The sequence below is a fragment of the Cetorhinus maximus genome, chromosome 14 (genome assembly GCF_964194155.1).
Source record: "Cetorhinus maximus chromosome 14, sCetMax3.hap1.1, whole genome shotgun sequence".
NCBI classification, from domain to species: Eukaryota; Metazoa; Chordata; class Chondrichthyes; order Lamniformes; family Cetorhinidae; genus Cetorhinus; species Cetorhinus maximus.
Genome location: NC_135892.1, coordinates 68,281,056 through 68,353,144, shown reverse-complemented (window position 1 = coordinate 68,353,144; position 72,089 = coordinate 68,281,056). Strand labels below are relative to the sequence as shown.

Genomic DNA, 72,089 nt, shown 5'->3' with positions numbered 1-72,089 from the left:
CTGAAAATCCTTGGCTTACAAAGCTTACAAGACCTTCACTTCAACTAACGCATCAACTCATCTAAGAAACTACAGACCTACCATGAAAGACTGAGATAATCATAAATTGTAATTGTATAATTTTATGTTCATCTGTATCTAATCTTTGTGTGTGTGATAGTGTGTGTGAGTTCAGTGGGTGAGACGTCACATTTTAAACATCCCAAGTGTGTGATAATAAATAACTCTTTTTTAAATCTCACAAAAACTTGCTGCTGGGATTATTGAAATTGGTACAATCATTCTTTTAATTACACCTTTTATATACAAACATATAGATCAAGGGCAGGAGAAAGACACGCATAAATTCCCTCCCTGACAAATTGAGTGCTGCAGCCTGGGATAAAATCCACTGCAAATGAGCCCAATCTGATTTAAAGGAATTGGAAGTAGAAGGAAAAAGTAACATAGCTAAAAATGTTGAAACAAGAAATAAAAGGTATTACAGCAGCAAGCTTTGTGACTACCAACAATAAGACTACTTTCAATGTGTAAACATTTATGCAAGAGGAGGACTTAACTTGGCCAAAATTAGCATCCCTAAAACTAGAACAGTAAAAACCATAGCTAAGTAGGTAGAACATAATATAGGTAATAAAGCATGGAGATCTGAGGTGCTAAAGATGCTGGCTGAACATCTTGGCCTCAATCCAGATTTGGATCAAGTAGAAGATACAGAGGGAGAAATATAAACTGGTTTAAGGTGAGGGGGGGGGGGGAAGAGGGAAGTTGAGGGTGTGGTGATTGTGGAGATAAGCAGTGATAGGAGCAGATAATCAAAAGATGTCACAGACAAAAGGATCAAAGAGGTGTTGAAGGTGGTGATATTTGTCTAAGAAAAGTGCTAATTAAGAATGGAAGACAGGATACTCAAAGTACAGCTCTAGTGGGGTGGGGTGGACAGACTAACAAGGTTTTAGTTTTAGATTTAAAAATAATGGAAATAGGTGGGGAAAGAAGAATCTATATAAATTATTGAAAAAAAAGAGGGGGGGAAGAAACGGGGTGGGGATGGGGGGAGGGGGAGTTTAAGATCTAAAGTTGTTGAATTCAATATTCAGCCCGGAAGGCTGTAAAGTGCCTAGTCGGAAGATGAGGTGCTGTTCCTCCAGTTTGCGTTGGGCTTCACTGGAACAATGCAGCAAGCCAAGGACAGACATGTGGGCAAGAGAACAGGGTGGAGTGTTAAAATGGCAAGCGACAGGGAGGTTTGGGTCTTTCTTGCGGACAGACCGCAGGTGTTCTGCAAAACGGTCGCCCAGTTTGCGTTTGGTCTCTCCAATGTAGAGGAGACCGCATTGGGAGCAACGAATGCAGTAGACTAAGTTAGGGGAAATGCAAGTGAAATGCTGCTTCACTTGAAAGGAGTGTTTGGGCCCTTGGACGGTGAGGAGAGAGGAAGTGAAGGGGCAGGTGTTGCATCTTCTGCGTGGGCATGGGGAGGTGCCATAAGTGGGGGTTGAGGAGTAGGGGGTGATGGAGGAGTGGACCAGGGTGTCCCGGAGGGAACGATCCCTACGGAATGCCGTCAGGGGGGGTGAAGGGAAGATGTGTTTGGTGGTGGCATCATGCTGGAGTTGGCGGAAATGGCGGAGGATGATCCTTTGAATGCGGAGGCTGGTGGGGTAATAAGTGAGGACAAGGGGGACCCTATCATGTTTCTGGGAAGGAGGAGAAGGCGTGAGGGAGGATGCGCGGGATATGGGCCGGACACGGTTGAGGGCCCTGTCAACGACCTTATCTTGACTCCCTTCTCTCTCCCCTTATCCAGTCCCTTCCCACCTACATCCGTGATTCCTCTGACACCTTACGTCACATCAACAATTTCCAGTTCCCTGGCCCCAACCGCTTCCTCTTCACCATGGATGTCCAATCCCTCTACACCTCCATCCCCCACCAGGATGGTCTGAGGGCCCTTAGCTTCTTACTTGAACAGAGGCCCCAACAATCCCCATCCACCACTACTCTCCTCCGTCTGGCTGAACTTGTTCTCACACTGAACAATTTCTCCTTTAACTCCTCTCACTTCCTCCAAATAAAAGGTGTGGCTATGGGTACCCACATGGGCCCCAGCTATGCCTGTCTCTTTATGGGGTATGTGGAACATTCCTTGTTCCAGTCCTACTCCGGCCCCCTCCCACAACTCTTTCTCCGGTACACTGATGATTACTTCGGTGCTGCTTCATGCTCTCGTCGGGACCTGGAAAAATTTATTAATTTTGCTTCCAATCTCCACCCCTCCATCATTTTCACATGGTCCATCTCTGACACTTCTCTTCCCTTCCTTGACCTCTCTGTCTCAATTTCTGATGATAGACTGTCCACCAATATCCATTACAAGCCTACCGACTCCCACAGCTACCTCGACTACAGCTCCTCACACCCCGCTTCTTGTAGAGACTCCATCCCATTCTCTCAGTTCCTTCGCCTCCGTCGCATCTGTTCTGATGATGCTACCTTCAAAAACAGCTCCTCTGACATGTCCTCCTTCTTCCTTAACCGAGGTTTTCCATCCACGGTCGTTGACAGGGCCCTCAACCGTGTCCGGCCCATATCCCGCGCATCCTCCCTCACGCCTTCTCCTCCTTCCCAGAAACATGATAGGGTCCCCCTTGTCCTCACTTATCACCCCACCAGCCTCCGCATTCAAAGGATCATCCTCCACCATTTCCGCCAACTCCAGCATGATGCCACCACCAAACACATCTTCCCTTCACCCCCCCTGACGGCATTCCGTAGGGATCGTTCCCTCCGGGACACCCTGGTCCACTCCTCCATCACCCCCTACTCCTCAACCCCCACTTATGGCACCTCCCCATGCCCACGCAGAAGATGCAGCACCTGCCCCTTCACTTCCTCTCTCCTCACCGTCCAAGGGCCCAAACACTCCTTTCAAGTGAAGCAGCATTTCACTTGCATTTCCCCTAACTTAGTCTAATGCATTCGTTGCTCCCAATGCGGTCTCCTCTACATTGGAGAGACCAAACGCAAACTGGGCAACCGTTTTGCAGAACACCTGCGGTCTGTCCGCAAGAAAGACCCAAACCTCCCTGTCGCTTGCCATTTTAACACGCCATCCTTCTCTCTTGCCCACATGTCTGTCCTTGGCTTGCTGCATTGTTCCAGTGAAGCCCAACGCAAACTGGAGGAACAGCACCTCATCTTCCGACTAGGCACTTTACAGCCTTCCAGACTGAATATTGAATTCAACAACTTTAGATCTTAAACTCCCTCCCCCATCCCCACCCCCTTCCCGTTTCTCCCCCCTCCCTTTTGTTTTTACCAATAATTTATATAGATTTTTCTTTTCCCACCTATTTCCATTATTTTTAAATCTATACCTGTAATACCCTGTTAGTCTTTCCGCCCCACCCCCCACTAGAGCTGTACTTTGAGTATCCTGTCTTCCATTCTTAATTAGCACTTTTCTTAGACAAATATCACCACCTTCAACACCTCTTTGATCATTTTGTCTGTGACATCTTTTGATTATCTGCTCCTATCACTGCTTATCTCCACAATCACCACACCCTCAACTTCCCTCTTCCTCCCCACCACCCCCCCACCCCCCCGACCCCCCACCTTAAACCAGTTTATATTTCTCCCTTCTCCTAACTATGCTTCAGTTCTGCCAAAGGGCCATAAGGGCTCGAAACGTTAACTGATTTCTTCTCCGCCGATGCTGCCAGACCTGCTGAGTTTTTCCAGGTAATTCTGTTTTTGTTTTGGATTTCCAGCATCCGCAGTAGTTTTTAGCTTTTTGTTTTTATCTAGAAGATACAGAACCTGAAACAGACCAGGTTACCTTAGCTAAAATTAGCCTAGCAGAGCGGAGGTTAGTGTTTGAGTTTCAGGCAAGGAAGGAAAAGAAGGAAAGGATCCAGGATAAAAGGGAGGAGAGGGAATGACAAGAGAGCGAGTGTGCTTTCCACCTAGAAAAGCATGAGAAAGAGTTAAAGGCACAGAAAGATCAGGAACCAGACAGAAAGAAGCAGCTAGGGTGAACCTGACTTTACCTGGTGATAATTTAAATACCCTTAGCCCAGAGACAAATTTTGCTTTCCTAAAATGTTCCTAATTCATCTCCAAGTTTGAAGAGGAGGCTGTGGAAATTTTCTTTACAACTTTCAAGAAACTGGCAGCTCAATTACAATGGCCAACAGAGTTTTGGACAATCCTGATTCAAGGTCAGCCAATAGGAAAAGTCCATGAAGTTTATTCCAAGCTACCTGCTGACAGCTCTGCCAGCTATTAGACAAAGGTTGCTATTTGCAGTGCCTATGACCTCATACCAGAGGCATACCATTAACAATTTTGGAATTCCTGTAAAAAGTCTACACAGACTTTCCTGGGATTTGAGAGAACTAAACAACTAACATTTGACTAGTGAGTCCGGACTCTAAAAACTGGCTGCACCTGCAAGGAGTTAAGAGAAATAGTATTGCTAGAGTGGTGCAAAAACTATCTCCCAAACAGCCTTAAAAATCACATAGAGGAACAAAGGGTTTCCAGAATCAGAGATGCAGCCATCATGGCTGATGACTATAATTTAACCCATAAACCTCTAAACCAAAACAAATTTGGATCTAGTAACTCCAACCAGCAAGGTAATAAGAAGGATACAGATTCCAGAAGAAAGGAGAGTAGAGAAGACAGGGCAGATCAATTCCAACTTTAAAAAGAAAGAACCTGGAAAGTAAATCATCAGGAACACTGCTTGCCTCCTATGTGGCAAGCCTGTCTACATAAAAGGAAATTGTTGGTTCGCCAAGAACCTAACAGGGGATCTGAGGTCAGAACTGCATTCATAGCCTTGAAAGTATCATGCTCAGGCTCAAAAGGGACAGTGGTGGAACAAATACCTACCGAGGCTTCTTGCACAAAGGGGAAATTACTCCTTTTGCATCATAAGCTCAAAGAAAATAAATAACCATTTTCAGAGATACAGGGTATTTTCAAACACTGCTTGTAGCAAAGGTTGCTGAATTGCCACCCAAAAGCAGGACAAATATCACAAAGCAAATAAAAGGGCTTACCAGCACATGTTTAAAGGTTCCCCTAGTAAAAATCCATCTGCAGTGTAAGTGGGTCACCAATGTAGTGACAGTCAGGGTTGCGGAGTGGACCTATTGTTGGGAAATGACTTGGTGGGGTACCAGGTACTGTGGCTACAGGGTCAAATACAGCCCATGGACAGGGGAAACTGAAGAAAACCAGAAAAATTACATTCAGCTGCAGAGGGCTGAAGGAGACCCTAACACCTACAGTGGGTTATAGAACCAATAAGGATTATGGAAATAGAAGGAGAGCCAGAGGACTTTCTGAAGGCCAGCAGAAGGTCTACCGAAGTAAAAAGGGTCAAGATGGGACCACAAAAGCTAAAGAGGCCAAAACCAGGGCACTAGAGTTTAAAGAGGCCACGGTAGGGCTCATGGAATTTAAAAGGGATGAAGGGGCTGAACTAGAGGTCTAGTTAGCAGACACCTTCTTTCAGGATTTAAATAGGGACAGAGAAATTTCTTAAACTGGCAGACAGACAGTGAAGGTGATGTCTTGCCCAGTTGAAGGTCCACAGGGCAATGCAGCAAAAGTTGGCCAGCTACCTGTGGGCTGTAATGCCCCAAAGGACATGGGGCATATTGAGGACCAACTCATCACCAAAGTAATAGAAATGGAGAAGTCAATACCCCTTAAGGCAAACTGCACTTATGAAAGCCACAATGGAAGTACAAGTGCAGCTAACACGGATTTAACCACAAAACTATTACAGGATCAGGTTTGAAAATTAAATCAACCTGAACCTAGCAGTTCAATTTTCAATAAGATAAAGGCAAAATACTGCAGATGCTGGAAATCTGTAATAAAAACAGAAAATGCTAGAAAAACTCAGCAGGTCTAACAGCATCTGTGGAGAGAAAGACAGTTAACATTTCAAGTCCGTATGACTCTTCCTCAGACCATGAAGAAGAATCTCTGAAGAAGAGTCATACGGGCTCGAAATGTTAACTCTGTCTTTGTCTCCACAGATGCTGTTAGACCTGCTGAGTTTTTCCAGCATTTTCTGTTTTTGGTTCAATTTTCAAGGCCACTGACAATAAGATGCAGGGGGAGAACCCAGACACCTCACATGGTTCTAAAAACAATACACCCCACACCATCACCCTAGAAATAAGAATCATCAATGAAGCAGAACATAAATGATCAGAGTCCTGGATTGAGGAAGCAGTGATGAAAGGGTTAAGAGCTCTACAGGCCGCGAAACAAAACAGAGTAACTTACATATTGCAAGTTTCAAACTCCTCCCTAGGAGTCAGCATAGAGTTTGAACTTCCACCAACTGCCCAGTGCATTGAGAATCATTTGCCTGTTAGAGTTACCATTCCCGAAACCTTGTGCACCGATATTAATGAACATTCACCAGATAACACAAAAAACCAGATAACAGGGCATTTTGAGAAAGAGGGAATGTAAAAATAGTGGAAACTGTAAAAGTACTGAACAATATATGTGAATGTCCAAGTGTGTCTGAAGAAGTGAAGGTATACATTTTTCTTTTACTTTGCAAGGAAGCTATATAAAAAAAAGATATCGCAGATTCCATTTTTCCAATGCTGTGGAGGTGTGTCATGTTCCAGTATTTATATTGAACTATCAGTCAATCCTTTGGAAACTATAACAGTATTGAGTTAGTGTATGTGAATGTCTGAATGTGCATGAAGAAGTGAACGTGTACATTTTTCTTTTGCTTCGCAAGAAAGTCATGTTAAAAAAATGTCATCACAGATTCCATTTTCTCCCCTTTCAGTCAATACTTTTGAACACCAGCAGACAATTAAATGACTGCTACAAATCATGTGACCTTTGACATTTCGAGCTCCAGACGGTCCTGAATTTCAAGCAAATACCTAATTAAATATTCACAACCATCTGGGGAATTCACACATCCCTTTGTTTTAGGATGAACCATCAACAAAGGAACTATAGCATTCCAGCCTGTTTGTCTTTCTGTTTCACCATGGACAGAAGAAACATTGAAACTCAATGTGTGTTGGACAACTGTGAATAGATTCCATTGACTTTCTATTGTATTATGAATGATCCCTCATCCAAACTAGACTGGGTGAATTTCAAGGTGTCAAAAAACAACACAGGATGGGATAAATGTGTGGTAATAAATAACCATTTTTAAAAAAACTCACAAAAGCTTGCTGCTGGGACTATTTAAATTGGGACAATCACTCTGAGGGTCAGAAAGCACGCACTTTTTACATACAAACATATCGATCATGGGCAGTAATGTTATAACTGTCTCTATTGTGGATTATGTTAAGGGTTAAGAAAGTAGTGCTTTGGCTACAGTTTAAGGTGAATTGGGGGTTGTTTATTTTTGGTTCGGTTTTGCATGCCTGTGTGCGTTTAAAAACCATGTTTGAACTTTAGACCCTGCAGAGAGGCTTTTAGAAGCAAGAAACCCCTGAGGTTGCTATGGAGAAAGTTTCTGAGAGTGGAGTTATACTCCAAAAGGAAAACTGGTGGGTTTTGTTCTTTTTTAGGAAAAAGGTAAGTGTAAGAGAAGCTGACCTGGAGGCTACAAACGTCCAATCTGTTGTGTTTAACCAGAGAACTCATTCAGTTTTGTATGTTTAGAGAGGAAAAGATAGAATTCTAGAGAATTGAGTAGGACCAAGTAACTCTGTAAAGAGATGAAAAGCCCAGCTTTGGAATAGATGCCAGAGGAGTGTCTACGTGTGTCTGGTGGGTTGTGGTGTGTAACCGTCAGTGATGCCTATATTTGGACCAGGAGGTCATATTGGTAGGAAGATCCCATAGACCTGAACTGTGACCTCTGCATCCAGACCCAGATAAAAAGGAACTGCCTTCCAGAGTATGGTATGTTTAAAAGCCTATCAGAGTGAAAGCCACATTAAAAAGATTAAGCTGGGTTAAGTCTGTTGAAGGGTCATGAGGACTCGAAACGTCAACTCTTTTCTTCTCCGCCGATGCTGTTGAGTTTTTCCAGGTAATTCTGTTTTTGTTAAGTCTGTTGGATTGAGTTTAAGGTAGAAGCTCATGTTGTTTCGGATCATTATCTTATTTGCTCAGTGTACCTATTTAGTCATTATAGCTTGTTTCTGTTTTGTTCAGGTTTGTATAATAAAGATTCTTTTGGTGTTTCAATTTAACCTTGGAATCCACTTATTTCCTTACCCTTGGTTCTTATATTACATTCTTTAAATGATTATGGCCTATCAAGCCAGATCTTAACAAGTAGCAGGCTTGTCCAGGATTCGCATAGCTGGAATCATAACAGTAAAAAGGAACACATAAATTCTGTCTAAGACAAGTTAAACCATTGTTCTTTACAACTGATTTAGAGACAGGATATGTTTTCCAAGTCCATTGATTTTTCTGATACATTCTTATCTTTGACAACTTCAATGGATTTTGTGGAAATGCCTGGAGGCAGTAAATGGTCTCCAGCTAGATTGTTCCCTAAGGTAAAGTCAACATCATTAATAGGCAATTTTGACACCTCTCCCACAATAGCAGAACCACTGACTAAAGCACAGTTTAAATTCACTCTACCCAATGGAATAGGTAAAACATTTCCATCAATGCCGTGCATCAATACTCTTTCATTTAGCATACTTTCTGGTGAGAAATTCACATCTTTTGCTAACATCTGGGATTAAGCCAACTCCATATCTCCTAGAATAACAATCTCTTGCGGTCTCCTCTACATTGGAGAGACCAAACGCAAACTGGGCGACCGCTTTGCAGAACACATGCGGTCTGTCCGCAAGAATGACCCAAACCTCCCTGTCGCTTGCCATTTTAACACTCCACCCTGCTCTCTTGCCCACATGTCTGTCCTTGGCTTGCTGCATTGTTCCAGTGAAGCTCAACGTAAACTGGAGGAACAGCACCTCATCTTCCGACTAGGCACTTTACAGCCTTCCAGACTGAATATTGAATTCAACAACTTTAGATCTTGAACTCCCTCCTCCATCCCCACCCCCTTTCCGTTTCTTCCCCCTCCCTTTTGTTTTTTTCCAATAATTTATATAGATTTTTCTTTTCCCACCTATTTCCATTATTTTTAAATTTATACCTTTTACGCCCTGTTAGTCTTATTTCACCCCACCCCCACTAGAGCTGTACCTTGTGTGTCCTGCCATCCATTCTTAATTAGCACATTCTTTTAGATAATATCACCACCTTCAACACCTCTTTGTTCTTTTGTCTGTGACATCTTTTGATTATCTGCTCCTATCACTGCTTGCTTGTCCCTACAACCACCCCCCCCCCACTTCTCTCCCCACCCCGCCCCCACCCCCCCCCACCCCCACCTTAAACCAGCTTATATTTCACCCCTCTCCTAATTTTACTCAGTTCTGTTGAAGGGTCATGAGGACTCAAAACGTCAACTTTATTCTTCTACGCCGATGCTGCCAGACCTGCTGAGTTTTTCCAGGTAATTCTGTTTTTGTTTTAGATTTCCAGCATCCGCAGTTTTTTGTTTTTAATCTTTTTGGCTCCTCTATCAGGCAAAAATAATTTACTTCACCCACCCTCAAATATAAGACTCACATAATCTTTTATGTTCTGATTTACACCCACTGTAAATACATTAGATGGTATCAGTTTGACACAAACTTCACTCACTGGTACAGCATTTTCTGTAAAAACATTAAACACATCTACAAACGCCACTGCCTTAACTTTTAATTTCCAGCAATCTGCTTTTACATGCCTGGTCTGATGGCAAAAGTAACATGTTTGTCCGCTCGAATCATACTTATCTCCCACACTGTCTTTTTATAGCTTTGAGGAGCCTGTGATTTCTCATTTTTGCTATTCCCTCTCAGTATAACTAGTGTCCTGTTCATTATTGCTTTTTTTTTTATCTCTCCAGTTTCACTATGGGTTTTTAAGCCAAGGTTTGCTGCCCCTTATGTGTTTGTGGAATAATTCATAACAATCAACCATAATAGCAACTTCTCTTTTCTTAGAAATATTATGGTCTTCTAGGTGGGACCTTACTCTTATAGTGATACTCTTTTAAATTCTTCCATTAATCACATCTCTCGGTTTTCAATATCTTGCTCAAGCTTCATAATTCTATACGATCAATCAAATATAATTTCTCTTTCTGTAGCAAACTCCACAAAAGTCTGATTCTGTCTCTTCCTCCAAATTCCAAACTTTTTTTTCTGCAAGTTTCTGGAGCTAACTCGAATGCACAGCAGTCTTAACTTTATCATAATCTGCAGATTGTTGACCCGAACGGATCGACTAAACCTCCAATGATTTCCCCACCAAAACACTTTGTAATAGCCATTTAACTTTGTAGCAATTTTCTTAAACAATACGAAACACATTTCAACTCCTCCTTCATTGAACTTAAGCAACATTCCTTGCCAAATTAAAACCAGGAGTTAAAGCTGGTTCATCATCAAGTCTCCATGCTACTCCCTGTACATGTAAGTGAAGCATTTCTCCGTCCAGTTCAAATTTTCTGGCTTCCGTTTCCCTTTGGAATTCAAGTTTTTCCTTTTATTTCACTCTTTGAAACTGTCTTTGTCTTTGGAATTCTAATTCAAGTTTTTGCATTCCTCTTTTTCCTCTTTTCTGGATTCAAGTTTTTTCATTTCTCTTTCTTAAATTCCATTTGCTTTATTTGCAACCTAATCTCGGCGAACTCAAGATAAAAGCAAAATATTGAAGATGCTGGAAATCTGAAATAAACCAGAAAATGCTGGAAAACTCAGCAGGTCTGGCAGCATCTGTGGAGAGGGAAACAGAGTTAACGTTTCTAAGTCCGTATGACTTCTTCAGAGCTCTGCCAATCAGATAACTTCTAATCCCAGAATTTATTTTCACAGTGAAGGTTACCCTGGAGATTACTCCCTCCAGCCAAAGCTAGGTGAATCTTCCAATCCTGTTTAAATCCTCACAATCTTGGTTTCTCCAATCTGAACACAAACTCCTACCGCATTCTGCCTGCTGAATAATAGAGAATGGTTGCCTCTATCTTTCTGCTGTCTCTCTCTCTCTCTCACTGTCTCTCTCAAGATTCTTGCAGAATGACCAGGCCTGTGAGGTTCAGGAATATCTTAGGAAAACCCTGTAACACAATAAATATAATGGCTTTTTATACTTGTTCCCCTCTCAAAGCCCATTTTTATGACAAGGTGAGTCACATGGGCCTTATATCCAGGCAAAAATGCTGATTAAGTATCTTGTAAACCTCCAACTCCATTCTATCTTTAGATTAAATAAATAGTTTAAAGTATAGCCATTTACAAAACCTCCCTCTGAGACTTGGAGACTAACAGTTTACCCAGAGTCATTACAGATGCCCTTGCTATTGTCCACAGGTGTGAACATCTTGCACCTTCTTCCCAGTAAATTTATCTGGGCCTCACTGTCCCCATAGCAACCAAGCCAGCCAGGTTTGATGTCAAGTAGGACTCTAAGCAAGTCACATGACTCCCTTCACTGCTCCCTTTTACCTTAAATTAAACAGATAGTCCCAAAACATAACAAAGTTATAAACTTCATATTTGTAACAATGTTAGAAATTATATATTTTTAACCAGTTCATAGATGGCTGGCTGAAGAAACAACATGGTGGCTGCAAGAACCTGGAAAATTAATGACAAATTTGTTTCTTTTGCCTCTGTTTCTACTTCTTGACTGGTAGCTTTGGGGAGAAAAAAAGTACCTATTGTGGGGGTTAAGGGTTTGTATTTTCTTAATTGCCTATATTTAAGTGAATTAACATAACAACACAGCAGCTATTTGAACCAATCATATAATTGTGTGTATACATCGCAGGCGTTTCATTAAGCCTAATAGAAGCAGCTGGACTCTAGACATTTAATTACATACAAATAGATCAATGGCATTGCTGGAGGTGTCAGAGAATCAGTTATTTTAGATTAGTGCTGACCCCATGCAGAGCATAGCAAGAGAGTTGATGCCATTATGAGCAAGAGAATGCAGTTACACATTCCCATAGACAGTTTCCGGTAAGAATTTATAATGTGATGGAGTATTTGAAATAAACACTCGAAACCAAATCTTCGGTTCAACACTCAAGCAGCCTTTATTTGCACCTGTGGAGAGACAACCTTCTACTGGTCACGCCAGGAGGCTTCTCCAACAATACAGAGTTTCAAGCAGTATATATACAATTCTAACAAAAATACCTGGAAAAACTCAGCAGGTCTGGCAGCATCTGCGGAGAGGAACACAGTTAACGTTTCGAGTCCGAATGACTCTTCATCAGAGCTAAGGAAAAGTAGAAAAGAGGTGAAATATAAGCTGGTTTAAGGGGGCTGGGACAGGTAGAGCTGTATAGAGGGCCAGTGATAGGCAGAGCCTGCCAAAAGATGTCATAAACAAAAGGACAAAGAGGTGTTGACGGTGGTGATATTAGCTAAGAAATGTGCTAATGGTGACATTAAGGGTAGAAAGCAGGACGAGCAAGGTACAGATAGCCCTAGTGGAGGTGGGGTGGGGGGATAATCGAAATAGGCTAAAAGGTATAGATAAAACAATGGATGGAAATACATTTAAAAATAATGGAAATAGGTGGGAAAAGAAAAATATATATAAATTATTGGAAAAAGGGGGATCGGAAAGGGGGTGGGGATGGAGGAGAGAGTTCATGATCTAAAGTTGTTGAACTCAATATTCAGTATGGAAGGCTGTAAAGTACCTAGTCGGAAGATGAGGTGCTGTCCCTCCAGTTTGCTTTGAGCTTCACTGGAACATTACAGCAGGCCAAGGATGGACATGTGGGCATGAGAGCAGGTTGGTGTGTTGAAATGGCAAGTGACAGGGAGGTCTGGGTCATGCTTGCGGACAGACTGAAGGTGTTCCACAAAGCGGTCACCCAGTCTGCGTTTGGTCTCTCCAATGTAGAGGAAACCGCATTGGGAGCAGCGAATGCAGTAGACTAAATTTAGGGAAGCGCAAGTGAAATGCTGCTTCACTTGAAAGGAGTGTTTGGGCCCTTGGACAGTGAGGAGGGGGAAAGTAAAGGGGCAGGTGTTGCACCTTCTGCGGTTGCATGGGAAGGTGCCGTGGGAGGGGGTTGAGATGTCGGGGGTGATGGAGGAGCGGACCAGGGTGTCATGGAGGGAACGATCCCTGCGAAATGCCGCCAGGGCAGTGAAGGGAAGATGTGTTTGGTGGTGGCATCATGCTGGAGTTGGCGGAAATGGTGGAGGATGATCCTTTGAATGCGGAGGCTGGTGGGGTGATAAGTGAAGACAAGGGGGACCCTATCATGGTTCTGGGAGAGAGAGGAAGGTGTGAAGGCCGATGCGCAGGAGATGGGCCGGACACGGTTGAGGGCCTTGTCAACCACCATGGGTGGAAAACCTCGGTTAAGAAAGAAGGAAGACATGTCAGAGGAACTGTTTTTGAAAGCAGCATCATCAGAACAGATGCAATGGAGGCGAAGGAACTGAGAGAATGGGATGGAGTCCTTGCAGAAAGTAGGGTATGAGGAGTTGTAGTCAAGGTAGCTGTGGGAGTCGGTAGGCTTATAATGAATATTGGTGGACAGTCTATCACCAGAAATTGAGACTGAGAGGTCAAGGAAGGGAAGGGAAGTGTCAGTGATGGACCACATGAAAATGATGGAGGGGTGGAAATTGGAAGCAAAATTAATAACTTTTTCCAGGTCCAGACAAGAGCATGAAGCAGCACCGAAGCAGTCATCGATGTACTGGAGAAAGAGTTGTGGGAGGGGTCCTGAGTAGGACTGGAACAAGGAATGTTCCACATACCCCATAAAGAGACAGGCATAAGTGGGGCCCATGTGGGTACCCATAGCCACACCTTTTATTTGGAGGAAGTAAGACGAGTTTAAGGAGAAATTGTTCAGTGTGAGAACAAGTTCAGCCAGATGGAGGAGAGTAGTGGTGGATGGGGATAGTTCAGGCCTCTGTTCGAGGAAGAAGCAGAGAGCCCTCAGGCCATCCTGGTGGGGGATGGAGGTGTAGAGGGATTGGACATCCATTGTGAAGAGGAGGCGGTTGGGGCCAGGGAACTGGAAATTGTTGATATGATGTAGGGCGTGAGAGGAATCGAGGATGTAGATGGGAAGGGACTGGACAAGGGGAGAGAGAATGGAGTCAAGATAGCAAGAAATGAGTTCCGTGGGGCAGGAACAGGCTGACACGATCGGTCTGCTGGGGCAGTCCTGTTTGTGAATTTTGGGTAGGAGATAGAAGCGGGCCGTCCGAGGTTGGGAGACTGTGAGGTTGGAAGCTGTGGAGAGAAGATCTCCAAAGGAGATGAGGTCAGTGACAGTCCTGGAAACAATGGCTTGATGTTCAGTGGTGGGGTCATGGTCCAGGGGGAGGTAGGAGGAAGTGTCTGTGAGTTAACGCTCAGCCTCTGCAAGGTAGAGGTCAGTGCGCCAGACAACAACAGCACCACCCTTGTCAGCGGGTTTGATGACAAAGTCAGGGTTGGACCTGAGAGAATGGAGTGCAGCAAGTTCACAGAGAGACAGGTTAGAGTGGGTGAGAGGAGCAGAGAAATTAAGACGACTGATGTCACGCCTACAGTTCTCAATGAAAAGATCAAGAGCAGGTAAAAATCCAGAGGGAGGGGTCCAGGTGGAGGGAGAATATTGGAAGCGGGTAAAAGGATCCGTTGAATGGGGAGAGCACTCCTGCCCAAAGAAGTGAGCACGGAGACGAAGGCGGCGGAAGAAGAGTTCAGTATCATGCCGAGCCCAAAATTCATTGAGGTGAGGGCGTAAGGGTATGAAACTGAGTCCTTTGCTGAGCACTGAACGTTCAGCATCGGAGAGGGGAAAATCAGGGGGTATGGTGAATACTCGGCCGGGGCTGGGATTGGAAGACAGGATGGGGACAGAGGGACAGGCAGGGGTGGAGGGTCCTGGATGGGCGTTGATGTCAATGAGTTGTTGGAGCTTACATTCCTTTGTATCTGAAAGAAAGAGACAAAGTTTCTTGTTGAGGCGTCGGATGAGACAAAGAATAAAATGAAACTGGGGGAAAGGACAGTTTAGAAATAGGGTGCTTCAGCGCTGCTGGAGGGAGCGGACGAGTGTGTTCATATGGCAGCGCACGGCACTGAGTGTGGATCTCAGGATGTGACGAGAACAGCAGTCCGAGGAGCATTGTATGTCCCGGAGATGCCTATAATCCTGGGTGGGTTCGAAACATGAGGGGTGGAACTTCAGTTGGAATCCACGTGGAGTAAGTGGGAGACGGAGACAGTCACTGAGGTTTGAAATATGGCTGTGAAAACTGCCCTGCTCTCATGCCCACATGTCCATCCTTGGCCTGCTGCAATGTTCCAGTGAAGCTCAACGTAAACTGGAGGAACAGTACCTCATCTTCCGACTAGGCACTTTACAGCCTTCCATACTGAATATTGAGTTCAACAACTTTAGATCATGAACTCTCTCCTCCATCCCCACCCCCTTTCCGATCCCCCTTTTTCCAATAATTTATATATATTTTTCTTTTCCCACCTATTTCCATTATTTTTAAATGTATTTCCATCCATTGTTTTATCTCTACCTTTTAGCCTATTTCGATCCCTTTCCCTCACCCCACTTCCACTAGGGCTACCTGTACCTTGCTCGTCCTGCTTTCTACCCTTAATGTCACCATTAGCACATTCCTTAGCTAATTCACCACCATGTTGACGACCTCTTCCCGGCCATGTATTCATCATACCCCCTGACCTTCCCCTCTTTGATGCTGAACGTTCAGTGCTCAGCAAAGGACTCAGTTTCATACCCTTATGCCCTCAACTCAATGAATTTTGGGCTCGGCACGATGCTGAACTCTTCTTCCGCTGCCTTCGTCTCCGTGCTCACTTCTTTAGCAGGAGTCCTCTCCCCATTCAACGGATCCTTTTACCCTCTTCCAATATTCTCCCTCCACCCGGACCCCTCCCTCTGGATTTTTACCTGCTCTTGATCTTTTCATTGAGAACTGTAGGCGTGACATCAGTCGTCTTAATTTCTCTGCTCCTCTCACCCACTCTAACCTGTCTCTCTGTGAACTTGCTGCACTCCATTCTCTCAGGTCCAACACCGTGTTCACCACCTCTTTGTCCTTTTGTCTATGACATCTTTTGGCAGTCTCTGCCTATCACTGGCCCTCTATCCAGCTCTACCTGTCCCACCACCCCCTTAAACCAGCTTATATTTCACCTCTTTTCTATTTTTCCTTAGTTCTGATGAAGGGTCATTCAAACTCGAAACGTTAACTGTGTTCCTCTTCACAGATGCTGTCAGGCCTGCTGAGTTTTTCCAGGTATTTTTGTTTTTGTTATAGATTTCTAGCATCCGCAGTATTTTGCTTTTATATACTATTCTAATTGTGTTACAATCACAGTGCTGCCTACAACAGAACTGATACTATTAAAAGGACTGGAATTTATGACATCACAACAATGAAACAGGATAACCTCCATCATGTAATCTAATTAAGAAATGGGGGAGGCCATTGTCACAACCAAATGGCCCCAGACAACGTCCATTCACCCCTGTCAGGGAAGGAGAGAAATCGTTTACATAAAGATCAGCTTTGGAGCCAGGGACTGCTCATCAGGACAGGATCCATTGTTTTCAGTTGTGGAAATAACATCAGCACTGAGCAGGTCTGGTTTCCTCTACATTGGAGAGACCAAACGCAAACTGGGCGACCGCTTTGCAGAACACATGCGGTCTGTCCGCAAGAAAGACCCAAACCTCCCTGTCGCTTGCCATTTTAACACGCCACCCTTCTCTCTTGCCCACATGTCTGTCCTTGGCTTGCTGCATTGTTCCAGTGAAGCTCAACGCAAACTGGAGGAACAGCACCTCATCTTCTGACTAGGCACTTTACAGCCTTCCGGGCTGAATATTGAATTCAACAACTTTAGATCTTAAACTCCCTCCCCCATCCCCACCCCCTTCCCGTTTCTTCCCCCTCCCTTTTGTTTTTTCCAATAATTTATATAGATTTTTCTTTTCCCACCTATTTCCATTATTTTTAAATCTATACCTGTAATACCCTGTTAGTCTTTCCACCCCACCCCCCCACTAGAGTTGTACCTTGAGTGTCCTGCCATCCATTCTTAATTAGCACATTCTCTTAGATAATATCACCACCTTTAACACCCCTTTGTTCCTTTTGTCTGTGACATCTTTTGATTATCTGCTCCTATCACTGCTTGCTTGTCCCTACAACCACCTCCCCCCCAAACTTCTCTACCCACCCCACCCCCCCCACCCAACCTTAAACCAGCTTATATTTCACCCCTCTCCTAACTTTACTCAGTTCTGCCGAAGGGTCACGAGGACGCGAAACTCTTTTATTCTTCACCGATGCTGCCAGACCTGCTGAGTTTTTCCAGGTAATTCTGTTTTTATTTTGGATTTCCAGCATCCGCAGTAGTTTTTTGTTTTTATCTCTGTCCAGAACAGACTTGCTGGATCAAAGTGGATGTTAAGCACCAATCATCCAGCAAGATGTCCTCAGGAGATGTGTTTGTCATACTCTATAAGCTTAGCATCCAGGAACCATTTTAACCCCGTAATTGCTGCAGAGCTTGAAAGCCCTACTTCAATAATATAAATTTAAAAATAAAATCAAAACCTATGACTTTAAAATAGGAAATGCTGGAAATACTCAGCAGCTCTGACAGCAGCCAGGGAGAGCAACAGAGTTAAGGTTTCAGGTCGATGACCTTTCTATTCTGACAAAAAGTCATGACCTGAAAAATGAATCGAAAAGCAGAAACTGCATATGCTGGAAATCTGAAGTAAAAACAGAAAATGTTGGAAATAAACTCAACAGGTTAGGCAGCATCTGTGTAGACAGAGAACATTTAAGAGTTAACATTTCAAGAGTGTGACTATCAGCAGAACTGCGAAAAGCTAAGAAATGCAATAGGTTTTGAGCAAGAGCTGGGCGGGACAAGGGAAAAATGAAGGTTTGTGATAGGACGGAAGACAGGACAGATTGAATGACAGAAGAGTTCGTCCTCCAGGGCCAAAGGGAATGGTGATGGGCAAAGGAAAGAAACAAAGGATGTGTCTCGAGTGGGTGTGCTGCTGACTGAAAGACAAATAACCAAAATAAAGGAAACAAAATGGAGGACAGAGTTTACAGGTGGAAACACCCCAGATTTGCACAATTTGCGGTAGGGGGCGGGTAAAAGGACATTTTACCCATTGGCCACAATGGCGGCTTTTCGTGCCATATCGTCCAATAACCAGTGTGTCCCGCCTCATTAATTAGGCATTCCCAGGGAACACGCCAAATGGCTGGCAGGTGGGCTCAGATTTGCCCACCACACAGTGACCTCAGCACTTCCTCGCTCTGGGTGCCATATTTAAAGTGCACCAGAGCGTAAGCCTACTTTATGTCTACAGACAAGGACTGCTCCAGGCGACAGATGGCCCCAAAAGCAAAGAAGATGACAGCCCCCATATTTAGTGACGCTTCTCTGGGGTGCCTGCTGGATGCAGTGGAGGCCCGCCGTGAAGTCCTCTACACCCACTCTGGGCGAAGACCAGCAAGCAAGGTCACCAATCCAGCATGGGAGTCAGTGGCAGTGCTGGTCAGCACCAACGCCCTGCAAAAGAGGACAGCCACCCAGTGCTACAAGAGGATGAATGATCTCCTCCATTCTGGCAGCGTAAGTCACTCTTCTCATCACTCACACACTCACAAACCCATCACACATCCACAGGGATCTCACTCACTGTCAGTTCAAGGAACATCACCATTCACTCTCTCACATACACCTTCATCTGCAGAGCGGACTGTGTCCTCATCTTGTCCGTGGCACCTCTCACCCCTACACATGCCAGACATCTTTATCATCTAGCCTGGCAGGCGTCCTGCTTACACTCTCTCCATCTGTCTTCATGCAGGACAAGCTGGCACACTAGAGGGAGAAGTCGCAGACTGATGGAGGAATGCCTGACATCAAGGTCCTCACAGACTTTGAAAATAGAGTCATCCAGTTGGCTGGCGATGACCTGAACCATTCCTGTGGTGCCGGTGAGGTCAGCGGTGCTCAACCAAGTGAGGATCTAGCAGTGCAACATCTATCAGACAACCATGCTGTGAGTCAGTTCCCCTGTCCTGCAGTTCCCTGCCATGCACTGATCATCTCTCCTTGCTTTTGCAGGCACATCTGGGAATCAGCAGGGGAGGTCCACAAGCCAGGTCCTCGACTCAAGCCCCGGAGACACCTCGGAAGAAGAATCTGACACCCTGACTGAAGACCCATCACAGTGCTCAGCCACACCCTCCACCAGTGCAGAGACACACACCTCGGTGGGACCTAGCTTTAGAGTAGTCTTGGGTTCACAACCTGGTAAGCACATTGCACTGTCTGATCCACAGCAGGCAGCGGCAGGGACTTCCCAGGTTTCTGGCATTCGGAGAACTGCTGGAGGTCAGAAATCTGCTGAGTCCGAATCAGATGATGAGCCTCTGGACTCTAACATACCTCAGTTGCAGGAGCTGCAAAGGTAAGCTCGGGAACATCAGGAAGGGATGTCCACTGCACTGCTCAGATTTCAAGGCACGATGGAGGACCCTGCCCATTTTCAGTTTGTGTTGATAGCACCAGAATGCCAATGCACCAAGGTCAACACTGGTCGGATGGCGGCCGCCATGGAGACTTTGGTCCAGGACATTGGTCCTGCACTGCTGCGCAGGCTGAACTCCATCGTTAACGCCATAGTGTCAACGCGAGAGGGGAGCAGGGCAGTTCGATCTCCCTCCAGCTTTCCCTTCTTCTCAAGGACCCTGACAGGGGTCCTCAGGCACCCATAGGAAGGAGGTGCACACCCCAGGGCCATCCATCCAGGCGACTCTGGGAGTGTCGGCCCAACCGAATCCCTTCTTCCTGTGACCCTAGCAGCTCCAGCTCTGCAGGCCAAGGAGGGTGCCACTGCCACACAGCAGGACCCTGAATGCAGGCTGGGGCCCTCCAGGTCTCGACCCTCCAGAAAACGCCTGCCAAGGTCATCACAGACAGGGCATAGCAGCCAGGAGGCTGCTTCCACCTCTGCTGAGGATGACAGGGGAGCACCAAGACAGAGCAGCAGGGTTAGGAAGGTTAAGAAAATGTAGTTTCACTGTGTGGGCATGGGCATTAATCACTTGCACGTAATGTTGACTATTGTAAATAAACTCCCAGCGATGTCGCCCTGTCTAAGGGCTCCTTGTTCTGATGTTCAGAGTTCGCGTCCGTCTGAAGTGAAAGCTTGGTTCCTGCACAAGATAAAGGCAGGTGTCTCAGTCCAGGGCTACAGCCCTGTGCTTTGTGTAACCTTCCCAGCACACTGATGGTGTGCCTTCACTGTCACTGGACACATCAGTCATGCCTGCACTTCAATGGAGCTTCTCATTGCTGCCAGAATGTCCTGGGTCGGTGGCACAGAGTTCCGTCATTCCCTCTGTGTGCTCTCAGCACCTTTGAGGTGTGGCTGGCCTCCCATCTCATCAGCATCTGTGTCCGGTGACAGTGTGGTCCTGAAGGGTTCAGCTCACGAAGGATGCCATAGGATTAGGAGAAGTTAAAGTTTCCCCGCTCCATCTCCATGACACGACCCTGTTCACAGAGCGCAAGCGAACTGCCATCAGCCAGACAGGAGTCAGACATTCACATAAGCAATGTGAAGATCTATGGAGTGTCCCCACTGCATGTTGCCATCATCCTCCTGGAATGTCGGGACTATGAGCTTCCACTACGTCTCCATGACAGGATCCTGATTACTTAGCATCAGCCAGACAGGAGTCAAACATTCACAGATCCAAGGCAAGGATGTCAGGAATGTCCTCACTACATCTCATCATCACCCTCCACGAATCTAGCAGCTATGAGGGCCTCCCAAGCGTGCCTGTCTCATCTGGACAACCTGATGGCCTCATCGCCATCATCCTTGCCTTCGAGGACCTCATCACCCTCGTCCCCATTGGTGTTCTCCTCATCGGAGGAGATGTGCAGCTCCTCCATCTCCTCTTCAGGCATCTCCTCCCCCATTGCAGTGCCAGGTTGTAAAGGGTGCAGCAGGCGACAACAATGCGTTACATCCTCTGTGGACTGTATTACAGGGCTCCACTAGACTGGTCCTGCACCGGAACCTCATTTTCAACATCCCAATGGTTTGCTCCACCAAAGTGCAAGTTGCAGCATGAGCCTCGTTATACTTTCTCCCTGCTGAAGTCTGCACGGTTGTCATCAGCCACGTCCTCTGTGGGTATCCATTGCCCCCAAGGAGCCGACCCTGCAGCCTCTGAGACCTACTGAGAATGTAGGAGTTGTGGACAATCCCTCGGAACCCTGTGCAGAATTGCAGGATGCAATTGCTGTGGTTGCAGATTGGCTGAACATTCAGCAAGTGGAAGCCCTTGTAGTTCACATACTGCACTGCTTGTTGCCATGGAGATCTAGGCGCCATGTGAGTCCAGTCGATGGCACCCTGCATCTGTGGAAAGCCAGAGATCTGCGCAAGTCCAAGAACTCTTGCTTCCTGTCTTGGCTGATTGTGGTCGAAAGCACAAAGTTGTGTGCCTTCGTGAACATGGTGTCCATGACCTCCTGGATGTACTTGTGCGTGGAGGCTTGTGAGATCCCGCAGAGGTCAGCTGTGGAGCCCTGGGAGGGGCCACAGGCATAAAAATTGAGCACCGTGATCACTTTCATGGCCACTGGCAGTGGATGCCCTCCAAGTACCTAAGGCGTCAAATCCTGCAGCAGGTGGCATATGTGAACGACCAGTCCCCTGGACATGCGCAATGCTGGTTCTTGGTCATCTGCAGGAATGACAAGTGCCATCGGTAAACCCTGGGTCTAGCTAGGCACCGACCTGCGACAGCTCGCTGTGGCTCTTCAGCGGCGTGCGCAGGAACCCCAGCCGTCCCTTTCTCTTGGGGGTGCTGCTCCTCCCTCTGTCCAGCCAGGTGCTTCCGTCGCTCTCTTTTCCTTTGTCTCCACTCCCTGTAAGCCACGAGGCATACAGCTAGGTCACCAGACTCCGTGCTCCTGATGTACTCCTCCTGCAGAATGAAAAGGAGAAGCGTGGGTTAGCATTGGTCTCCTAGGGACCTCTCATGGTTACGTGTGTGGCTCTGACTCCATCTCAAGGCCTTTTATCGCATGCTGGAGAGCGCTGGCCATCACTTGGACGCCCAGAGTTTTATGTGCCGCATGGCTGCCCGAAACCCCATCTCCGCCTGACAGATTGGCGGCAGATTTGGCTATTGGACTGCATGCTGTGTTCTCAACTCAGGGGCAGGCGTTCTCCTAACCCACGCTGCAAGGCAGCGCTGTTAGCTTGAACCATAGGGAGACTGGTCCAAACCTGAATGAAGACATTGCAAAGGGCTGTGAGCGCCTCCAGCAGTGACTGCTCTATGGTCAGCTTTAGCAAGGAGATTGCATAACGTACCCAGTCGTCCAATTGTTCTGCAGCCCCCTGAAACACTCATTAATTTGCAGTCTGTGCCCGAGGTGTGAAAAGTTCAGGAGCATTTGGTGGCAATTTCATGCCTCTGTGTTGCTTGAGTGGGCAGATAAGCTAGAGGCCCAATTCCAAGCAGGTCAATGTGGCTGCGTCTGAACTGGCTCAGCTGCGGAAGAATGCTTACTTTATACAAGGTTTCCCTGATGCATGGCCACTTCCCTCTGCCCCCTACATTTGCTTGTGCATTACCATCAGACAGTTCTTCCTTTGCCCTCCACCAACCCCTCACCCCAACCCCAGTATACCCTTTGCCCCGGCACCGCATTGTCAGCTAGCCGGGAAAAAGCAACATGCCTGTGCCCTTGCCTGAATGCGCAGCGCCTCAACCTTGAAGTCAAACAGGCGACTCTCGCAAGCTCTGCGCTACATTCGTGTGCGCTACCTCCAACTTCCCCTCGAAGTTCAGCTTGCCAGGTGCACACCTTTTAAATGCTGTTGTGAATCACGTTGTTCTGAAGTCACACCGATGTGGGAGGTAAGTTCGACGTGCGGGGATGATTCCGGCTGGCAGGCAAGATGATGAGATACAAATGCATTGAAATTACATTCCCAATGTTGGTTGGCAGGAAAGGTCACCCGCCATTGACAGACAGAGCAGACAATGGCTAGCTGGAATGTGAAACCAATTTTTGGCCTTCCTGCCATATTGTCCCACTCACTAACCCACTGAAAGACTCGAGACCTTTACAAAACTTACCTGAATTTGGCAGCTAATGTCGTAAAAAGGGGGCATGTCCACTCATCGCCAGTCTTCTCCTTCACTCATTGGTCTTTCATAGGGAGCCTGTGCTGACCCATTACTGCTGCAGCCGTGATCAAAGTCCTGGCTGAAATAACATAATGTGGCCAGGGCGTGGAAATATTTGCGGCAGTGGCAAGTTGCGCAGTATCGACACTGACCAGAAGACCTGGCCAATACTAAAATTAGAATGAGGGTGTTCTGTGGTGATGTCAAGAAGCACCCCTTCACACAAAGGCTAATTGAAACCTGAAACTCTCTCCCACAAAGCTGTTGAAGCTAGTTCAATTGAAAATGTTAAAACTGAGATTGAAGATTTTTGTTAGGTAAAGGTTACAGAACCAAGGTAATTGAATGGAGTTAAGGATCAGATCAGCCAGGGGTGGTGCAACAGGCTCAAGGAGAGAATGACATATCCCTGTTCCTACGTTGACTCTTCATAGGCAATGCCATGGAAAACAACGTATTTATTTTTTATCCCTTACCATTTTGATAGCCAGGTATAGACAATTTGTTTTGTATTCTTAGCTATAATAGAATATCTAGGGTGAGGAGTTTGGTTACCCTGCTTTGCTTTGGAGTGATTGAGAACAATTTGTGACCTGCCTGTACATATTCAGATCGAGGTGGGCAGCACACAAATTTGTTGCAGACACCTCATTTGAATGATTGTAGCATCTGGCGAAATGGATCCTGAACTGCTCTCTGCTCCTGAACACTCCCTGCAGCCTCTGCGTTCAGCTGGGGAGCCTGGTAGCATTGTTCAGAAACTATGTGTGCAGCAAGCCTGGTTTTCTTAAAGACAGTCACTCTTAAAGGGAAACTGCACTGAGTTATGTTGCTGCAATTTAAATCATACCAAAGTGAACACCAGAGCAGAGAGAAGGTTGCAGGGTAACAGATGGCAGGGCTAGTGGCATTAAAGGAAGTGGCAGGAGGCAAAATGCCTTGCCTCCATGAGGTTGCCCTCAAAGACCACCCTCAGGAAGGCTAACTGCTGGAGTCTGGATCCATGGGCCTGGCAGCAGTGCTACAAGAAGTTTAATGACCTCTTGTGAGTGATCGAAGTCAGTGAATACATCATCACATGGCATCTCCTACCCATCACAACACCAGCCTCTCATGCTGCTCAATCTACTACACCCCCATCACTCATCCAGTAGCACTCTCTGACAGTCAGAACAGACCTAATATCCAAATGCTTCACCTTACCCTTAAACAACTTCCAATGCTGCCAACTTCATATCCCCAGCTATTCAGTTGTGGCAGGCACATCACCCAAACACAGTGTAAACAGCCACTGACATTCTGTCCTGTGTCTTGCAGGACAAGGTGACACACCATTGTAGAGACCAGAGCAGAACTGGCAGGAGACTAAGGCGGCTACATTTCCTGAACCCTACTGGGGAGATATTTTCCACATCATGGGGCCAGCTGCGATGGTGCCTGTGATAAATTATGTTGCTGAAAGATGAAAGCATGACAGTTTGTTCCTGCCTCATGCCCTCCTCAGCATCCAGTTCATCCCCATCTTGCTATCTGGCATGTGGCATGATGAGCAAGATGCTAATGGTATAACCATGGATCTCTCCTCACAGAACCCTGTGCAATCCATGCAGAAAACAGCGACACCCTACGAAAGTGGTGGTCAGCCTCCATAGCAGTACTGGATGTGGTATACTATGGTGCTCTACTGTGGAGTTTCACACTCCCAGTGTTTAGCAGTATTGGAGAGGTGGAGCAGTGTTTTTCTGCACTTAGTTGCACTACTATACTTTGGCAGCACTTGGTCGGTTATTCTAGACTTCATAGCATTGAAGAACAGCACTGTAATTTGGCAGAATTGGAATGGGGAGTTGCTGAAGTTTGGGAGCTTAGGAGAATTCCTTTGATCTGACGTCACTAGGGAGGAGGAATCCGAGATTTCTCAGAAAGGGAGAATGTGAAGCTGAGGCCCCTCCCAGTAGACGGCTGACAACTTTGTATCTCCCTTGAGATCCAGAACTCACTCAATAGTCACTGTTACTTTAACTTTAGAGCAAATCATCTAGGATTCTTAGACTTATTTTACTCAGCAATCTGCTAGTATGTCCAGCTAGAGAGAGACTTAAACTGCTTCCTTAGAGCATAATGATGAACTGAACTCAAACTGTTTTTCCATTTCTCTCTGTCTCTCTGTGTGGGCCTCCTGTTGTTAGGCAACAGTCCAGTTTTTCTACCTTATGTTTGTTTTAAATTTCCTTCAAGGGTTGTAAAACCTCATTAGAATGCAGGCATCTTTTAAAGTGAAACCAAAACCCAAGTCCCCCCGCCCCACCACCCCCCCCCCCCCCCCCACCCCACCTCTCCCCTTAACACACGAATACAGAAACACAAATTCAACTTAAGCTTAAAGCTAAAGGGCATTCGTAACACCCACAAATACAAATATAACTTACTTAAACTATCTCCAGTTCCTAACACCTACCCCTTGAAAGAAAGCAAGCTTCACAACAGTGAAGGTTTATTTACAATGGCCCTACATCCGCCTCACACAAACTTATCACAAACCTCTAACAATAGCTTATTACAGTCTATACAGATAAACTTTCCACCTCATTTCATGACTACCCATCAGATTGCACAATTACAAAAATGTACCTAAACAAAGTCGATAAAAGTAACAAGATTAGGAGAATTTGTATACCATAGCATTATCATAACTCAACTCTTGTGTTTCTTTTTCCTCTTATTCCCAGCCTTGAACTCAGCAAAGAACGTTTTATTTAAGCCCACAGCCCAATCGTCCTTTCCATTCGCTGTAGGTGTAATTCCATCTTCAAACTCATTTTCCGAACTCAAATGTGGTAAATTCTCATCTTTATTTAGCAAAGTCAAAACAGCACTTTTGTGAGTTAACATCTCATTTCTTCTTTGGTCAAAATCTCTTTTCGCCATTTCAAGGATCTTGATGAGATGCTTTTAATGTTGACACAAAAGGTTTTCCTACTCCTGCTTGGTTTGATCTCTAAACTTTTTGTGATCTTGTTGTTTCTCCCAATCCCATTTTAAACAGGTCTTCTCCACTTCTCTTTGAGCAATGTCAATTATTTTCTCCTTTTGGAGTTTCATTTTTCGTTCCAACTCTTCAACTATTTTGCATAATCCATAAACTATATCATGCATCTCCTCTACAGGTTCTGAATGGTCTTTTTCAAACAGTCCACTTGCCTGGATTCCAACTACTGTATTTTGTGTATTAGCACTGGCAAGCACTAGTAAATCAATGGTTCTGGTCATTGACCTGAAAGGGTCATTTTGCACTTTCAATTCTTTTTGTTGACAATCCTTAAATTCCAATTCTGCAGGCACTTCAGTTGTTTTCATATTATCCATTACCGAATTTTATATATTAGTAATGTTACTTGGATCAGTTCTTTGCTCAACTGGACCACATTTCAGCAATAAATTTTTATTCACAGGAACAATTTCAGAACTGTGATACGCCATACCACACATCTTCCCTTTCATTTTCTCCAGTTTGCTTCAGAGATCAAGAATCTCATTGCTCCTCCCATGACAAAGTGCTAACAGTTCGTTAGTCTTGGTTTTTAAATCTGAATTCAACCGATTGTTCTGATTTACCAACAATTCCTTTTCTTGTTCAAGGCATTTTCCATAATATTTCATAGTGACTTCTGATGCTTGAAGTTCACCAAGTTTTAATTAAAGATTAACCGTGTTAATTTGCTTCTACAAGTTTATCATTTAGGCATTTCAAGTCCTCTGTGATTGATTCCCAATTGTTCTCACCAATTCTCATTTTTCATTAGCAAACTCCTCTTTCATACACGAACATTGGCTTTCTATGTCAGTCAGGTTTTCCTTCAATTGCTTGTTACCTGCAATAAGTGTTTCATTTTTGGCCACATTAATTTTCTGAAGTCTGTTAAGATCAGCATGATCAACTGTCTGTAATAAAGTCGGCACCACACTATTCTTGCCACTAACAAAATCATTTCCCAGAATAAAATCTATCCCTTCAATAGGTGATTTAGGAATAATTCCCACCATAACAATTCCGTTTACAAAGTGATTTTGTAAGTTAACTTTACACAAAGAAACAGGTTCATAAATTCCATTAATACCTTATTCATATTTTTCCTTTTGTAGAACTGCTCAGAACACAAATTGTATCATCAGCCACCATCAATGATTGATCTGCCCCAGTATCTTTGAGGATTTTGATTTGTTTACTTATTTTGTTGGAGGTTTAAAGGAACATTTCTCCCTATGAAACAAAACATCCAGAACCTCTAATAGCCTCACTTCCTTCACCAGTAATCAAAGAAGAATTCTCTGGACTATCCTGAACCATGTCACCCTTTCCTGTTGGTTCTGAGGGAACACGTTTCACCTGTACCAGTGCTACAGTTTTAACAACCATTTCCTTTTCTGCTGCAACCTTTCCTGAGGATTCCTTAAGCATTCTTACTACTGCAATAGATCTACCATTTAGTTTCCAGAAATCTGCCCAAAGAAATCCCGCCTTGTTACAATGGAAACACTTAGGCCTTTGAATGCCACTGCCATCCTCAGCACCTTCCTTTCTGGTGTGAGGAGCAATTTTCTTGGAATTCCTAACTGTCCCTTCTCTTCCCTGGCTACTTGCCTTCCTTTCACCTTCCCATCTTCTATCCTTCTCGGGTTTGTGGGGATGACGGAAGCAGGGTTTGGATCTATGGACCAGCTCATAATCGTTAGCCATCTCCACTACCTGCCTAGCTGTTTTAACCATCTGGTCTTCACATGGGTTTAACTACAGAAGGAGGTGAATCTTTAAATTCTTCCAAGAAAATGATTTCCTTAAGAGCTTCATACATTGTCCCTACCCTTAATGCCTGTATCTAATGGTCAAAATGACTTTGCTTTATCCTCTCAACCTCAATATAGGTCTGCCCAGGCTGTTTCCTTATGTTATGAAATCTCTGCCTGTACACTTCAGGGACTAGCTTGTGTGCACTAAGAATAGCTTTTTTTACTACATCCTAATCTATAGATATCTCTTCTGACAGCGATGCATAAACCTCATGTGTTCTACCCACCAACCTATTCTGTAAGAGCAATCTCCAGATTTCTTTCGCCATTTCATTTGCTTAGTCATCTTCTCAAAAAAAATAAAGAATGCCTCTACATCCCTTTCCTCAAACTTTGGAAGAGCTTGTACAAATTCAAACATCTCACCACTGAGCTCTGGTTTGGCGGTAGTTTCTTCCCCATTAATATTTCCTTAGAATCAAGGTCAGCCTTTTATTTTAGTTTCACCAGCCTAAGCTGGTATTCTCTTTCTCTCTCTCTTTCTTCTCATTCTCTTGCCTTATCTCACTCCTGCCTTTCTGCTTGCTCCCTTTGAAATGCTCTCTCTTTTTCCCTTTCCTCTCGTTCCTTTGGTTTTTCCTTTGCCCAAAATTCTAGTTCCAACTTCTTCTGTTCTAACTGGAAATTGTGCCCATGTAAACTTGCCTCCTTCTGATTCTACAGCTTCCTCTGGTTCTTTCAATTCCATTTTCAAATATTGCTCTATTATCTCAGTTATGTACACTTTCCTCGCCTCTATGGGTAATTCTAAATCCAGCTTATCCACCAATTTTGTTAACTTACTCTTGGTTAATTTTTTGTAAACCAGTCAGGGTTACACATTCCATCCATAAAAAAGTCTTAACAACCTTCAAAGCCATTTGGAATTCCAACCCGTATAATATACCTCACCGCAACTCTAATTCCTATGTCCAATACCTCAGTACCTTCACGTACTCATTTTTAAGGATTCACAGGTCCCACCAATGTTTAAGGATTTCCAATCCCACAAGAGATCCCACCATATAATGATAATCCCGGACGAGCCCCCACTTTTTTATGATTCCAGCTGATGTTACTACTGGGAAAACCAGACCCCAGGGGGAACCTGGCTTGATAGATCCTAACTTTTATTTTTTGTTTAGAAACGTGAAGGGTGACTACAGTACCTAGTCACAGGAGTCAGCTAATGAACTTTTAACAAAAGGATAAAACATTTACTAAACAAGAAAAGATGAACTATATTACAATACTCCTTCACCCACACCTATACCTTTACAGATATGTTCAGATTCATAAGAATAACACAAGATATAAAAGCTATCTTATACTCTAAGGTTCACAGTAAGTACACAATTCATGTAAACCAATAGGTGACTTGTGGTCATACCATGTGACCATACTCTGAAACCAAGTGACAGATGCCACCCCAAACAGATTTCTGGATCTCTCATCAACTCTCCCCAGACACTTCTCACACCGCGAGTCAACCGGTCATACTGAACTACATCTTTCACATAAGGGCTTCCAATCTCCACTCTCAAAGAACTTGTTTTGGAACCTTCTCCTAAATGATGCTTTCTTTTGGACACCTTCCACAAGGGTCCACATCCAGGGTTTTGAACTCTTCTCCTGATGTTCCTCTCCCCTGGATTGCCACGTGCATTCAAGTTTTGCCTTCCATGCACTTGCTCTCAAATGCTCAGCTGTGCCAACAGAACACCACTGCTTCATGTGCCCATAGTAAAGCGTTACAAGCCTACGGCTGTCTCTTTGGATCTTCTGGCTTCTCACACGCCTATTTTGCTTTAAGTCTGTGTCCTGCCCCTTCCTCCCTTTAATTTGGAGCCTTTCCCTCTGCTCCTTGCTTTCACTTCCATTGAACAGGGTCTTGTTCCAGATTCCTGTTCTTTCATTGACTAGAAGGTCAACTTGGAACCTTTCTCTTTTTCCTTTAGGACCTGCTCCCTGCAGTTCCCTGTCCCAGTAGACTGCTGGCAACTTGGTATCTCCCTTGAGATCCAGAAGTCACTTGATATTCACTGTTATTTTAACTTTAGAACAACTCATCTAAGATTCCTAGACTTATGTTCCTCAGCAATCTGCTAGTATGTCCAGCTAGAGAGAGACTTAAACTGCTTCCTTCACCTTAGAGCATAATGATGAACTGAACTCAAATCGCTTTTCTGTTTCTCTCTCTCTGTCTGTGTGAGCTTCCTGTTGTTAGGCAATAGCCCAGTGTTCCTATCTTGTGTTTGTTTTCACTTCCCTTCAAGAGTCATAAACCCTCATTAGAATGCAGACATCTTTTAAAGTGAAACCTAAACCTAAGCTCCCCCACCACCACACACAAATACAGAAACACAAATTAAACTTAAACTTAAAACTAAAGTGCATCCCTAACACCCACAAATACAAATATAACTTACTTAAACTATCTCTAGTTCCTAACAAAATGAAATTGGTTGAGTGACAGGAAATAAAGAGTAGTGGTGAATGGTTGTTTTTTGGAGTGGAGGAAGGCTTATAGTGGAGTTCCCCAGGCATCGGTGTTAGGACCCCACAATATATATGTCCTAGAGCTTGGTGTACAGGGCACAATTTCAAAATGTGTGGATGATATGAAACTTAAAGTATTGTAAACCATAAGGAGGATTGTGAAAAACTTCAAAAGGGCATGAATAAGTTGGTGGAATGGGCAGATAAGTGGCACATGAAATTTAATGCAGAGAAGTATGAAGTGATTCATTCTGGTAGGAATAATGCAAAGTGACAATTTAAAATAAAGGGTACAAATCTAAAAGGGATGCAGGAGCAGAGGGACTTGGGTATACACGTGCATAAATCATTGAAGGTGCTCGACAGGTTGGGAGAGCAGTTAATAAAGTATTCAGTATCCTGGGCTTTATGAACAGGGGAGTAGAGTACAAAAGCAAGAAGTTATGTTAAATTTGTATAAAACAGTGCTTTGGCCTCAGCTGGAGTTTTGCATCCAGTTCTTGGCACCACACTTTGGGAAGGATGTGAAGGCATTAGAGAAGGTGCAGAAAAGATTCACCAGAATGGTTCCAGTGATGAGGACCTTCAATTACATTGAAAGATTGGAAAAGTTGGGACTGCTTCCTTTGGAGAAAAGAAGATTGATAGGAGATTTAATAGAGGTGTTCAAAATCATGAGGGGTCTGGACAAAGTAGATAGGGAGAAGTTGTTCCAATTGGTGGGAGGATCAAGAACCAAAGGGCACAGATTCAAGGTAATTAGCAAAAGAAGCAATGGCAACATGAGGAAAAACATTTTCACATAGAGTGTGGTTAGGATCTGGAATACATTGCCTGAGAATGTGATGGAGGCAGGGTCAATTGAGGCTTTCAAGAGGGAAATGGATCATGATCAAAAAGGGGGAAAAAATTGTAGGGCTACAGGGAAAAGGCACCGGTATGACACTAGATGAATTGCTCCTTCAGAGGGATAGTACAGACACGACAGACTGAATGGCCTCCTTCTATGTTGTAATAATTCTATGATGTGCTGAATGGCTGTGATGAGGTAGATGGAATGGATGGAGATTAGCGTGGCGTATAAATACCAGCACAGACTGTCCTGTATCTGTTTTGTACATTCTATGCAATTCTATATAATCAGGATAGGTGCAAGGACTTTTTGGTGTTCTGAAGTTCACATTTGGTCCAGTAAGCCGAGTAAGGCTTCCAATATCAAACATTTTGGTCACAGTTAATGCTGCGTAATTTCTTATTTTCCAATGAAGCTCCAATGTCCTTCTCAATGACTCACCTCATTTCCTGTGAGTTCAGCCTGGTAGGTTTGTCTCCCTGGACAAACCCGTGACATGGTTTTAATAAATTACCGCTACACAGCAAATCTGTACAACATTTTGTGCAATGTCAGAAAGTAAATGAGTATATATATATATGTGTGTGTGGTAAATTGACTTCTTAATGTAAATTACAACACTTTAATACGGCTTTTCATTTACAAAACAAATGAAAAACTGGTAAGATCATGTAAGGACTATTCATAAAATAGAAATGAACCGATCAGGGGCATTTCTGACTAGTTTGAGCTGAGTTAGCTTCAGTGAAAGTGATGAGAATGTCATGTTGAATGAGGCACCGAGGTTAGAAGTTTAGTATAAAAGCAAAATACTGCGGATGCTGGAAATCCGAAACAAAAACAAAAATTGCTGGAAAAACTCATAAGGTCTGACAGCATCCGTGGAGAGGAAGACAGAGTTAACGCTTCGAGTCCATATGACTCTTCATCAGAAGTTTAGACACAGTTTAACGCCCGAGTTTATTCTATATTGCTGGCAGTATTGGTTCTGTGCATGTTGATCTGTACAGTTTCCAATGGAGTAGTTTTTATTCTCTGGGAGTCTGAAACAATACCCAAACAGTACTCGGTCACTGTTATTTGTTTCTAATTGAGCCAGGCGCCGTGGTTAGTTGGAATTTTAAGCAGAAATGTAGCAGTGACATTTTTGAGCAGTTGCTATTGTGGCCACACTTAATATTTTGAGCATGGCGAGTTAAGACAACAACCCCAGTCTTGTTAATTTTAAGAGCAGTAAGTTTAAACTGCTCAGGACCGGGTCGTGAGCACTTTAACTGGCGACGGGTTACCCAGTGGAGATTCTAGACTGGATTTTTTTGAGATTCCTCCTTACCTAAATTACAAGCCACGACACGTGACTTACTGAAATTTGGCAAGCGCATTCCAAGAAGAAAATACTTTCCGACAAAGTGAAACTCTCAAAACTGCTTTTAGTTTTACAATTGCATCATAACAGAAAGATCCTGAGATCAAAGACCGAGGGCCATCAGCATGCTAAACATCTGCCTCAATATTTGCCCCTAGAAGTTCAATGGGAGATTCGGGCTTTTGACAGCAAGTGCACTCTCGAATTTTCCTCTGCAGTCGTTAACTGTTGTGTGTGTGTGTGTTTATGCATACATATATGTGATTATCTGTATGCCATGTCTGAGTTAAATTCGGCACAGTTAATCGTATATAGTCCAACGGACGACAGCTGTACAGACCGAGAATCGCAGGTCAGTGGAAAATATATTTCAATCTTGTAATTCATGATTATTCTGCATTGCGCCAGTCACGGCGTGTTGGAAAGCAAGTTTTTAAATCCCCTGTTTGAACTTTAGGACCTTGGAGGCGACAACAAGAAAGTTCGAAGGAGAGAAAAAAACAGAATTGCTGCGCAAAGAAGTCGGAAGAAACAGACGCAGAAAGCAGATAAACTACACGAGGTAAAACGGACCTGGCAATGGTCGGCCCTCGCGACACAGTATTTAGGCGAATAATGATTTGCAACGAAACTAAAATGCAATACCGAAAACGGTACGGTTAGAGATAACGAAAGGTATTGTGCTACCAAGGAATTAATTTGCGTTTCTTGCATTCTTGATCCTCGGAGATGAGTAAACTTTAATTTGAAAGAATCCCCTATTTGGGATTTCTGACCGTCCGGTAAATTATTCAAGTGTGTCCCGTCGAAATTGAAAACCTGAAGTTGAACTGCTGCTTCAATTGAAATGTATACATCAGTTCACTGCATTCACCGACTATTCCAATGACAAAACTGGCAATCGCTTAAAAATTTCCTTCTACCGTGTGGGAAATTTTCTTGCATTTGATTTACAGTATATGGACTGGAGAAATGCAAATTATGTTAAAGTCTGTAGGGGAGAATTAAATGTGAATCGAACTATGATGCTGACTAATAAAGCCTGGCATTGCCGTGTCTTTGTGGTTTAGTTGATCTTGACCTGCCCCAACTAAAGAAGTTGATCTTTTAGGTAAATTTTTATAGCTCTTGCATTCACACACAGCATAGTTACCAGGAGCATAGTCAGTTAAAATGCCATGAGCTCTTCTGTATCCTTGTGTGCAGGTCTTGACTTTTCTGATTCCTTCATCCGGCTGAAAGCATCCATCCAGAATTATAAACCCTACAATAGTTAAGCACTCTGCCTGGCAATAAAATGTTAACAAGTTAATTGGAGTTGTGATGACATGAAGTGTACAATCATATCTAACTGTTTGGTCTTACTCCTTTTTGGATTTTGAAAAATACAATTTCTCAGAATTATGTGCTCATCAAAGTTCGAGATAAGGTTAAGCATGGGTTAAGTGCAACGTATGTTTCTACATAATCCCCCCTAATGTGACATTTACGTTTATTCCACCTGCCAGCCATCCTTGTACATGCATCACAGAAAGTTAACATGCAATTAGGAAAGCAAATGCTATGTTTGCCTTTATTGCAAAGGGATTGGAATATAAGAACAGTCTTACTGTAATTGTAAAGGGCTTTCATGAGATCACATCTTATGTATTGTGTGCAATTCCCAACCATCAGTAAAAATCTGCTTACTGTTCTGCTACTTACTCCTACCTCACTGTTACATAGCAACTGAATGAAACGGCTTTTTATTTGTTCTGATGAAAGGTCATCGACCTGAAACATTAACTCAGTTTCTCTCCACAGATGCTGCCTGACCTGCTGAGTATTTCCAACATTTTTTTTAATTTATTCCTGCTTTTTATTTTTATATTTAGTTAATTTAACATTTGATTATTTAACAAATTAGGTCTCATTTCAGTTAATTGATTACTTTTGTCTTGAGGACTCATGGTGCTTTGAGTTTTGACACCTTAAAAGGTGCAACATGACAAGTCTGAAACTTTTAATTGTCCTCATTGACCTCCTGTTACTTTACCTGTGGAAAGTCAGGACAAAGTATATTTCCCACAGAGAGCATTATCCATATTGTAGGTATGGGTATGGGAATCTCTAGCTTCTGACGCTCCATATAGGAATACGTGTTTGTTCTAATTCATTTATGGAATGTGGGCATCACTAGCAAGACCAGTATTTACTTTCCAATCCTATTTACCTTTGAGAAGGTTGTGGTGAGCTGCCTTCTTGAACCACTGCAATCCTTGTGATGTAGATACATCCACAGTGCTGTTAGAGAGGGAGTTCCCAGATTTTGACCCAGCGACTATGAAGGGATGGCAATATAGTGCGAAGTTAGGAGTTAGGTGTGTGGCTTGGAGGGGAACTTGCGGTTCGTGGTGTTCCCATACACCTGCTGTCCTTGTCCTTCTAGGTGGTAGAGGTCGCAGGTTTGGAAGGTGCTATGGAAGGAGCTTTGGTGAGTTGCTGCAGCACGTCTTGCAGTTACTGTGCACCAGTGGCGGAAAGAGTGAATGTTGAAGTTGGTGGATGGGGTGCCAATTAAATGGGCTGCTTTGTTCTGAATGGTCTCGAGCATCGTTGGGGCTGCACTCATCCAGTCAAGTGGAGTAATCCAACACACTGCTCACATGCCTTGTAGATGGTGGACAGGCTTTGAGGAGTGAGAAAGTGGGTTATTTGGGCAGATGTCCCAGCCTCTGATCTGCTATTGTAGCAACTCTACATGTTGCTGGTCCAGTTAAGCTCCTCGTCAGTGGTAGAATTTGATGATGGTGGTTTCAGTGATTGTAATGCCATTGGAGCTTAGAAGAATGAGAGGTGATCTTATTAAAACCTATAAGATCCTCAGGGGACTTGGGCATCATAATTCTGTGGCACAGTCACACCTGCAGCTATAAAATACGTGCCATGCACGTGCTAGGCAATGACCATCTCCAACAAAACAGAATCTAGCCATCTCTCCTTGACATTCGATAGCATTACAATCGCTGAAACCCCCATCATCAAATTCTACCACTGACCATAAACTTAACTGGCAGTTGGGCGAAGTTCTGAGGTGGGCGGAAAATCACTGACTGCCCCATGTTGGAGGTACGGCCCTCCCCTTTTTCTAAATGGTTGGCAGACCTCGGGCTTAATAGTGGCTCTTCTCGGCCAGTCGAATTCCGAAGATCACCACACCAAATGCCAGTAATGTGATGATCGACCCCTCGGGACCATTACCAGTTTAGGCTCGACTCACTGTGGTTTAGAACAGCTAAGTTAACCATAGCTACAGTAATTAGCTCTCAATTACCACACATTATTGGGATGGGGAGGGAGCAATACAGCAACCTCTGGCTCGAGACACCGAAGTAACATGCTACATATGGCGTGAGGCATTGCAGCCCTAACCCCCTGGGAGGCTGAATGTGTAATTGGGAGATAACAAGCCCTAGAGAGACATAGTTACTGCCCACTATCTCAGCCAGTCGCATTCGCATGACTCACTGTGGTATAGAAAGGGCAAAAATTCCCACAGCTAGAGGCAATTCTCGGCCAGTCGAATTCCGAAGATCACCACACCAAATGCCAGCAATGTGGTGATTGACCCCTCGGGACCATTGCCAGTTTAAGTTTGACTCACTGTGGTTTAGAAAAGCCAAGTTAACCACAGCTACATTACCCACCTCTCAGCTACCACACATCAGAATGGGGAGGAAGCAATACAGTAACCTTTGGCTCGAGACACCGAAGTAGCATGCTACGGACGGCATGAGACATTTCAGCCCTGAGCCCCTCACAGCTGGATGTGTAATCGGGAGATAAGAGATTATCAACTACTTTCAGGCTAGTTGCTCAGTTGATTTCTCCTGGCTGTTGCTCAGTTTGTAGAGGTGCTAAGTGACTCACAGAGTTGGTTAAAGTTGCTAAAGTCCACAGGGACTGGTGTGGCACATGCTGAAGAACTTTGTCCTAACAACAAGGATTCTGTATAAGCCCAGACTCCAGTGCAGTAGTTTGCATCCCTCTTGAACTTTAGCATGACAGGGAGAATGAACAGAAGCAGCACACAGAAAGCTGCTGAAAGAGGAGAAGAGTGAGCAGGGCTCTCTGCAGGAGGCCATGTTCACCCAGAGTGTTCAGGGAGCAATTCTTCTACCACAACCCCAGTGATGAACAATATGCCAGCTGTCTGTTCTTCAGTAAGGATGCCCTCACTGCAGCAGCCACAAGTTCAACCTCAGAGCAGGGTGAGGACTAAATTGCCAGTGGCTGTGCAGGTGACCATTGCCATGAACTTATATGTGTTTGGGTCCTTCCAGGCCGGAGCTTGTGATATTTGCAACATCTCCTAGTTTGCTTTCCACTGTTGCATAAGGGTGTTCACTTAGGCTCTGTATCCAAGAGGGCTGCATACATTTCATTTTCTTGCCACAGAGAAGTAGATGGAGCGAGCATGTAGCTTCATGAGGGTTGCTAGCTTCCCCATGGTACAAGGTGCCATTGACTGCAAGCGCATCGCTTTGCAGGTGGTGCATGTCAACTCTGACATATACTGCAGCCAGAGGGATTCCACTCCCTCAACGTCCAGTTGGTGTGCACAATATACTGTATCATCCAGATCAATAATTGGTATCCTGACAGCAGTCATGACACCTTTATTTAGTAGCACTACATTGTACCATCTGCATTTAAGCCACCAGAACAAACTAGGAAGTGGCTACTGATCTGGCTGGCTAAAAGGCAACATAGAATCATAGCATGATTACAGCCAAGAAGGAAGCTATTTTCCCCATTGTGTCCGTGACGGGTCTCTGTAAGAGCAATTTAGCTAGCTCTATTTACCGCCCTTTCCCCATAGCCTAGCATTATTTTTTTCTCTACAGGTGCTTATTCAATCTGCTGTTGAAAGCCACAGTCTAGCTCCACCACACTCTCAGGCAGTGCATTCCAGATCCCTACCACTTGCGACATAAAAAATAGTTTTTTCTCATGTTGCCATTGGTTCTTTAATAAGTGTCTCAAATCGGTGACCTCTGGTTCTTGACCCATCTGGCCAATGGGAACGGTATCACTCTATCTAATTGGGTCATTTTCAGAGTGGCAAGCTGCAACTTGTGTAGTGCTGCAGCGATCAGTGCTGGGTCCTGTTCAACTATTTACAATCTATATCAATGACATGGATGAAGGGTTGTAGGGTTGCTAAATTTGCTGATGCCACAAAGATAGGAAGGAGAGTAAGTTGTGAAAAGGACATAAGGAATCTGGAAGGTGATATAGATAGGTTAAGTGAGTGGACCAAAATTTGGCAGATGGAGTATAATGTCAGAACATGTGAACTTGTCCACCTTGGCAGGAAGGATAGGAAAGCAATATATTAGTTAAATGGAGAGAGATTACAGAGCTCTGCAGTATAGAGGTTCTGAAACATGAATCACAAAAAATTAGTATGCAGGAACAGCAAGTGATTAGGAAAACAAATGGAGCGTTGTCACCTATTGCAAGGGGAATGGAACATAAATGTAGGGAAGTTCTGCTACAGTTGTACAGGGCTTTGGCGAGACCACATCTGGAGTACTGTGTACCGTTTTGATCTCCTTACTGAAGAAAGGCAATAATTGCATTAGAAGCAGTTCAGAGAAGGCCCACTCGAATAATTTCTGGAATGGAGGGGTTATTTTATGGGGAAAGATTGAACAGGTTGGGCCTGAATCCATTGGAGCTTAGAAAAATAAGAGGTGATCTTATTGAAACCGATAAGATGCTGGGGGGACTTGACAGGGTGGATGCTGAGAGGATGTTTCTCCTTGTTAGAGAGACTAGAACTAAGGGGCACAGTTTAAAAATTAGGGGTCACCCATTTAAGATGGAAATTATGGGAATTTTTATCTCTCAGAGGGTTGTTGGTCTGTGGAATTCTCTTCCCCAAAGAGCAGTGAGGCAGGGTCATTGAATATTTTTAAGGCTGAGTTGGATAGATTCTTGATTGACAAGGGAGTTAAAGGTTTTTAGGGGATAGACAGGAAAGTAAAGTTGAGGCCACAATCAGATCAGCCATGATCTTATCAAATGGTGGAGCAGGCTCGGGGGGCTGAATGGCCTACTCCTGCTCCTAATTTGTATGTTCATATTGCCTCTGTCTAGACCCCTCATGATTTTGAAACTATGGAATCCCCTCTCAATCTTAACTTCTCAAAGAAGAACAGCCCCACCTTCTCCAATCTATTTTAGTAACTGATGTCCCTTGCCCCTGGAACCATTTTCATAAATCTTTTCTGCACTCACTCTGAAGCCTTCACATCCTTCCTAAAATGAAATACACAGTCAAAAATTAGAGCCTGACAGTTGAGGAGTGAAATTAGGAGACAATTCTTCATGCAATGGGTGATAGAAGTTTGGAGCTCTATTCACAAAAGATAAATGATGCTGGATGAATTGTTAATTTTAAAGTTGAGATGGATAGATTTTTATTAGCCAAAGGTATTAGGAGATATAAGGCAAAGTTGGGTATATGGAGTTAGGTTGCAGATCAGCTATTATTTTATTGTATTCTATTTCTCACAGGGTTAAATGGCCTCCTCCTGTTCCTATTTTCCCAAAACCACTATCTGGTAATCACCACCACTGATCCTAGCTTCTTATCCAAAATTTATTTAACTAATTGAATTTAAATTCCCTAACCGCAGTGGTAGGATTTGAACATCTCTGGAATATTAGTCCAGGCCTCTGGGTTACTAGTTTAACAGCATAACTACTACACCCAACAGAAATGCACCTGCCAATGTACCAAACAGTTTTGTGTGTGGACCTACCAGTCTCCTTGTGTAGGCTGCCTCATCAAGCTTCTCATCTGAACCCTCTGCAGCAGAGCACTTCTGCAATCTTGTTCTTCGGCAAGCTGGTACCTGTGTTACCAAACATCACCTGCCTTGGCTGTAGCCCACTCATACCCATTGCCTCATTGTTGTGGATCCCACCTCTATGCTATCCTCTATAGTGAGCGCAGTGCCAGTATCTAAGCTGATGGCTGTGACTGTGAGAGCAAGTGTAGTTGTTTCTTCTTCATCAATGCAAAAGCAAAATACTGCAGGTGCTGGAAATCTGAAATAAAAACAGAAAATGCTGGAAATACTCAGCAAGTCTGCCATATATGAGGAGAGAAACAGAGTTCTGATGAAGGGTCCTGAGACATTAACTCTGTTTCTCTCCATAGATGCTGCCTGACCTGCTGAGCACTTCCAGCATTTTCTGTTTCTGTTTTTTCTTCATCACTGTCTTCCTGCTCTTCCAGCTCTTTCTCTTCCATCACTGCCCAAACAGTTTGCAGTTGTTGGGCATCGGACTTGCAAAAAGCACAAGGGTAGGGTTGTGATGCGGGGTTGGAGAGAAAGTTAGAGGTGATTGCTTACACCATCCACAGTTTGTAAATCAGAAGAGATTATGGGATGATTGGAACATGGGATTGATAGGAGAAACAGGTCTGACTTTGCCATCCGTCACTTTCAAAATGGCTCCAGATCCAGTACTGGCCATGAACTCTTTTATGGCTTCTCCTAATAATGTCAACCACCACCTCTTTTATCGGGATAAGGATATGCAGACTTGCCTGTCCTCAACCAGTTAGCTGCTGCTGCCTCTGGTTATGCGCCATCTTGTCCTGCAAGAGAGAGGGAAGTGTGTGAGTAAGTGCCTTGCACTATCTTCGGATGATGTGGCTATTACGGTTGAATAGCGAACAGTGCATGCAAGCTGTGAGATGTGGGTCTGAGGCTTGCAGCAGTGCTAAGCATGAGGTGGACCTATAAATATTATGTGTGATTTATCATTATTAGTAGGTGATAATGATAAATCACACATTTGTTGATTTTGGGTGGGGAGGGGGGCTGGCGGGGTAGTGGTGAATTGAGCAGTGTGTGAAGCTAGTGGTGCAGTTGGTGGGATTTGACATTTGAAGACGAATTCACTAACCTTGGCCATTTGTGTGAGGTGATTGAACTTCTTGTGGTACTGCATTCAGGTTCTCGGGGCTAAGATCCTGACATTGACGATTGCAATCTGCTCCCATTGCCTTGTCAATGGATGGCCTCATAAACCCCTATGGTTGGGGCACTTCTCTCTTCCTCTTCGGCTTCTCTGCCAAGGTGTCCAGTTTGGCATCAGAGATCCTTGGCGGACACTTTCTGCCTTGTTGCATCATAATTCATTGCTCTTCTTGTTCACACTCTCCTATGCAGCGAGTTGTAGAATGCTCCTCCCCTATAAAAGCTGCAGGCTAAATTTAAATAACGCAGGTTAGCTTTATGTGGTGCTAGTATCATACAAACTTGGGCCCTCTGCTGCGACATGTGGCCACTCAGCAGTACATATAGTGCTGGCGCATGACGTTATTGGGTTAATTACACATTGTAATACCTGGGCTGGTTTTCCGGCCTTGTCCAACTTTTCAGTTTAGGTCTTTCCTAATTTACATATATACTCTTCTCAGTTGGGAGGTACGATGGGCAAGTGCTAATCTATACAGATCAGAGGTTTCCCCATTCAATCCTTGGTCTCTAATTAGGGGATTGAGTCAAGGTGGCAAAATGGGCACTACTTTTGTCTTCAGCAGTGATATTCCTCTACTGTCTTGTGTACAACATTCCTTTTTTAACCTGTTATAATTTGACCAATTGAAGACACTTACAGGATTCTGGTTATTTTTTGGTATACCATAAAGTAACGTGGGTCATACCACACGTGCATAAACTAACTCATTGGGCCATAACTTCTGAGGAGTGGAAATCACAGTCAGATTTCCACTTCGCTCCTTTTCACTTACACTAAAATGCAGCCCCACCTTTCTCGTCCGACTTTCTGACTCGGGCTGGGTGAGAAAGGTGCAGAGCAGCAAGGCCTTCAGTCGAGCCCAGTAGAGTCAGAGGAAAGGAAGCCATGCCTCCTTTGTTACGGCACTAGCTGCTGTAAAGCAGATAAGCTTAAAGGTCCAGCCCCTTTGATAAGCCAGGGAGAAAATAAGTGTGTAAGGTAAGTGGGTAGGGTTGGGGTAGGGGGTGTTGGGGTGCGGGTAGGATGGAGGTCAGGTGGTCATTGTGGGATGGGTGGGGTGATCATTGTGGAATGGGTCAGGTGGTCACAGTGGGTGGTCGGGTGGTCAGTCGGGGGGGGTTGGGTGGACATTGGTGGGGTGGTCGGATAGTGGTTGGGGTTTTTAGGTGGTTGAGAGGGTCGGGTGGTCGGGGGGGGTTGGTCAGGTGGTCATTGGGGAGGTGATCAGCAGGGCGCTTGGGGTGGATGGGGGGGTAGTCCTATGGGGGGTTAAGAGGTTGGTCAGGGGGTCACAATGGCAGTCGGGGTTTAGGGGGTAGTCGGGGGGGTGCGGGGGTTGGATGGGGTAGTCGGGGGACCGAGAGGTCCAATGTGGGGGGCGGGGGGTCAGTACTGTAGTTACCCAGGAGCTGGAAGTGTTTTTAATTCTTCTAAATTTTCCTGGGTAACTATTATGTTTTTTTTTGTTGTTGTTCAAATAAAATTTATTCTCGCTCATTGGAAAAGCACACCAAAAATGTGTGCTGAATAGATACATCTGACAAGTCCTTACTAGCAAATCAAGAGGGCATCATGCTGACTCTGTAAGACAGTCGGAACCATCTGAAGTCTCTGATTTAAATCAGAGTTACCCCAGTGCAGGGTAATTGCCCAATAGAAGTTTGAACTTCCGGGCAATTCCCATGCAATTCTTACATGAGGACTTCCGGGGGAGATCCTCTTATGCATCTTTGCGGTACCTCCGGGTACGATGCCCCGGAGTTTGGAAGTAATGGGCTATTGACTCACTAGTGGGTATTTTTAGGTAAAGTATCAAGTCACATTGCGTATCTTTCTTTTGGCAGTCAATTTCATTATTTTATTTAAATTATTTTTAATAACAACTGGTTCACTCTACGAGGATATTGAATTGTAGAAATCTGCTTTGCGCTCTTTGATAGTTGCATAGTGTGGTTAGGTGGGAGTTGTTTTGTTTTTTGGTCAAAGGCAGTTGGTCATTGTCAAGGGGGCAGCTGGAGATTTCTTGGTCATAGGGTGGGGTAGTGGGGGTGGTTGGAAGGTGCCTAGCGGGTGTTGTGGCTGACACCCTTTGCCTGACCACCAGTGCTGCCTTTTGTTGCCTTCTGGGGCAAGATGTGCCCATAGTGGCAAGGGCCCATGCTGTCCACCACATATTCTAATGGAGGTCACCAACAGGTATGATCCTAGAGTAACTAACTGGTCCACATGTCTTTGGATCCATGGGGGAGCCACATAAAAGATATACATTTTTAGTATACTAATACGGGCAGCCAGGTTTAAAATTTGGGTTTGGATCCAGTCCAAACAGCATGGAGTAAAATATTTTGCTGACATTAGAAGGGGTGCTAAATGAAATGAGTGAACAGATTCAACCTTATTTTTCCCCCAGGCAAATCAGCAGCACTAAACGTTGTTGTTAGTAAAGAAAATTATGAAAACGTAAACTGTCAAATAGATGATGGATAAAATAGAAGTAGTACTGGTCCAATGTTCGGTGCTCTTCTGGTTTTGAGATTCTTTTTGGTATATTATTGATAGGTTTTGACATGTAAGAGAAATGTTCTGCTCGCTGTAGGAAATCACACCCATTGTCAGTGATGGCTGACTTTTCCAATTTGGTCTGCCAGTGGGGAGGTTCTCAACCATCAGAAGCTCAGTAATCTAATTATGAATGTTCATTATTACTGGCTCCCCTCAATTCGAAAGTGAAGCTTTTCAGGGAAATTAGGCTATCCTTGCAGTAGAACCACAGATGAACAATTTACAGTCCTCTAATTGGTGCTGTAGTAAAGAACTGTTCAACAACACAAAAGCAAAAGAATTTCTGGAAATCTGAAGTGAAAACAGAAAATGTTTGGAAATGCCCGACATTTCTGACAGTATCTGTGGAGAGAGACACAGAGTTAATTGGCGGAATTGAATGCCCTCCCAGAGGCGAGTTAGGAGGTGGGGGCACACTTAATCGGGAAAGAAAGTGGCAGGTGGGGACCCTGCTGCCTTCCTGCCTCTGCCCTGATTTAAGTCTGGCCCACTTAAGGGCCTCATCCCACTGCCACTGGTATTCAGTCAGCAAGAGGCAGGGCATTGGCCAGGCAAGAAATCCAAAAAGTAAGCCCTGTTAGGGTTGCTTGAGGGATCCCGGGGAGGTCTCTTGTTCAGAGGCACCCAGTGCCTGTTCGAAGGATCCAGCATCGGGAAGGTGCTGTTGGGGGTTGGTGCCCACTGAGCCACCCCCCCTGTCCTTGCTGCCAATTCTCTTCTCCTCCCCTCCTACAATTCCCACCGCATGAACCCAACTCTCCCTCACTTGCCTGTGGCCTGAGTCCCTTGACGATACATTACCAACAGATTCGACCACTCCCCCAGTGTCATTGCCAGCAATGCACAATCCTGGGGAAGGCCCACCGCTGGCCACTTAAGTGCCTGAGAGATATTTAATTCGGGGGTGACAGGGGGGTTCTTCCCCAAAGTAGGTGACACAGGGCTCTTGCTGGCTTTCTGGCTGGCAGGTGAGACCTCCAGCACCTGCATTAAATACCACCCAATGTTTCAGGTCAATGAAGCTACTGGTGAAAGGCCACAGACGTAAAATGTTAACTGTTTCTCTCTCCAGTAGTATTGAGTATTTCCAACTGTTTAACAATTATGATATCCTAACCAATAATCCCAAGTAGCTTTTGGTAGCCTCTAATAAGATGCTGTGCAGGGTACATCTATTCTGTTCCTGAACTCTCTGTGCTCTGGTAAAAAAACTTTAATGTATATCATAAGGACTAAAGCAGTGAGACTATAAAACTGTGAATTTAATCCTTGCGCTGGGCCAATCTCAGGATTTCCTGAAGTTGATCTCAATCACTGTTTATGGTGAACATAAAAACATAAGAAATGGGATCAGGAATAAGCCATTTGGCCTTTCAAGCCTGTTCTGCCGTTCAGTAATATCATGGCTGATCTTCTAAGTCAGTTACTCTTTTCTGCAGTATCTCCATATCCTTTGATTCCCTTGGTATCAAAAAAGTCTGTACCTCTCTCTTTAGAATATGAAAGTCGACATAGTCCCATTAGCAAGAGACGACTGGTGGTGAGTTTAACTTGAGGGTCACCACACCTCAGGCGAGGGGCGAGGCTGAGAAGGCGGGGCCTTCATGGATGACCTCAGCTGGTACAGGAATTGAACCTGTGCTGTTGGTGTCACTCTGCATCACAAACCAGCCATCCAGCCAACTGATACTCCAGTACTGAGCATCCGCAACTATCTGTGGTAGAGATTTCCAAAGATTCACAACCCTTTGAGTGAAGAAATTTCTCCTCATCTCGGTCCTAAATGGCCGACCCCTCATTCTGAGACTGTGACCTCTAGCTATGGATTCCCCAGTTAGAGGAAACATCCTCCCAACATGTTATCTGTCAAGCCTTTAGCAATTTTATATGTTTTAATGAGATCACCTCTCATTCTTCTTAACTCTAGGGAATATAGGCCTAGTCTACTCAATCTCTTATCATAAGACAATCCTCTAATTCCAGAAATCAGTCTAGTGAACCTTTGTTGCATTCCTTTGACGGCAGCATATGCTTCCTTATGTAAGGAGACCAAAAATCTGCACAGTGCTCCAGATGTGGTCTCACCAAGGCACTATATAATTATAGCAAGACTTCTTTACTCTTATACTGGAATCCTTTTGTATCATGCCATTTTCTTTCCTAATTGCTTGCTGTACCTTCATGTTAACTTTTTGTAATTCATATACAAGGATTCCCAATTTGCACAGAATACCAATAACTTCCAGTCTCTCACCATTTAAAAATATTCTTTTCTATTTTTCCTTCCAAAGTGGATAACTTAACACTTCCCCACATAACTTTCTGTCCTGTTCTTGCTCACTCATTTAACCTGTCTATATCCCTTTGCAGCCTCTTTGTGCCCTCCTCGCAGCTTACTTTCCCAACTAACGTAAACTTGGATGCATTGCATTTGGTACCTTCATCTAAGTCATTGATATAGATTGTAAATTGGTGATGCCTAAGCCCTGATCCTTGTGCTACCCCACTAATTACACCCCGCCAACCTGAAATATCCTGTTTGTTCCTACTCTGTTTTCTGCCTGTTAACCAATCATCAGTCCATGCTAATATATTACCCCAATCCAATGAGCCCAAATTGTATGCAATGACTTCTTGTTGGCACCTAATTGAATGCTATTTTGAAAATCCAAATATGCTACCTCCACTAGTTCCTCATTATCTATCCTGCTAGTTCCAATCTCAAAAACCTCTAACAGATTTGTCAGACATCACTTCCCATTGATAAATCTGTTTTGATTCTGCTCAATCATGTTATGATTTTCTAAGTATTCTGTTACCATGTCCCTAATAATGTAATCTAGCATTTTCCCTATGACTGATGCCAGGCTAGTTGGTTTTTAGTTCCTGTTTGCTCTCCCTCTTAAATAGTGGGGTTACATTTGCTATTTTCCAATGAATGGGGACCATTCTAGAAACGAGGGAATTCTGGAAGGACAAATTCAGTGCATCCATTATCTCTGTAGTTGCATCTTTTAAAACACTAAGGTTAAGGCCATCAGGTCCTGGTGATTTATTAACTTTTAGTACATTAATTTTTCTAGTACTTTTGTTTTCTGACAAATGCCAATTTCTAAGTTTCTCATTCACACCAGATCCTTGGCTCCACAATATTTCAGAATGTTTTTTGACTTCTGCTGCGAATTAAGATACTAAGCATTTGCAAAATGTATTTGCCATTTACTTATCCTCCATTTTAAATTCTCTTGTTTCTGCCTCTAATGGGCCTACAATTACTTTCAGTACTCTCTTCCTTTTTCCATACCTACAGAAACTTTCACTATCTGTTTTTATGTCCCTTGCTAGTTTACACTCATGTTCTCATTTTATTTCTTTATCAAAGTCTTGGGGCTGAATTTTCTCCCCGTTGGGGGGGTTGTGCAGGGATGGGCGGGAGCGAGCGCGAACCCAATCGGCGCCCCCAATCGGGTACGCACCGCCATTTTACATGGGCGGGCCAATTAAGGCCTGCCCAGCATGACGCACACCCAGAAGTGCTGAGTGCTCCTTGTGCCGGGGGGGGGGGGGGGATTCCCTGAGCTGGGGCCTACGCATGCGTGCGAAAGAGCGCAGAAATCTCCCTGAGGCATGGAGATTAGTTTAAGTTTTGAAAAATGGAATAAAGGTAAAAAAAAATTTTAAGGACATGTCCCCTCATGTGAAACTGTCACATGAGCTGGGACATGTCCATTAATTTTTTCAAAAAATTTTATGTAATTAATAAACCCTTCATGAAACCTCATCCCACCCGTGGCTGAGGTTTCATGAAAAATATGAAGGGCGCCTGGGCTCTTCGCCTGCCCACCAACCTTAAGGTTGGATGGGCAGCATTCTTAACAGCTTTAATTACTTTGTTAATGGCCTTAACAGACCTTTGGCAGTTTGCCGGGTGCCTGCCTGACGTCACCGCGCATCATTTTACATGTCAACGAGCGGGCCCTGTCCCCACTCGCCGATGGGAAAATTCTTCCCTTGGTGAAAACAAGCCCAGATTAGGCTATAGCCATCAGCATAGTGGGAGGAGGGGGGACAGAATGGGGGATAAACAATAATGTCCATCTTCAGCTTTTCAGCTCTTGGTGCTACTTTGTTGTTGGTGCTTCAAGCAGGAATCACAGCTGAGGAAAGAGTTAGAGCATCTTTATTTCTGGTGGAGCTGTGGAGGTGTTGATAGAAGAAATACACATCCAAATGGCACATAAAAGAGGAATCCCCACTGAGATTCACATTTTAAACATTGCAGCAACTAAGGGCTGAATTTTAAAGACATTGGCACTCCAACTTCAGGGTAAAAAGCAGGTACCAAACCTGCATTTGATGGGAGAGGGGCTGGCTCGGCAATTTTACAACAGGCAGCCTCCGAACTGGCCGATTGTGAACCCATCATCCAATTAAGGACAATGGTTGGCCTCCTGATGTGCCAGCCCAATCAGAGGGCCAGCAGCTCTGAAGCCTCTTTAGCACCACCAGGGGAGCTGGTCATTGCTGAGTATGCAGGAGACCCGGTGCCGATAATTTAAAAACTGCAAAAAATCAAGGGGACCAGTGTTGGAAGAGAAACTCCTCCAGGGAAATCATGGGGGCTTTGGGTCCCGCGGCCCTCTCTTTGATCAAGAGAACTTTCCCTCCTGCACTGCCATTGGGAGGCTGCATCGATTTAGTTAACGGCCTTCCTTTTCTGATGGCAATGTAAAATGGCCCCTAATTGGACATTTAATTATAGAAGTCAACTGTCCACTTCCTTGGAGCGGGCAGTCTCTCCACTTCCAGTCTCACCATCCAACATGGTGCCCCATGATTTTATTGGCTGCCCCAACCTTGCCACCCCGCTTCCCAGTCTGCCCCCCGGGGGTCAATAATATCCTGGCCTAAAACTCAAGCAGCAAAACCCTTAGCCAAAAACCTTAAAAAGTAACAGATAATGTAAGCACAGAAAATAACTTCCAGTATAAAGCTACAGAAATGCTTAATTTTTGGATCCCTTTGAAAATACAGAGGATTGAACTTTAAGTGTTGCCCTTCTGTTAGCCCAGAACATGCATGGCTCCTTTCATCTGTTTTATACAGATGACTACAGTACTTTCCCAACAAACATCATTTGGAATTGTGCATGCATATGCTAATGTACTTTCATTATATTTCATTACTGGAACTAAGCTCTTGCCTGTTCATGTTGAGGGCTCTTTGGTCTTCCACAGAGAGGTTGACAAGACTAATCTGCAACGTACTTTTCTCCATGTTGAGACTTGAACAAATATTCCAGGGTGATACTCCAGTTCTGTACTGAGGGAGTGCTGCACAAGTGCAGTATTTCAGATGAGTCATTAAACAAAGGGCCCAATTTGCCCTGATAAAAACAAAAAAATGCTGGAAAAATTCAGCTGGTCTGGCAGCATCTGTGGAAAAGTGTGACTTTTCTTCAGAACTGGCCCCATTTGTCCTCTCAGGTGGATGTAAAAGATACCACGGCATTGTTTGAAGAAGAACAGCGGAACTCTCCCGGTGTCCTGGTCATTATTTACCCCTCAACCAACATCTGAAAAACAGATTGTTTCCTTCATTACAGTAGTGACCGCAGAGGTAATTAATTGGATTTAAAGCACTTTGAGGTATTCTGAGGTCATGAAAGGTGCTATATAAATGCAAGGTTTTTTTCTTTTTTCTTTGTGTATTGGGTTTGATTGAATAATGGTAATTTCATTTCTTTGCCTGGACATTGCAGTTAAGAGGCTCCTGTTATACTCAGCTGCTACAGAACATGTTAAACAGGGTTCCTTTTCTGCACCTCTTGCTAGCTAGCTAGAATAGCATGGGCAGTAGACAGAGAAGATGTCGTACTCTCAACTGCAGTTAAAGTGAGGGTCAGGGAAGCTTAGTGAGAGGAGAAAATCCATAATATTCTGTCATCAGGCAAAATATACTTTCATACTTTCAAATTGTGAATCTTTATCAACTAATCTACAAGTGAGTAATGATAGACTTAGGTGTTAAGTGACTGAAATTCCATAATATGCACTAGTGGGTGCCCATAATGCTATGTGCACTTACCTGCTCCATGTTGCTAGAAACTGTCTGCCAGTTATCTGTAGGGTAGGTCTAGGTGGGTAGGGTGGGGGCAGGGGGGTGGAGGGGGAGTGGGGGGTTGGTGGGGATGCTCCAGAACACAATCCCAAAACCTCATTTGCAGCTCCCTGTTAAAGCGGCCAATACTGTGCTAACTTACATCTTTTAAAAGAGAAATCACCATCTCCCGGGGGCCAGGTTGTTTCCCCGCCCATAATGACACCCCCTCCCACCAACCCTCATTTCTGCCCTTCTAAAGAGAGGTATGCATCATATGACCTAACATCCTGGCTGCCGATCATATGCCGGCTCCATTATGGGCCAGGGAAGCTAGAATTCCCAGCGTAGGGAGTTCTAACTCTGTCATCTCCAATATCCAGGTCCTGGCATTTTCTGAACCATTCCAAAGGATTTCCACCTGAGTTACAGTCAGGGTCAGGTGAAAAGGCTGAGGACATTCGACTCTGAAAAAAGCCAGTTGGCCTATTTGTAAGTGTGGATTCAAAAAGTATGATTCAGAAATTGAAATTGGAGAAGGTTTCTGCGAAACTGCTTATTCCACTATTTTTATCTGTTCCCCTTTTAGCTTAGCCATCCACTCCCCTCTCCCCTCAACTCACCACGCCCCCCACCATTGTTATCTCTCTCCACATTTCTTCTTTCTACTGTGATTGCATGGATGAAACTTTATAATTAGCTGAAGGTTGCTATTCTTCTTCTAATTTCTGTCTGCTTTCCTGATTTCCATCAAACATTACACACATTCAGCAGTTCACTTGTAAAACTCATGCGCTGAAGGCAGATGAATTTGATCACTGCCCAGAATGGATTTTGAGCCCAAAGTTCTCTCATTTTGGTTACCGGCATTGTAATGTTAGAGCTCTCAGGCAGCCTTGCTGAAACAAATTTTAATTATTTTAGCTTACTCGTTTTTTTTTTTGAGTTCCCCTTATTTAAGACTGTTTTTTTTCACAGGAATATGAAAAGCTGGAACAGGAAAACACTGCTCTAAAAAGGGAAATAAGGAAACTTAGTGAAGAAGTGAAACATTTATCAGAAGCTTTGAAAGATCATGAACGTATATGCCCATTGATACATTGTGCCATGAACTTTGTCACAACACCTAGACCTCACCCTGATGTACTCGCCAGCTGTTTACCACGTGATGGTCAAAGTGAAGTCTCATAGGTGGCTTTAGCATTGAAATATTAAAATATTATTTTATTATGGAAGGGTTAGGATACACTGTCAAATGTTTGCATATGTTTGATTCTTTTTTGTAACCTGGAGAGTCCTGAGGACATTATTTATCGGATGTTGGACCATATTGTGATCAAAATGATGCTGCTGAGCCCCTATGCACAATATGGTCAAGTATAAGGACACAGGCTTTGCAAGTTTATTGTCTTGTCTGTGGATTCTGCTTAGCTTAAGCTCTACCAATGGCACTGGAGTGAATGTATTTTAAAGACATGTAGACTGTTTTACTTTTGCATATTTTTCAGGGATTGTGGGTGTTGTGTTCCTCACAAATCAAGTGCAGTAAGGTTTTTAGCATTCCAGCAGTCACATAGCTGAAACTTGGTACACATCCTAATTTTAAACACACATATGCAATGGCAAACCAAAAACAATTGTGATTTGTTGCACAATTTATTAAGCCTTCTAGTGAACAGATAAGAAAGTCAGCTTTTTGAGAGAAATCATTCTGAAATCGTGCACTTATTTTGTAGTCAGGTCAAATGCTTTGCATTTTCTCTGGACATTAGCAACATGGAAAACATTATCATTATTGAAGCCAGCAGGTAAAACTATGTCATGATGTTCTTTCTGTAGTGGAAAACAGCAAAACTGACCAAATAAACAGTTATAGTTTTGTGGCCACTTGCACTAGTGTCCTAAACTCTATGGGAGTTTCATTTCCTCTAAAGCACAAAGAAAACAAGCCATCACATCCTACACTAAATGAAGTAAGTAATGACGCATAATTATCTCCACAGAGCAAAGGATTACTCTACTTTTATCACATGAAGGACGTAAATAAGGAATATAATTCAATAACTCCTCTGAGTGGAGCTATCCCTGAATGAAGTATGTTATTCCCTCAGATTCTGAGTGAAGTTCATTTTGTGATATGAATGGATTGTTGCCACATTGGTTTACAGCTAGAACCCAACATTACAGATGGCACGTGGCCCTGATGTCACTGTCCTACCACATAATATAGTTCTGCACGAGGATCTTGTAAATACATTTGAGGTACTGCCGTTCAGACACCTAATATTCACTGAAAATTTCTCTATTATATAACATAAATGGGTTGGCCCATCCATGAACATTGGAGTGAGAGGAAATTCAGATAAATGCGTGAAGTGTTCATATGTTAGAATTTCAGGGCCTAAGTGTTTAGTAGTGTCATATTATGAAAACTGTTATACTGTATGTTGTGTTTCCTAATGTCACTTAATGGTTCAATCTTTGAATGTGATTGTTGTGCATTGTAAGTCTTGAATTTCCTTTTTTATGTTTGTTTAATTACTGCTGTTTTATGCCCCTGTTTTGCACATGTGACCTCCTTTAAGTTAAAGGACAGATGATTCATTATACATGGCTCAATGATTACCAAGCATAATTAGTGCGTGCTTAATTGATTGGCAATGGGTCTGGTGAGAGAGAATTAAACAAGATCAAATTTCCCCTTTTTACTTTATTATCATCAATTCCCCCACCACACCCACCAAAAGCACCAAATCACTCACCCATAATGTCAAAGAATTTACAAATTAACCAATGCAGAAACTAGTCACACATGACTCGTCAATGTTTGAGAGTGACAAAGGGAAGTCCAAAACAAGAATCTTAAACCTAAACAAAGCTAATTACATAAGTTTGAGCAGAGAGGTGGCTAAGGTTGATTGGGCAAATAGACTATAGGCAGGATCTTTAGGTCGGTGAGCAGGGGGGTCAGGGCCCGCTCACCGACACATAAAATTATGCAGGATGACGTCAGGCAGAACTCCCGACGTCGCCCCACGCCATCCCCGTTTTCAGGTAGGCAGGGGCGCAACCAAATCAGCTGTGCGCCCGCCGACCTGTCAGCGACCTATTGAGGCCATTTAAAAAGTCATTAACATAATTAATGGACCGGCCCGTCCAACCTTAAGGTTGGTGGGCAGGCTGGGAGCCCTGGCAGGCTTCAGAAAAGGCATGAAACCTCATCCACGGGCGGGATGAGGTTTCATGAGGGTTTTTAAATATGTAATAAAGGCTTGAGTTAAAGTGATGGACACGTCCCAACTCATGTGACAGGGACACATGAGGGGACATGTCAGGGAAATTTTTTCAAAGTTTTAATTCTGAGCCGATCTCCCTGAGGCAGCATTTAGCCTCAGGGAGATCAGTGTGATCTTTCACACGCACGCGCAAGAGAGCGCACTCCCGGCTGAGGGAAACCCACCCCACCCCCCCCCCCCCACCCCCCAGACAGGGAGCACATAGCCCACGTAAAATGGTGGTGTGCCCCCGATTGGGGGCGCCGATTGGAGGCGCGCCTGCCCGCACCCGCTCCTGCACTTGGATTTCCAAAAAAGCATTTGATAAGGTGCAATACAAAAGTCAAATATGGAAGAAAAGGGCTCATGGAGTTGGGGTAATATATTAGTATGGATGGAGAATTGCTTGATGGACAGGAAGCAGAGAGTAGGGATAAATGGGGCATTTTCAAGTTGGCTGGCTATAACTAGTCAAGTGCTACAAGGATCAGTGCTGAGACCTCAACTATTTACAATTTATATTAATGACTTAGATGAAGAGTCCAAGAATAATGTATCAAGTTTTCTGACAATACGAAGCCAGCTGGGATTAAGCTGTGAGGAGGACACAAGGAGTTGCAAAGAGATATAGACAGTTTAAGTGAGTTCCAACAAGGTGGCAGATGGAGTATAATGAGGGAAAGTATGACATTATTCACTTTGGTAATAAGAACAGAAAAGCATATATTTTAAAAGGTGTGAACCTTTAGGAAGGCAATGGCATGTTGGCTTTTATTCCAAGGAGGTTGGAGTATAAAAATAAGCAAGTCTTGCTACAATTATGTAGGCCTTTGGTGACACCACACCTGGAGTAGTGTGTTCAGTTTTGGTCTCCATATCTAAACAAGGATCTAATTACCTTGAAGGCAGCACAGTGAGCATTCACTAAATGAGAGTGCTATCCTATTGTGGCAAGCTGAGTAAATTGGGCCTATACTCTCTGGACTTAGGAAGAATGAGAGGTGATCTTATTAAAACGAATAAGATTCTGAAGGGTCTTTACAGGGTAGATACTGAGAGCTTGTTTCTGCTGGATGGGGAATCTAGAAAACGGGGGCACAGCCTCAAGATAAGGGGGTGATCATTAAGGACTCTGATGAGGAGGAATTTTTTCACTCAGAGGGCTATGAGCCTTTGGAATTCTTTACCCCAGAGGATTGTGGATGTTCCATTATTAAGTATATTTAAGGCTGGGTTACAAAGATTTTTGATCTCTTAGGGAATCAAGGGATTGGGTAGCTGGTGGGGAAGTGGAGTTGAGGTAGAAGATCAATCATGATCATATTAATGGCAGACAGGCTCAAAGAGCCATACAGCCTCCTCTTGCTCCTATTACTTATGTGAAAGAAGATTCACTGCCAAAGGAGCTGGCTTTCTAGCGAAAGATATTTTTGTTTCCATATAATTTGTACATAATCAGGAAATTTAAATGAAGAAATTAATTTAGCCCACTCTTGATAGTAGCGTATATATGTATGTGTGTACATACTAAGTTTATTTCAAAACATGAGTCATGATGTCCACAATAAGATATGATGTTTTACTGGTAATTTTATTTTAGTTACTATAGATACATTTTTATTTTAAACAAATCGCATTCATAAGTATAGCTTGACTTTGAGCAGCACATGCTTGCTTGAACATGTTTGCCTGCAAATTAGCGGGTACCTGGAATACCAGCCATTTTTGTCCTAAAATCCCAATCCATTCCAATTTGTTTCGCTTTCTCTGATGGCAGTATTCCAAACAATTTGGGACCACTATAAGTCATGTCCAAGAGGTTCAGAACTTTTGTTAATCTTGCCTGAATGGTAATGTGCTCACAGCACTCAACATTTTTGGGTTAACTCATTTGTACCATTATTCATCATGCTAGTTGCTGACTCAGTCCAGTGCAAATCTGTGGTCTACATGAACTTTCAGAATGTCACGACAAAGATCAGAATATATGGAGTGAGGGACCAAGTAGCAGAATGGATTGAAAGATAACCACAAAACAAATGGTGGAACTTGAGAGAAGTTACTGAGGGTAACAGCAAATGGGAAATATTCTAATACTCTTCTAATTGTCCTCCGCTCTTCGACCCCCTGTAAATCTGAAATCATTTAAAACTCTGCACATCCCAACCCACATCACATTCCGTTCGCTCATCACCCGTTTACTCACTGATCGGCATTGGTCCAGCAATGCCTCAATTTTAAAATTGCCATGCTTATTTTCAAATCCCTCCATCCCAGCCGCCAGCTCTAAAACTCTCCAAGATATCTGCACTCCTCAAATTTTGGCCTTTTTTCTTTATTCTTTCATGGGGAACACAATGAGATAAATAGGATTAGGGTAAGGGTGGGATTGTTGATCAGGAGGGCAGGGGTGGTTGTCTGTAGTTTTAAAATGGAGCTGGGTGGAGCAGGCCTGCACCTTCCAATTCTTCATTTAGGTAAGTTTGATAAATCTTACCTTTTTGTTTTGGTCTGTAATTGTCACTTTAAAGACTGTGCATTATATTACATGTAAAACTGGCTTTCTTGAAAACAACCAACCTGCCATTGACATTCAGGAAAACCCTGTTTGCACAGAGCACCTATTTTAAGCATCTTAAGGGTTTTAACCCCTATTTCAGAGGCAGGCCCTGGACTCCTATTTTCTTTCCTCTACCAAATGATGGATGACACACTTCCAGAATAAATGTGTGCCTCCTGCCTGCTATATTGGAAGTTTAGGCACCATTTAGTACTTGAAAGATTGGTACAACATCATCAGGATTCGAGGCCACAGTGGCAAATTGGGGGTATATCTAATAAAGTGAAGGACTACACCAAATTACAGGAAGGCATAAACAGGCTTGCAGAGTTCGGGGATAAATGGCTGCGCAGTGAAGATCATGTCTGTGGTTCTGCTCTAGCGGTAAAAACTGCACTGCAACTCTGGGAAGGAGTTCTTCAGCCACTGGGAGGAGGTGATTGAGGAAGATCCTTGCAATGATCTTCCCTGTGGCAGACAGCAGGGAGACTCCTTTATAGCTACCACAATTGGACATGTCTCCCTTCTTGAATATAGTCACGACCACAGTGTCCCTGAGAGCCCCCAGCATACACTCTTTTTCCCAGATGAGGGATTTGAGGTTGTGCAGCTGTGCCAGGAGTGTATCGCCGTTGTGTTTCAGAATTTCAGCAGGGACTCTAGCTGCTCCAGAGGTGGTGTTGCTTTTTATCCGTTAACCTTTTTTAAATTATTCATTCATGGGACGTGGGCTTTGATGGCTAGGCCAGCATTTATTGCCCATCCCTAATTGCCGTTGAGAAGGTGGTGGTGAGCTGCCTTCTAGAATCGCCGCAGTCCATGTGGTGTAGGTACACCCACAGTGCTGTTAGGAAGGGAGTTCCAGGGTTTTGACCCAGCGACAGTGAAGGAACGGCGATATATTTCCAAGTCAGGATGGTGAGTGACTTGGGGGAGAACTTCCAGGCGGTGGTGTTCCCATCTATCTGCTGCCCTTGTCCTTCTAGATGGTAGCGGTCGTGGGTTTGGAAGGTGTTGTCGAAGGAGACTTGGTGAATTCCTGTAGTGCATCTTGTAGATGGTACACACTGCTGCTACTGTGAATCGGTGGTGGAGGGAGTGAATGGTTGTGGATGTGATGCCAATCATGCGGGCTGCTCTGTTCTGGACGGTGTCAAGCTTCTTGAGTATTGTGGGAGCTGCACTCTAGCAGGCAAGTGGAGAGTATTCCATCACACTCCTGACTTGTGTCTTGCGGATGATGGACAGACTTTGGGGAGTTAGGAGGTGGGTTACTCGTCGCACAATTCCTAGCTTCTGACCTGCTCTTGTAGCCACAGTATTTATTTGGCTAGTCCAATTCAGTTTCTGGTCAATGGTAATCCCCAGGATGTTGATAGTGAGGGATTCAGTGATGATAATGCCATTGAACATCAAGGGGCGATGGTTGGATTCTCTATTGTTGGAGATCGTCATTGCCTGACACTTGTGTGGCGCGAATGTTACTTGCCACTTGTCAGCTTAAGCCTGGATATTATCTAGGTCCTGGTACATTTGTATATGGACTGCTTCAGTATCTGAGGAGTCGTGCTGAACATCATGCAATCATCAGCGAATATCCCCACTTCTGACCTTATGATGGAAGGAAGGTCATTGATGAAGCAGTTGAAGGTGGTTGGGCCGAGACCACTACTCTGAGGAACTCCTGCGGTGATGTCCTGGAGCTGAGATAATTGACCTCCAACAACCACAAGCATCTTCCTTTGTGCTAGGTATGACTGCAACCAGTGGAGAGGTCCCCCCTGATTTCCATTGACACCAGTTTTGCTAGGGCTCCTTGATGCCACGCTCTGTCAAATGGCTTTTTCAACTTTGCTCTGGATCAGGGTAGCGCCGAGATGGAGTTGGACACCATATTGAGAGGAGTGCAATTGAGGATGTTCAAGTCAAAGACAGAGTCTTAGGTGAGGAGTTCTTCCAAATGTTCTCTCCAGTGAGGACTGACTACTTCTCTGTCCTTGATGAGCTGCCGTCCACGCTTGACTCTCAGTGGGGTGGACCCTTGAGTGCTTGGGCCATAGATCGTCTTGCCACTGCGAAGAAAACTATGCATGTCATTGATGGAACGCAAGTTGTTGGATCTCCTGTGCTCTTTCTATCCGTCATTTGTCCTTTATGTCACAGGGTTTATGCTGTACTGCTGCATTCAGACACCTATAGGACTGCTGTATTTTTCTTGAGGCGTGGTGAAGTTTCCAGTCTGTGAAAGCTTTGCGCTTATGGTCGATTAGGTCCTATTTCTCTTGGTCATTTTTATCAAACCAGTCATGACTTTTCCTGGTAAGGAGATCAAGAACCCCATCACAGAAGTTTGTTATGGTGGGCTTTACGGTCAACCAGGTGCTATGGGTGGTGCCATAGAAAATGCATCATGGCTGCTGCCAGGATATTGGACATTGACCTGCATGATGCATTGAGTTTGGTTGTACATCAGCTGGACATTGTGGGAATGGAACCCTTTTCAGTTGGGATAGATCTCTGAATTTACTTGCTGTGCCTGCATCATGACATGCAGGCAGCCAATGGCAATCTGCACCATTGGGACGCCTGTGTTATCCTGGTGAAGCTGTGTGCTTACTCTGCCTGCTTCCTTTCACAAAAAGAGATTGCATTTTATTCCCCTCCCTTTGCATTCGGAGTGTCAATGGCCTCCCTTATACTATAGTGAATTGTGAGATGTTAGAGATGTCACCCGCTCCAGCCTGAAAGGAGCCTGTCATGAGAAGTTCAAGGTCATTGCGATTTACAGCAGCTGACAATACCATCCTCACCCTACCCTGTGTTGTGAAAAGGAGATGTTCTGCAAACTGTTCATCGCTGAGGTTGAGGTAAGAGAACTATTCCCTGAAGACTCTGGGTGGAGACAGCTTCCTTCTCCCTTCCCCCTCTTAGAGCAACTTGTTTCCTCTGTCTTACTTCTGCATTATCTTTCTTGTCATGCTGCAGGCCAAGGGAGATGGTAACTAGAGCACCCATGACCATGAACAAGTGGTCTAACTAGCCTTGAAGTGAAAACCAAGACCTTCACCACATGCCACACCACACCCAATTTTAGATAGCAGCACAAACCACAAAATATTGCTACTAACTCAACAATAGTAGAAATCAATCAGCAACTAACCTGAAGAAGTTAGCATTCGTTGCTCCCAATGCGATCTCCTCTACATTGGAGAGACCAAACGTAAACTGGGCGACCGCTTTGCAGAACACCTGCGGTCTGTCCGCAAGAAAGACCCAAACCTCCCTGTCGCTTGCCATTTTAACACCCCACCCTGCTCTCTTGCCCACATGTCTGTCCTTGGCTTGCTGCATTGTTCCAGTGAAGCCCAACGCAAACTGGAGGAACAGCACCTCATCTTCTAACTAGGCACTTTACAGCCTTCCGGACTGAATATTGAATTCAACAACTTTAGATCTTGAACTCCCTCCTCCATCCCCACCCCCTTTCCGTTTCTTCCCCCTCCCTTTTGTTTTTTCCAATAATTTATATAGATTTTTCTTTTCCCACCTATTTCCATTATTTTTAAATCTATACCTTTTATGTCCTGTTAGTCTTTCCACCCCGCCCCCCACTAGAGCTGTACCTTGAGTGTCCTGCGATCCATTCTTAAATAGCACATTCGTTTAGATAATATCACCACCTTCAACACCTCTTTGTTCTTTTGTCTGTGACATCTCTTGATTATCTGCTCCTATCACTGCTTGTTTGTCTCTACAACCACAACACCACCACCGCGCCCCCCCCCACCCCCCCCCCACCTTAAACCAGCTTATATTTCACCCCTCTCCCAATAATACTCAGTTCTGTTGAAGGGTCATGAGGACTCGAAACGTCAACTCTTTTCTTCTCCGCCGATGCTGCCAGACTTGCTGTGTTTTTCCAGGTAATTCTGTTTTTGTTTTGGATTTCCAGCATCCGCAGTTTTTTGTTTTTGTTTTTATCTGAAGAAGTTAATGTTCCCTTTAAATAATGCTGGCAGGGGTCCTTCCTGCTGCTCAGTATATGTTCTGCTGTTTGAGATTAAGAGGGAGTATTAGCTGCAGTGTTAATGTTGGATCTGGCACTGCTAAATTCAAATCAGTGTTACACGCTGATTGATATCACAATCTACCAACTCTGCCTACTTCTGACACACATTCCCAGTGTCTGTGCTAATACTCTCAACAAAATGATGTCTTATGCAGCCACACCAGGAGTGTGAATACACATGCAGCATAGGCACTGCTTTGGACTTGAAATGATATCTGTAACACTGAAAATATGTGATCCGTTCAACCCCATTTTGCAGGCACCTTCTCTGTATCTACCCTATTAAAACTTTTCATAACTGAAGATTTCTCTCAGGCCCACCCCCTCAGCCTTTCCCTTTCTAGAGCAAGGTGCCCCAACCTGTTCAATTTTTTGACATAGATATAACTTCTCAGTTCTGGTATCAATCTAGTCAATTAAGAGGCCACTGCCAGGAACACTGTTCAGTTGAGGGTGGTGGCCCATCTGCATTGCACTGACAGCCTTGGCAGCACCATCATTTGAGTTGGCCTCTGCTGATGCTGCAAGAAGAAAGACAGGGCACATGCATGCTAAAGTGTCCTAGAAGGCCAGGTAAGTTTTTCTATTTGCTGTTATTTATTTTACAATCAGGGTTGTGGGGTACACCCTCCCACGGCGATTGTGTATAAGACCATAAGACATAGGAGCAGAAATTAGGCCATTCGGCCCATCGAGTCTGCTCCGCCAATCAATCATGGCTGATAGGTTTCTCAACTCCATTCTCCCGCCTTCTCCCAGTAACCTTTGATCCGCTTACCAGTCAAGAACCTATCTATCTCGGTCTTAAATACACTCAATGACCTGGCCTCCACAGCCTTCTGTGGCAATGAATTCCTGTAGCCACAGGGGTGGCTGTAACCGTGAGTTATGGAGCAGCTAAAAAGGAGCCCCCCGCCCCCCAGCAACCCACTGGGAGGCCACCAGGGTTGACCTGGAGGTTTCCTCACAAGGCGGCTCAGCCTCTCCTGAAGTTGATAAGATGCCATCGGGGACAGGAAGGAACCCTTAGCTGGTTTAATTGGCCGCCCGCCTCTGGTCAGTGGGTGACTCCATTGCTGGTGTTCCCACTCTGAGAATATCCTGTGGTAGCAGAAAGTCGTCAGGCTCACTGTTGATGCCTTCCATGGCCACTTTATGAGGCCTCCCATTTCCCTGCCCACCTCCAGCGTGTTGATAAAATCTAACCCAGTAAGTCTTTTTTGCACCTTCTTCTTACCTCTATATCGTTTTTATACAGTGCAGGCCAGAGCTGTTCATAGTACTCCAAATGTAGTCTAATCATGGTTCTACACAAGTTTGTATAATTTTTCTGTTTTCCAATTGTGTTCCTGTGGAACTGAACCCCAGGGGCTTTGTATGCTTTTTTATGGCATTGTTAACCTACGTCACTACTCGCATTTGTGATTTGTATTTCTGGATCCCTGATCCTCCTGTTCCTCAATTCCAATTAGCTACCTAACTTCCAAAGAATACCAGCCTCCTTATTCTTCCTATCAAAATGCACCACCTCACACTTATCTATGTTTGTGTAAATCTTAAATTCTGTAATCCAGACTAATTACAAAGCTCCCACTACCACCCTGGCTGTGCTCAGCTAATTCATTATAGACTGGGACTTTCTGGTTAGCAGCTCTCAGTGATACCATTGTTTTGTTCCAGCAAGCACTGGGAAAGCTCCTGACAGAGATATATTTAAACAGACATTCTTCATTAAATAACTGTCCGTCATGCTGTCCATAGACCACAGAGCATGGGCGAAATCTTCCATTCCAGAGTATAAGTTTGATGGCAGCAGTGGAAGTGAGAGATTTCGCTCAGAGGCAGAATGGCTGGTCGTGTGCGATCTCGCGCTGGTCAGCTCATTACATATGCATGTGCGAAGGGCACAGCGAATCTTGTGGTGGGGGCCGGTAGGAAGTCACTGCCCCCACCCCCTTACCTCATGGAACGTACAGGCACCATATTTAAAGGGTACTCAGACAGCCATTCACTCACTGCAAGCCAGGATCATCTGCCTGGGTCTCGTCCCAGAGAGGGGAGACCTACTGCAGATACCAGAATGTCGCAGAGCAGACAACATGTGGCCTCACGGTTCAGTGATGCCTCCCTGCAGGTTCTCTTCCAAATCGTGCAGGAAAGGTAGGAGGTGCTGTCTCCCAGGGATAGCAGCAGGAATCCCTCCCGTGTGACCAAGGCAGCCTGGGTGGAGGACATTGCAGAGGTTAGCACCTGTGGGGCCCACTGCAGAGCTGGCATGTGTAGAAAAAGGATAAACGTTATGCTGTACTCTGCCAGGGTAAGTGGCACTGTCTGCTCACTACAAAGTGACACTCATAAAGGCATCAGGCAATGTTAAGTGAACGAGTGCACAAGGATGTCAGACAAGACTTTGGGTTGCAGGACTCAGCAGCAGAAGGGACATGTGCACTGAATGTGTGCCAGCCACCTCATGCTCTCAATGCTTCCTGCTGGCCCCCGCCACAAGATTCGCTGTGCCCTTCGCACATGCATATGTAATGAGCTGACCAGCGCGAGATCACACACAGCTAGCCGTCCTGCCCCTGAGCGGAATCTCTCACTTCCATTGCTGCCATCAAACTTATACTCCAGAATGGAAGATTTCGCCCATGCCCTGTGGTCTATGGACAGCATGACAGACAGTTAATTAATGAAGAATGTCTGGTTAAATATATCTCAGCCCGAAGCTCTCCAAATGCTTGCTGGAACAAAACAATAGTATCTTTGAGAGCTGCTAACCAGAAAGTCCCAGTCTATAATGGTGGCGGATATCCTACTTGTAATCAGATACTGAAGCAGTCCATTTCCAAATGCAGCAAGACCTGGACAATATCCAGGCTTGGGCTGACAAGTGGCAAGTAACATTCGTGCCACATAAGTGCCAGGCAATGACTATCTCCAACAAGAGAGAATCTAACCATCACCTCTTGACATTCAATGACATTACCATTGCTGAATCTCCCACTATCAGCATCCTGGGGGTCACCATTGACCAGAAACTGAACTGGACTAGCCATATAAATACTGTCGTTACAAGAACAGGTCAGAGACTAGGAATCCTGTGGCGAGTAACTCACTTCCTGACTCCCCAAAGCCTGTCCACCACCTACAAGGCACAAGTCAGAAGTGTAATGGAATACTCCCCACTTGCCTGGATGAGTGCAACTCCAACAACACTCAAGAAGCTTGACACCATGCAGGACAAAGCAGCCCACTTGATTGGCAACCCATCCACAAACATTCACTCCTTCTGCCACTGATGCACATTGGCAGCAGTGTGTACCATCTATAAGGTGCACTGCAGGAACCCAACTAGTATAAGTCTTGCAGCATTTTTTTTTTAATAGTAAGACCATCTAGGACTGAGACATGTAGGACTCTTTGCAATTGGAGGGTGGTGGTTGGACCTCCACACCTCATAGTGCAGTTGAGGCACTGTCATTAAGTGCACTCCAAAGTTACTTCAATACTTTTCGTGATGATAAAGATATCAATGGATATGCGGTTACTGTGGGTGAGTGGCGATCAGGACCCTTACAAGAACTTCCCTGATCAAGGTGCGTGGAGGAACAATGTCGAGGGTCAAATGCTTTGTTTTCCCTGTGCACCCATATTTCTGGTTCTACCTGAAAGAGCTCTCTACAACGTCTACTCCCCATTGGGAGCAGTTGTGAGGCTGACGTGAGTGCATCCCTGCCGAGGTAAGAAATCATGTTGCTTTCTATGTTCCTTGCATTCAGACTGTATGAGGACATGTGAAAAATTTCATTTCTGCTTACAGGTGCCCGGGGTCATGGGAGAACGGAATGGTGTGCAGTTTCTGATGTATGCATTTGGCGCAAGGGCTCTGTATATCAGCACAATTTGGAGCATGCAAAGGATCACACCACCAGCAGGGTTGTTGTTAATTAGTGCAATTCAATTCAGCTACCATAAATCAAGGTACATGAGAGTAAACAATAATTTGTGTTACAAATAAAGAAATATGGTCTGCCAGCCAGCAAAGGATTGAAAACAAAATAGGGATGGATAAGTATCAGTAGTTTACTCTGCCTGGAATCTGTTAGCTGTTTTATTTATTTTCGTTCATGGGATGTGGGCGTCGCTGGCCAAGCCAGCATTTATTGCCCATCCCTAATTTCCCTTAAGAAGGTGGTGGTGAGCTGTCTTCTTGAACCTCTGCAGTCCATGTGGTGTAGGTGCACCCAGAGTGCTGTTAGGGAGCATTCCAGGATTTTGACCCAGTCACAGTGAAGGAACAGCGATATATTTCCAAGTCAGGATTGTGGGTAGCTTGGAGGGGAACTTGCAGGTGGTGATGTTCCCATGTGTCTGCTGCTCTTGTCCTTCTAAATGGTAGTGGTCGCGGGCTTGGAAGGTGCTTATAAAGGAGTCTTGTTGAATTCCTGCAGTGCATCTTGCAGATGGTAAACACTGCCGCTACTGTGCATCGGTAGTGGAGGAAGTTTATTGTGGTGGACAGGGTGCCAATCAAACAGGCTGCTTTGTCCTGGTTGGTGTTGAGCTTCTTGAGTGTTGTGGGAGCTGATGGGGTGGTTAGTGGTCGGGTTGGATTTGTCCTGCGTTTTGTGGACAGGACATAGCTGGGCAATTTTCCACATTTACGGGTAGATGCCAGTGTTGAAGCTGTACTGGAATGGCTTGGCTAGGGCCACAGCTAGTTCTGGAGCACAAGTCTTCAGTACTATTTCCGGAATGTTGTCAGGGCCCATAGCCTTGCAGTATCCAATGCCTGCAGCCGTTTCTTGACATCGAATTGGCTGAAGACTGGCATCTGTGCTGCTGGGGACTTCTGGAGGAGGTTGAGATGGATCAGCCACTCGGCACATCTGGCTGAAGATTGTTGCAAATGTTTCAGCCTTATCTTTTGCACTGAAGTGCTGGGTTCCCCCATCATTGAAGATGGGGATATTTGTGGAGCCTCCAAATCTAGTTAGTTGTTTAATTGTCCACCAACATTCACAACTGGATGTGGCAGGACTGCAGAGCTTGTATCTGATCCATTGGTTGTGGGATTGCTTAGCTCTGTCTATTGCTTGCTGCTTCTGCTATTTGTTGTGCAAGTAGGCCTGTGTTGTAGCTTCACCAGGTTGACACCTCAGTTTTAGGTATGCCTGGTGCTGCTCCTGGCAAGCCCTCCTGCACTTGTCATTGAACCAGGGTTGATCCCCCAGCTTGATGGTAATGGTGGAGTGAGGGATATGCTGGGTTATGTGGTTACAAATTGTGGTTTTATACTATTCTGCTGCTGCTGATGGCCCACAGCACCTCATGGATGCCCAGTTTTGAGTTGCTGGATCTGTTTGAAATCTATCCCATTTAGCAAGGTGATCATGTCACACAACATGATGGAGGGTATCCTTAATGTGAAGACGGAACTTCGTTGCCACAGGGACTGTGCGATGGCCATTCCTACTGATACTGTCATGGACAGATGCATCTGCGGCAGGCAGGTTGATGAGGATGAGGTCAAGTATGTTTTTCTTCTTGTTGGTTCCCTCACCACCTGCCGCAGACCCAGCCTAGCAGCTATGTCCTTTAGGACTCAGCCAGCACAATCAGTGGTGGTGCTACCGAGCCACTCTTTAACTCTTTTAAAAGCCAACCTAATAAACTAAATTAACAAAATGAGGGATAAAGTAAACACAGTCCCTAAGTTAGGATAGCTGTAAAACCAAAGACAAAGTTTAAAGAAAACTTACAAACTTCAAATCAAAATGTGATTAAGGGGGGTCGATAAAGCACCCCAGTCCATGCGGTGCCCACCGGGCACGGTTAATGGTAGGTGGTAACCACCATGTTTGACCTGATGCCATGAGACTTCATGAAGATCGGAGTCAATGTTGAGGACTCTCAGGGCAACTCCCTCCTGACTGTATACCATTGTGCCGCCACCTCTGGTGGATCTGTCCTGACAGGACATATGCAGGGATGGTGATGGTGGTGTCTGGGACATGATTCCATCAGGCTGTTACTTGACTAGCCTGTGAGACAGCTCTCTCAATTTTGGCACAAGCCCCCAGATATTAGTAAGGAGGAGTTTGCAGGATCAACAGGGCTCAGCTTGCCGTTGTTCCAGTGCCCAGGCTGATGCCAGGTGGTCCAGTTTTATACAACTGAGTGTCTTACTAGGCCATTCCAGTGGGCATTTAAGAGTCAACCACATTGCTTGGATCTGGAGTCACATGTAGGCCAGACCAGGTAAGGATTAGTGAGCCTGATGGGTTTTTATAACAATTGACAATGGTTTCTATTAGACAAGCTGATTCAGATTTATTAATTAAATTTCAATTCCACAATCTGCTATGGTGGGATTTGAACCTGTGTCCACAGAGCATTAGCCTGGGTCTCTGGATTGCTAGTCCGGTGACATTACCACTATGCTACTGTCTCCCTATTGTCTCAGGCCTATCTGCCATGTCACACCTTTGCAATGACCTCAGCATGTGCCTCCGTGACTTCCTGGCCCTCATCATCACCACTGCCTTCCCCATCCTCATCATCGGAGGAGTTTTCCCGGTCCTCCATGTCTCTCTCTGCAAAGACATTCCCCCTTTGTTGATCGAGATTGTTGTGTACTACGCCCTGCACAATGATCCAGGGCACTCTCTGTGGGGAATATTGAAGTGCCCTGCCTGAGCAGTCCAAACATCTGAGCCTCATCTTTAGGAGACCTATTGTCTGCTCAATGGTGGCTCTTGTGGAGGCATGGCTGGCATTGTATCTCTCCTCAGTGGCATTCTGTGGACGGCGAACTGGCATCATCAGCCAGCTCTTCTGGGGATATCCCTTGTCTTCAAGGAGCCAGCACTGCAATCACCGGGGTCCTTCAGAAACCTGTGTCATCTGGGAGTGGATCAGAATGTAGGCATCGTGAAAGCTCCCTGGGAACCGAGCATAAACGTGCAGGATTTACCTTCTGTGATCACATATCACCTGCACGTTCAAAAAGTGGAAACCTTTCTTATTGATGAATGTGACTGGCTGATGCCAAGGAGCTCTCAACGCCACATGTGCAGTCAACAGCTCCTTACACTTGTGGGAATCCTGCAATTGCTGCAAAATCCAAATCTCTGGCTGCCTGGCCCTCAGGGCCCAGGGGGTATTGGACAAATTGGTACGATCTCCTGAAGAAGGCGTCTGTCACCTCCTGGGTGCACAGGTCCCCACTGGAGCCCTGGAAGGAGCCAATGGCAAAGAAGTTTAGGGCAGCGGCGACCTTTAATGCCGCAGGCATGGGATTCTCTCCAAGTCCTTGTGGATGCAGGTCTTCATGGAGCAGCTGGCATATGTGATCCATCGCATTCCAGGACCTCCTAGTCCACCTCTGGCATTGCCTTTCACTTATCTGCAGGTAATTGCACTGCCTGCGATATACCCGAGGTATGGACCAATGCTTGCCATTGCCAACATCCTGATCTTTTTGGGGCCTCACTGCCTCTTGCTGCTCTGGCTGTTGCTCCTCCTGGCCCTGTGCTAACCTGTGCCAGTTCCTCCTCATCTGGGCAATAGCCAGTAGAAAGGCAGGGGTGCCTGGAGCCTACATCATCTAGGATTTACCTCATCTCTGAGCCTTTAAGCCAGTGCTAAGCCCTGCGTATGGCATCCGTCTAGATGTGGTCTCGTCACCCATCCCTTCATGGTGAAGGATATCCTGGGGGACCACAGATGAGTGTTCCTCCCATTCAAGGCAATGGTCTCCCTATTAAGACTAGCCACATTAGCCCTTGTTGCCATGACCATGTACCCGAGAGAATGGAATTTTGGAGTTGGGATTTTGCTGCCGTCACCACCTGTGACCCTTGGAGGCATCCACTTCTTCCCTCACTCCCTCCCTTCATCTTTGCCTCTGACTGCGGATGTCAATCTGCACACAATGAATGGCAGCTCCAGATCTTGATGTGTTCCCACTGGAATGCGATTGATTAGTCATGGAGCAATGTTGGTTTATTGGGCTTTGGAACCTCAAGAGGAGAATTCGGCTGAGCCTGGTTCTCCATGGCGTGAACTAATAATTAATAAGGAGCCCCTTTGCTCAACACAAAAAATGAAACAGCTCCTCCCCCACTGAAAAGAGACTCCTACCATATCAAATGCTTGAGAGGTTTTAGGAACTACGCAACAATCTTGACAGCTTCAGCATGTGCATGTGAGGTTGCCAGTGCATCAAGCACCTTCTAAATTCCCCCATTACCCACCGCGTTCCCCCCCCCCATCGTCTTACACAATCACCGCCTTGTCATTCCTCTCCTTCCTGTAACCCACAGTCACCCTGTGTTACCCTGGACCTTTTTTTCCCTTTATTCTTTCATGGGACGCGGGTGTTGCTGGCAAGGCTAGCATTTGCCTCTTCTGAGACTGACCCCTCCCATTCTCGAGGCCAGCTGTACCCTGACTTTCCGCACCAGCCCCTCGTAAGACCACTCCCTATCCACCCATGACCTTAGAACTTACCCCACTACCTGACCGAACTTTCCCTCTGTCGCTGTACCCTGTGCCTCCCAGTACCCTCATTTTAAACCCTTTTGACCAAACTCTGGGCATCACTGATCCCCCCCTTTAGACCCATCTCTTCACGATGCTCACTGCTCAGAAGGTCCATCCACCGCCCTAAAACAGGACCAAGGCATGCGTGACATGCTTACCCTCCCAACATGTCCCGGACAGTCTGGCTTCCTTCCCAGACACCCTCTCATCCTTCCCCACTGACCCTGTCTCCCTTGCCCAGCCTCCACTCCACCCTTTCCCGCTGACCCTGCCTCCCTTGACCAGCCTCTGCACAACTTGCTCTACTGGCACCCGATCTCAATCAAGAAGCTGACATTTATGAGTGGTGCCCGAGAAGGCCAAAGCAGTGGCTACTCACTTCAAAGTCCAGGAAGAAGTCAACCTCGCCAGGTGCATGCCACTTTATCATGAATCTGAATGCAATTTCTTGCTCATGGAGAACTTAATCAGGAGGGGCTACTTAATTCTGGTAAGCCGGCCTTTTAATGAGCATGCATGACATGCAAAGGGGCTTCCCGACACCGCTCGACCCACCTTTAAAGTTCTGAAAACTTAATTACAAAAGTTCTTCCTATTGTTGGAAACTGATTTTTGCATCCCGCTAAATTAGGTTCCCCCACCCACCAAGTTTCCCACTCCAGGTGGACCTGGAAGATTCCATCCCAAAAATAACTGATTTTACATATGCTGCAAGTACAGAATGGTGATCTAATAATACATTAGAACCATTCACTGCAGGACCACTTGTTTAGGGTTACAGAGTAAGTCAAATTCCATTTTTATTTCTGACATTTTTACCAATGCTTTGGGAAACTGTAAATCGATTCATTTTTCCATGGAAATTAGTAACCTTGACTTTCTACAGCCATAAAAGCAGCATTGTACCAAAGAGAGATTATCAGGAATTGTTTGGTAGAAGTTCATCTAACTTGTTTTGCAATGGGAAACGTATTAATATTGAATATTACTGAAAATCCTTTTGGAATACTTATATTGAAAATCACATTTGTTGCTTTATTTAAAAAAAAAATCTGTTAACTAGTCCAAGTTCTAATGGTATGTTCACAGGGGAAAAACCAATAAAACTTTCATTAAAATTCCAGGATAATCTAAAGCTTTATATTTACCACCTTTACATCTGATTTACATTGTTGTTTAGGTACATATTGTCTACAAGTACAAACTTAAATCCAAATGTTTAGTTTGGCGACTGCAGAGAAGGAAAGAATCAATAACGGAATCTTCCCAGCCCCACTGAGGTGGGTTCGGGAATGGCAATGGGAGGAAAGCAGGAAATTAGCACGTCGGGTTGGCTACCTGCCACATTCCTGCCTCTGATCAATCCTACCAGAGGTGAAGTCAACATAGCAGCAGCAGGTAGCCAATTAGGCCCATTGAGGGGCCAACTGGGGCATGGCTATGGTGCTGCTGGGATCCTCCTTACGCTGGACAGACCCCAGATGAGGCTGGAGCCCAGCAGGTAGATGAAGGTGGCCTCCTGACATCAGGCAGGGTCCATCAGCTCTTCAGTCTCCATCAATTATATCATGTCTAATATGTACCTTAACTCATCCATGTTGGCCCATAACCCTTAAAATCTTTGCCAAACAAAATCCATCAATCTCGGTTTTGAAATTTTCAATTGATCAGGCCTCGATGACTTTTTGGTGACACAGTTCCAGATTTCCACTATCCTTTGTCTGAAAAAGTGGTAGTAATTTATTGGATGTCAAATGAAGAAAGACTTGCAAATCATTAAAAATGCTGAGAAGTTTAACATTGTTATAATTCAAGTATAAAATTCAAATCCAAAAATTCATCTGATGAATCTTTTCAGATGCTAATATATGCAAGATAACTGACGCTGAGAGGTATTGTCTAATTTGTTCTAATTGTCTAATTTGTTACATCTAAAAAAATTTCCAAAATATAACTGTACAAAATATTTAATCATATTATTTGCTAATATGATTAGCATTAGCAAATAATGCTAATTTTCTTTAGTTTGTTTTAGATTTTGTTTAGCTTGTTTAGGGAAGAGTGGACATGTTAAGGACATGCATGCCTTCCGCAATATAATATTTAGTGCATTGTGAAAATTGTACTGATCAAATGTGCAAAATAAAAAATGATCACTTGTAGAAGTGATTACAGAGTGCATAGTGTCCTGAATTCCATTCAGAATTATACCACGTGAACTGGGTCCTAAGATTATTGGGTAGCAGTGGAGTATATGGATCTTCATTTGAAAAATGTAGCAACGTTAAAGTAAGGATACAGTTGTCCTTTCTTTTACCATATTTCTTCACTTGTGAAGGCTCATGCCTGAATTTTGATTTTTCTTCACCTTCCTTTTTGCCTGTTGCTTCTTAGTTTCCCTCACCCCCTTGGAAAAGACTGTTAACAGGATGAGATGCTTTATAACCTTCCAAACATTTCAGAATTTCTGTCACTCCATTCTACCACCTCCCTTCCACTTACATGCAATTATCCATTTCACCACAAGTGCATTTTTTGTATCTGCTTAAATCTGCTCCTGGATCTATGGAAAATTTTGTGAATAATCTGATCTTGGAATAGCCAATAGCACACTTGGTCTGAAAACTGCACGAACCAACAAATCTAAACTTCACCCACATTGAAAGCTCCAGGCTTGGGTATCAGCAAAGGACAGTCTCCTTTTTTATTTCCTGTCACCAAGTTTTCATGGAGGAAACTTGTCAATTTCCAGTATGACAGCATTTTCTGTATTTACTTCAAATATGCGGCACTTGTATATTTTTAGTAGTTTTACTCCTATTATCTGTCAGCCTTAGTTCATTAGTCACTCAGTTAACAGGAAATCAGATTTAGTCATCAGGTCATAAAAAATTACCACAAGTGTGGTCAGATGCATAACAACTTACGATCAGTGAAACAGGTTGATTGTTGTTGCAATGTTCTAAAAATGATTAACAGATTAAACAACTCTGTTAAGGACCCTGAAAGAAACCAAATGCTGGAAATTTAGCATAAGCTGAAAAACTGGGAATGCACAGCAGGTTGATCAACAGAGATAAGTTAAAGTTTCAGATGTTACCTTTCATGAGAACTAAGAAATTCCACTAATGTCTAGTGGTAATGTACATGTGCTGCTATAAAGGTAGCTTTAACAGATGTGGCCTTTTGATGCTCACATTAGAAACCTTGTTTCCAATGCTGCATTGACAATCGCACATGGTACTCAAGTAAATGTAAAGTAAATAAAGTTCTCTTATCAGGTTTTATAAATTATCACAGATTCCCAGGTTTTAAAATTCTACAAAACAGTTTTTAATGATGCTCACCTAAAGCTTGACAAATATACAGTTCTCTTTATTTTGGAAATCTCATGAGCAGTTCTGTACTCTTTAAACTGTGTCTTTAAAGATGTTGGGCTGATTTTAACTCAGCCTCAGAATGGGGTTGGTAGATTTACTGCACTGTCAACCCTCCGACTGCTGCCATCATGACAACGGCCTACTATTGGGCAGCAAAGCTCATTTCAGGTGGTAGGTCCCAATATGCCAAACTGGGTTCTATCCTATAACATACATTGCACCAGTTGCCATTTCAGGACAGGAACTGGTTGGCGTGAACACTCTGCAGGTTCTGACCAGTTTTACTGGTGGTGTAACCGAAGAAGCACAAAAAAATGTAAGTTTTATATTGTTTTGGGGGTCCGAAAGAGCAGGAGTTCTCCTCTGGGCCAGACAAAATTAATCTGGGCCACTGTCAATCTGAGCTTCCTTCACTCTGTAATCACATCCTGCTTCCCCGCTAACGCCCCCCACCCCCCTCCCCAGCGCCTACTCTTCCCCCAATTTATCTTGCTACTGACAAGGTGGTACCCAGGCCATCTGATATTGACCAGCCTGAATCACCACTTCTATTTAACTAAGGCCTGGACCTCAAAATGCATTCAGCCTCTTTGCTGTTATAACAAGCACTGAACGGATTCGAGAAAGTTACCATACTATCTGCTGATGATGCCCATTGGAAAGCTATGGACTGAAAATT

The 72,089-nt window shown here is 44.4% G+C and overlaps 1 protein-coding gene across 1 annotated transcript; it reads left to right on the top strand.

The window, feature by feature from the left end:
- The first annotated feature begins 32,966 nt into the window (after positions 1-32,966).
- Positions 32,967-55,133, top strand: batf3 (basic leucine zipper transcription factor, ATF-like 3). Its single transcript, XM_078557020.1, has 3 exons — positions 32,967-33,224; positions 33,330-33,434; positions 50,558-55,133. The coding sequence occupies exons 1-3, from the start codon at positions 33,150-33,152 to the stop codon at positions 50,768-50,770; spliced, it is 393 nt and encodes a 130-aa protein (XP_078413146.1). The 5' UTR covers positions 32,967-33,149; the 3' UTR covers positions 50,771-55,133.
- Positions 55,134-72,089: the final 16,956 nt, after the last annotated feature.

Excerpts from the sequence above, each read along its gene's own strand:
- batf3 (XM_078557020.1), top strand. The coding sequence starts at position 33,150 with ATGTCTGAGTTAAATTCGGCACAGTTAATCGTATATAGTCCAACGGAC. Across the intron at positions 33,225-33,329 it reads GTACAGACCGAGAATCGCAG|GACCTTGGAGGCGACAACAA; the intron begins GTCAGTGGAAAA and ends TTTGAACTTTAG. Across the intron at positions 33,435-50,557 it reads AAGCAGATAAACTACACGAG|GAATATGAAAAGCTGGAACA; the intron begins GTAAAACGGACC and ends TTTTTTTCACAG.